The 72,089-nt window shown below is 45.2% G+C and overlaps 1 protein-coding gene across 2 annotated transcripts; it reads right to left on the reverse strand.

The window, feature by feature from the left end:
- Positions 1–12,843: 12,843 nt before the first annotated feature.
- ldlrad4a (low density lipoprotein receptor class A domain containing 4a) lies at positions 12,844–57,311 on the reverse strand. Of its 2 annotated transcripts, none has more exons than XM_036953670.1 (4): positions 56,931–57,311; positions 17,210–17,376; positions 14,412–14,465; positions 12,844–14,107 (listed from the first exon to the last, which is right to left on the reverse strand). In XM_036953670.1, exons 1-4 carry the CDS (start codon positions 57,028–57,030, stop codon positions 13,532–13,534), a joined length of 897 nt encoding a protein of 298 aa, XP_036809565.1. In that variant the 5' UTR covers positions 57,031–57,311; the 3' UTR covers positions 12,844–13,531. The 2 variants fall into 2 exon arrangements, with proteins under 2 accessions (XP_036809565.1, XP_036809563.1); XM_036953668.1 differs by having other exon boundaries at positions 14,397–14,465.
- Between the last annotated feature and the right edge of the window lie 14,778 nt (positions 57,312–72,089).

Below are 72,089 nucleotides of genomic sequence, written 5' to 3' on the forward strand. Positions count from 1 at the left end.
ATCGCCATAAACTGCACCAGCAACGTCTTATCTGATTCTCCAACGGCAACCACAGAAATGGAAATCCAGCCAGGGATGGTCCGATACAGAAGAACGGTTTCACAAGACGACAGCCTGGTTTGCTGGTTTTCTCAAGAGTCCCTAAAACATTTAACATCCCGAATAACAATTTCATACTCATGTCACAATGCCCATAAAGCTAGCTAGCTAGCTCGCTAATGTTAGCTTGTCAGCTAGCTTGCTAAATATCGATTTTTGTAAATTAACTTTATGACAAAAAATATGTATCTACATGAACTAACATATTCCTCTCAACTCTAATGTTTCTGCATGACTCGTTATGACATTATAATTACTTACATTTGCCTCCATCCTAGTATTTTTGTCAGCTATCATTGCTGAATAAAGTCTCCAGCATTGGGTCGCATAGCGTCAAATTCATCATGAGAACCACTCAATATGATTGGTCATCACCCCCAGCGTTCGCCGCTGGTGATTTGCACAAAGTTGGGAATTGCTATAATTTTTCACCTCCTCTCTCTCCACGTTCGCGCCACCCAACGGTCCCCTAGTCACCATTTTCCTTCCATTGAAAATGAATTGCAGTGTTTCACTGCACAGTTTTGCCAGTAGTGTACAAGACCGGGAGTATGTGAATACACTCGCTCGGTTTGCCTAGCTGAACAGCTGAACTGAAGCATGCTGACTCCTTTAACCCCTAACCGGCTAACTAACGGTAGCTACCAACATTAGCTAAAATGGAAAGTGAGAGACTGTGTACTGTGCACAGGTATTTGCCTACTTTTCTTAAACTATTAATGAAAATCATGCTTTGGTTTGTTTTGTGTATTAACCAGCGGGTGGACTAGGCAGCAGTAGGAAGAAGCTGCAGTGTCTCTTTAACCAGAGAACCTTGTGGCAACCAGCTGCCATGCACACCATGCTTCTGGGCCCAGCTACCTGGGATTCTATATACAGTCTATATATAGTGAGTGCGAATGAGGTAACATAAGGGAGTTAAGGCAATAAATAGGCCATGGTGGCGAAGTAATTGCAATATAGCAATTAATTAACTTCTTATGGAGGTGGTCCCTGCACAGGGACCGCTCAGCGGAAATTTCAGAGCGCCACCTATAGTACTTGAGTATAGTACTCGATAAATCTCAAACTTTCATAAAAATACACATGCAAGGTACTGAATTAAAGCTACACTCGTTGTGAATCTAGCCACCAAGTCAGATTTGTAAAATGCTTTTTGGCGAAAGCATGAGAAGCTATTATCTGATAGCATGCACCCCCAAAATACCAGCACGACACGTAAACAACAGATTTTGCGGTAGCCGGCGCTACCCCAAAACGCAGAAATAAAATATAAAACATTCATTACCTTGGACGAGCTTCTTTGTTGGCACTCCTATATGTCCCATAAACATCACAATTGGGTCTTTTTCCCGATTAAATCCGTCATTGTATACCCAAAATGTCATTTGCTGAAGGCCAGTCTGATGCTGCAAAAAGTCAATTTACAAGACGCAACGTCACTTTTTAAAATTACAAAAGTCGCCTATAAACTTTTACAAATCACTTCAAACGACTTTTCTAAACCAACTTTAGGTATTAATAAACGTTAATGATGTATCAAATTGATCACGGGTCGATCTGTATTCGATAGCAGCAAGTCTGGAAATCATCGTCCATTTTTTCAGTTTCACAACATACTGTGGTGCGCCTCAAGAAAGGAGGGGCTTATTCGTGTTGTAACCAAGGATAAATTAATCTGAAAATGACAGCAATGGCGACATCGTGTGGAAGCTGTAGGCGTTTACAGTTTTTGTTTTTGGTAAACAATTTTACCAGGGATTTTTACTCCTAAACACGAAAATGTGGATTTTGGATTGGATGCTTAATGTGAGTCTGGAAGGAGAGTTTACAGTCTAACCAGACACCTAGGTATTTGTAGTTGTCCACATATTGTCACACCCTGACCATAGTTTGCTTTGTATGTTTCTATGTTTTGTTTGGTCAGGGTGTGATCTGAGTGGGCATCCTATGTTACATGTCTAGTTTGTCTATTTCTATGTTTGGCCTGATATGGTTCTCAATCAGAGGCAGGTGTTAGTCATTGTCTCTGATTGGGAACCATATTTAGGTAGCCTGTTTGGTGTTGGGTTTTGTGGGTGATTCTTCCTGTCTCTGTGTTTGCACCAGAAAGGGCTGTTTTGGTTTTTCACATTTCTTGTTTTGTTAGTCTATTCATGTATAGTTCCTTTATTAAAGAACCAGGAATAATAACCACTTTGCGTTTTGGTCCGCCTCTCCTTCGACACAAGAAAACCGCTACAGAATCACCCACAACAACAGGACCAAGCGGCGTGGTAACGGGCAACAGCAACAGCGGCGCAAAGAGGAATGGACATGGGACGATGTATTGGATGGCAAGGGTTGCTACACATGGGAGGAGATCCTGGCGGGAAAGGATCGCCTTCCATGGGAACAGGTGGAGGCAGCCGGAGAGAGGAGCCGGCGATATGAGGGAACACGGCTGGCAAGGAAGCCCGAGAGGCAGCCCCAAACATTTCTTGGAGGGGGGCAAACAGGAAGTATGGCGAAGCCAGGTAGGAGACCTGAGCGAACTTCCTGTGCTTACCGGAGGGCTAGAGAGACCGGGCAGGCACCGTGTTATGCTTTGGAGCGCACGGTGTCCCCAGTGCGGGTGCATAGCCCGGTGCGGTACATTCCAACTCCGCATATCGGCCGGGCTAGAGTGGGCATCGAGCCAAGTACCATGAAGCCGGCTCTACGCATCTAGTCTCCAGTGCGTCTCCTTGGGCCGGCTTACATGGCACCAGCCTTGCGCACGGTGTCCCCGGTTCGCCTGCTTAGCCCAGTGCGGGCTATTCCACCTCGCCGCACTGGCAGGGCGACCGGGACCATTCAACCGGGTAAGGTTGGGCAGGTTCGGTGCTCAAGAGCTCCAGTGCGCCTGCACGGTCCGGTCTATCCGGTACCACCTCCACGTGGCAGCCCCCCGCACCAGGCTGTCTCTCCGTCTCATCCTTACAGGTGCTCCTGCCTGTCCAGCGCTGCCGGAGTCTCCCGCCTCAGGTTGAAGAGCATGCATTTAGTTTTACTTGCATTTAAAAGCAGTTGGAGGCCACGGAAGGAGAGTTGTATGGCATTGAAGCTCGTCTGGAGGTTAGTTAACAGTGTCCAAAGAAGGGCCAGAGGTATACAGAATGGTGTACTGTACAAAATCATAAATTACCTCTAAAATTACCTCCACTGTACATCATTACAGATAGACTTTTTAGTGGTGGACAGATTCTCAAGTATTTGCAACTTTCTCAGCTTCAGCAAACTTTGTAGCACAAACTTTGTCACAGGAAGTAATTCGAGATTGGCTTTTTAAGGACACTAGACTTGGTTAAGAAAGTGATACCGAGATGGGGCTTATTCCGGACACTAGACCCTGATCACGGGACACATTTTACCTACAAATTGCATAAGGCTTTAGGAATTGAACATGCCTTCCATTGTTCGTATAGGCTACAAGCGGCGGGGATAACTGAGCATCAGAACCATTCGATTAAGGAGAAATTGGCCAAAACGTTGAGCACTGACGGGAAAGACTGGGTTACAAATTTACCCGTGGTACTGATAGCAATGATGGCGTCAACTACCCTTTAATACCAGAAACCAGCCATATTCTCCAATTCTGTTGTTGTTCAACGCCATATTCTGAGTTCCAGAATCCCACAAACAAAACATTTTGAGTTCTAGAATCCCACAAACACATTGTAATGAGTTATTTTCCCAAGTTTAGTTTCTCCCCTGCAGTTTGACCACAACCAAAGAACAAGCACTGAATCTTTATGAATGAATACAACAGCACTTAAAGCAAAAAATGTTTATTGTTTATAATTTTTTTCAACTTTTCCCTGTATTTTCCTGTAAGCATTGCAATAACAGACCTCGGACTGAAACTCTATGGCGTCACATTTGCTTTAAAAAAAAAAAAAATATGAAAAAAAGTTCAAGGTACACAGCAGTGTTTTTCCTCACTGGATTTTACTGGTGAATAAAGCTTAATATTGAAGTCCATATTGATGCAGCCATGTGATGGGGGGTGGGGTGATTTCAATGAATTGTGCATGGAAAAAACATTACATTTTAGAACTCAAAGATCACTGGAATGGTGAGCACACAGAATCAGAACCATTCGAACAGCCCTTGAGTACGAAAACACAGAACCATTCAGACAGCCCTGGAGTTTATAAACACAGAACCATTCAGAAAGCCCTGGAGTTTATAAACACAGAACCATTCAGACAGACAGCCCTGGAGTTTATAAACACAGAACCATTCAGACAGCCCTGGAGTTTATAAACACAGAACCATTCAGACAGCCCTGGAGTTTATAAACACAGAACCATTCAGACAGCCCTGGAGTTTATAAACACAGAACCATTCAGACAGCCCTGGAGTTTATAAACACAGAAACATTCAGACAGCCCTGGAGTTTATAAACACAGAACCATTCAGACAGCCCTGGAGTTTATAAACACAGAAACATCCAGACAGCCTTGGAGTTTATAAACACAGAAACATTCAGACAGCCTGAGTTCTAGAACACAGACACATTCAGACAAACCCTGGAATTCTTAAAATGCATAACCTAAATATCCCTTATAGGGGTAAAAGTATACCCAACTACTCCTGTGACTGCATACCTTATCAAAGTCTGTCATACTTAATTACCCCCCTCCCCCCCATAGATCTTCCTGTGAACTGTGTGAGGTCCTCTACATGTGTATCTTTATGTGTCCACACTTTAGTTCTTGGCCTTGTGTTATTTTCTGCTATTGGTCCAAGTCTGGTTATTAATACAGGTCCAACCGGTGCTGGGGTTTCTATGGCTTTATTTTCTGAGTACCAAAAGTAGCAGCTAAAGTAGAGTGGTGATTCTACAACAGGGTCTATCTACAGAGGGTTACTGGGTCTATCTACAGAGGGTTACTGGGTCTATCTACAGGGTTACTGGGTCTATCTACAGAGGGTACTGGAGAAGACTCATGAGATGAGAACATGTACTTGGTACAGTAACCGATAAAGGTTAAGGACAACTGGAGTATAGAATGGCTCTATACCCAGAACATTAGATTCTAGAGCATAACACATTTCCTTTGTAGCAGATTATATATGGAGTATTTTTCTGTCATTATGTGACCATCATAACTGTAGCATGTTTTATTTCCTCTGTTCTACAAAAAGACAAAGCACATTGGAGGCGTTCACAAAAAACTGATGCCCTCTTGCCGTGTTAAATGTTCTTTTTAATATCATCATCTATACACATTATATTACAGTATTAACAACGTTCTCTTGTGGTTTCTACCCATTGGGTAGGATATGTGCATAATATATTAAATACATATACAGCACCGTACAAATAAACAGAGTCAGACCACTGAAGAAAGCACCATCAGTAGAGGCACAACAAAGGTGGGGCGTAGAGTGGTTTCCTATGCCTGCTCAACACACAACCATTAGGCACCGAATTTGCTCACATAATTGTAACATGCAAACCTCCTTAAAACTGAAAAATATATAAAAATAAAATGTTATCCGTCCTAACTTCTAACTACAAGAGCAAAAAGCTACAAGCAAAAAAAGGAACATATAAAAAGAGCACAAACATCTCATTTCTAAAGTTTCCAAAAAAGGTTTTAGCGAATACCAAGACACGGCCCTGCTACACTAAAGCCATTAGACATCAGTCATTAGCCATCAGCCATTATCCATCAGCCATTGAGGGAACGCTTGCTTTGAAATAAATGAAAGCTGCTTCGCTGCTGTGTTGTGCTCGTATTGCGCCCAGTCCAACAGCAGCGTCCAAGCTCAAGAATCGCAGAGGTTCAATTCTCGATGGCTGACCTGCATGTTAATTCTATTTTGTGAATATAAAAAAAATAGAAAAATAAGTTGCTGTTGGTTGGTTTCTGGTGTAAAAGGTAGAAGACACAATGCTAATGGCAACACATGTACTGTAGCTGGCTTGTTATACGGAGGAGTTGATATATATAGGAACAATTGACAGCAGTAGTAGTAGTAGTAGTAGTAGTAGTAGTAGTAGTAGTAGTAGTAGTAGTAGTAATAGAAGTAGTAGTAGCAACAGTAGAAGTAGTAGAAGTAGTAGTAGTAGAAGTAGCAACAGTAGTAGTAGCAGCAGTAGTAGTAGTAGCAGCAGTAGTAGTAGTAGTAGTAACAACAGTAGTAGTATTAGTAGTAGCAACAGTTGTAGTATTAGTAGTAGCAACAGTAGTAGTAGTAGTAGCAGCAACAGTAGTGGTAGTAGTAGTAGCAACAGTAGTGGTAGTAGTAGTAGCAGCAACAGTTGTAGTAGTAGTAGTAGCAACAGTAGTGGTAGTAGTAGTAGCAACAGTTGTAGTATTAGTAGCAGCAACAGTTGTAGTAGTAGTAGTAGCAACAGTAGTAGTAGTAGTAGTAGCAACAGTAGTGGTAGTAGTAGTAGCAGCAACAGTTGTAGTAGTAGTAGTAGCAACAGTAGTGGTAGTAGTAGTAGTAGCAACAGTAGTGGTAGTAGTAGTAGCAGCAACAGTTGTAGTAGTAGTAGTAGTAGCAAAAGTAGTAGTAGTAGCAGCAATAGTAGTAGTAGTAGAACAGTAGTAGTAGTAGTAGCAACAGTAGTAGTAGTAGTAGCAACAGTAGTAGCAGTAGTAGTAGTAGTAGCAACAGTAGTAGTAGTAGTAGCAACAGTAGTAGTAGTAGTAGTAGTAGAAATAGTAGTAGTAGTAGTAGTAGCAACAGTAGTAGTAGTAGTAGCAACAGTAGTAGTAGTTGTAGAAATAGTAGTAGCAGTAGCAGCAGCAACAGCAACAGTAGTAGCAGTAGTAGTAGCAGCAACAGTAGTAGTCGTAGTAGTAGTAGTAGTAGCAACAGTAGTAGTAGCAACAACAGTAGAAGTAGTAGTAGTAGCAGCAACAGTAGTAGTCGTAGTAGTAGCAACAGTAGTAGTAGCAGCAACAGTAGTAGTAGTAGTAGTAGTAGCAGCAAAAGTAGTAGTAGTAGCAGCAATAGTAGTAGTAGTAACAGTAGTAGTAGTAGTAGCAACAGTAGTAGTGGTAGTAGTAGTAGTAGTAGTAGTAGTAGTATAAATAGTAGTAGTAGTAGTAGTAGCAACAGTAGTAGTAGTAGTAGTAGTATAAATAGTAGTAGTAGTAGTAGTAGCAACAGTAGTAGTAGTAGTAGCAACAGTAGTAGTAGTTGTAGAAATAGTAGTAGCAGTAGCAGCAGCAACAGTAGTAGCAGTAGTAGTAGCAGCAACAGTAGTAGTCGTAGTAGTAGCAGTAGTAGCAACAGTAGTAGTAGCAGCAACAGTAGTAGTAGTAGTAGTAGTAGCAGCAAAAGTAGTAGTAGTAGCAGCAATAGTAGTAGTAGTAACAGTAGTAGTAGTAGTAGCAACAGTAGTAGTGGTAGTAGTAGTAGTAGCAACAGTAGTAGTAGTAGTAGTAGTATAAATAGTAGTAGTAGTAGTAGTAGCAACAGTAGTAGTAGTAGTAGCAACAGTAGTAGTAGTTGTAGAAATAGTAGTAGCAGTAGCAGCAGCAACAGTAGTAGCAGTAGTAGTAGCAGCAACAGTAGTAGTCGTAGTAGTAGCAGTAGTAGCAACAGTAGTAGTAGCAACAACAGTAGAAGTAGTAGTAGTAGCAGCAACAGTAGTAGTCGTAGTTGTAGTAGCAGCAACAGTAGTAGTAGTAGTAGCAGCAAAAGTAGTATTAGTAGCAGCAATAGTAGTAGTAGTAGTAACAGTAGTAGTAGTAGTAGCAACAGTAGTAGTAGTAGTAGTAGTAGCAGCAGTAGTAGTAGTAGTAGCAACAGTAGTAGTAGTAGTAGTAGTAGCAGCAGTAGTAGTAGTAGTAGCAGCAGTAGTAGTAGTAGTAGCAACAGTAGTGGTAGTAGTAGTAGTAGCAACAGTGGTAGTAGTAGTAGTAGCAACAGTAGTAGTAGTAGTAGTAGCAACAGTAGTAGTAGTAGTAGTAGTAGCAACAGTAGTAGTAGTAGTAGTAGTAAAAGTAGTAGTAACATAATTATTAGCAGTAGATGTAGTAGTAGTAGCAACAGTAGTAGAAATAGTAGTAGTAGTAGAAACAGTAGTAGTAGTTGTAGAAATAGTAGTAGTAGTAGAAACAGTAGTAGTAGTTGTAGAAATAGTAGTAGTAGTAGAAACAGTAGTAGTAGTTGTAGAAATAGTAGTAGTAGTAGCAGCAGCAACAGTAGTAGCAGTAGTAGTAGCAGCAACAGTAGTAGTAATAATAGTAGTAGTAGTAGCAACAGTAGTAGTAGTCGTAGTAGTAGCAGTAGTAGCAACAGTAGTAGTAGCAACAGCAGTAGCAGTAGTAGTAGTAGTAGTAGTAGCAGTAGTAGTAGTAGCAGCAACAGTAGTAGTAGTAGTAGAAGTAGTAGTAGTAGTAAAAGTAGCAACAGTAGTAGTAGTAGCAACAGTAGTATCAAATCAAATTTATTTATATAGCCCTTCGTACATCAGCTGATATCTCAAAGTGATGTACAGAAACCGAGCATAAAACCCCAAACAGCAAGCAATGCAGGTGTAGAAGCACCTAGTAGTAGTAGCAACAGTAGTAGCAACAGTAGTAGAGGTAGCAGTAGCAACAGTAGTAGTAGTAGAAGTAGAAGTAGCAACAGTAGTAGTAGTAGCAACAGTAGTAGCAACAGTAGTAGAGGTAGCAGAAGCAACAGTAGTAGTAGTAGAATATTAGCAGTAGTAGAAGTAGTAGTAGCAACAGTAGTAGTAGAAGTAGCAACAGTAGTAGTAGTAGAAGAAGTAGCAACAGTAGTAGTAGTAGTAGTAGTAGCAACAGTAGTAGTAGTAGAAGTAGAAGTAGCAACAGTAGTAGTAGTAGAATATTAGTAGTAGTAGAAGTAGTAGTAGCAACAGTAGTAGTAGAAGTAGCAACAGTAGTAGTAGTAGAAGAAGTAGCAACAGTAGTAGTAGTAGTAGTAGTAGCAACAGTAGTAGTAGTAGTAGCAACAGTAGTAGTAGTAGTAGCAACAGTAGTAGTAGTAGCAACAGTAGTAGTAGTAGAAGTAGTAGTAGCAACAGTAGTAGTAGTAGTAGCAGTAGCAACAGTAGTAGTAGTAGCAACAGTAGTAGTAGTAGAAGTAGTAGCAGCAACAGTAGCAGTAGTAGTAGCAGAAACAGTAGTAGTAGTAGCAGCAACAGTAGTAGTAGTAGCAGCAACAGTAGTAGTAGTAGTAGCAGCAACAACAGTAGCAGTAGTAGTAGTAGTAGTAGTAGTAGTAGTAGTAGTAGCAGCTGCAGTAGTAGTAGTAGTAGTAGTAGTAGTAGCAGTAGTAGCAGCAGCAGTAGTAGTAGTAGCAGTAGTAGCAGCAGCAGTAGCAGCAGTAGTAGCAGCAGCAGTAGTATTAGTAGCAGTAGTAGCAGCTGCAGTAGTAGTAGCAGTAGTAGTAGTAGAAGTATCAGCAGCTGCAGGAGCAGTAGCAGTGCAGCCAGTTTTTAAAAAGAAAGTTACTACAATGTAATGCCTAAGCGTTACTCATGTGAATGCTCTCATTAAAGCAATACTTACAGAAACATATGCTATTCCATCCTCCCTTTACCCAGTAATGTAGGTATTAACTAGGGAATGACCAGTAGGTACTAACAAGGGAATGACCAGTAGTTATTAACTAGGGAATGACCAGTAGTTATTAACTAGGGAAACTTTTCCCAGTAGGTATTAATTAGGGAAACCTTTACAAAGTAGGTATTAACTAGGGAAGCTTTACCCAGTAGGTATTAACTAGGGAAACTTTTTCCCAGTAGGTATTAATTAGGGAAACCTTTACCCAGTAGGTATTAACTAGGGAATGACCAGTAGGTATTAAGTAGGGAAACTTTACCGAGTAGCTATTAACTAGGGAATGACCAGTAGGAATTAACTAGGGAAACCTTTTCCCAGTAGGTATTAATTAGGGAAACCTTTACCCAGTAGGTATTAACTAGGGAACCTTTACCGAGTAGCTATTAACTAGGGAATGACCAGTAGGAATTACCAGTAGGTATTAACTAGGGAATTACCAGTAGGTATTAACTAGAGAATGACCAGTAGGTATTAACTAGGGAAACCTTTACCCAGTAGGTATTAACTAGGGAATGACCAGTAGGAATTAACTAGGGAAACTTTACCCAGTAGGTATAACTAGGGAATGAACAGTAGGAATTAACTAGGGAACATTTGCAGAGTAGGTATTAACTAGGGAATGACCAGTAGGGGTTAACTAGGGAATGACCAGTAGGAATTAACTAGATAATGACCAGTAGATATTAACTAGAGAATAACCAGTAGGTATTAACTAGGGAATTACCAGTAGATATTAACTAGGGAAACTTTTACCCAATAGGTATTAGGGAATAACCATTAGGTATTAACTAGGGAATGACCAGTTGCTATTAACTAGAGAATGACCAGTAGGTATTAACTAGGGAATGACCAGTGGGTATTAACTAGAGCATGACCAGTAGGTATTAACTGGGGAATGACCAGTAGGTATTAACTAGGGAATGACCTGTAGGTATTAACTAGGGAATGACCTGTAGGTATTAACTAGGGAATGACCAGTAGGTATTAACTAGGGAATGACCAGTAGGTATTAACTAGGGAATGACCAGTAGGAATTAACTAGATAATGACCAGTTGGTATTAACTAGGGAAACCTTTACCCAGTAGGTATTAACTAGGGAAATACCAGTAGGTATTAACTAGAGAATAACCAGTAGGTATTAACTAGGGAATGACCAGTAGGTATTAACTAGGGAATGACCAGTAGGTATTAACTAGGGAATGACCAGTAGGAATTAACTAGAGAATGACCAGTAGGTATTAACTAGGGAAACCTTTACCCAGTAGGTATTAACTAGGGAAATACCAGTAGGTATTAACTAGAGAATAACCAGTAGGTATTAACTAGGGAATGACCAGTAGGTATTAACTAGGGAATGACCAGTAGGTATTAACTAGAGAATGACCAGTAGGTATTAACTAGAGAATGACCAGTAGATATTAACTAGGGAATGACCTGTAGGTATTAACTAGGGAAACCTTTACCCAGTAGGTATTAACTAGGGAAACCTTTACCCAGTAGGTATTAACTAGATAGTGACCAGTAGGTATTAACTAGATAATGACCAGTAGGTATTAACTAGGGAATTACCAGTAGGTATTAACTAGGGAATTACCAGTAGGTATTAACTAGGGAAACTTTTACCCAATAGGTATTAGGGAATAACCATTAGGTATTAACTAGGGAATGGCCAGTAGGTATTAACTAGGGAATGACCAGTAGTTATTAACTAGGGAATGACCAGTAGGTATTAACTAGGGAATTACATGTAGGTATTAACTAGGGAATGACCAGTAGGTATTAACTAGGGAAACCTTTACCCAGTAGGTATTAACTAGATAATGACCAGTAGGTATTAACTAGAGAATGACCAGTAGGTATTAACTAGAGAATGACCAGTAGGTATCAACTAGGGAATGACCAGTAGGGGTTAACTAGGGAATGACAGGAATATGTTTCTACAGACACTGCCTTCTTTGTCAGCTGCAGTAACATGTTGAACAGCTAAGACTGCAGTAACATATTAACCCACTAGGATTGCAGTAACATGTTGAACAGCTAAGACTGCAGTAACATGTTGAACAACTAAGACTGCAGTAACATGTTGAACAGCTAAGACTGCAGTAACATGTTACACAGCTAAGACTGCAGTAAAATGTTGAACAGCTAAGACTGCAGTAACATGTTACACAGCTAAGACTGCAGTAACATGTTGAACAGCTAAGACTGCAGTAACATGTTGAACAGCTAAGACTGCAGTAACATGTTGAACAGCTAAGACTGCAGTAACATGTTACACAGCTAAGACTGCAGTAACATGTTACACAGCTAAGACTGCAGTAACATGTTGAACAGCTAAGACTGCAGTAACATGTTAACTCGCTAAGGCTGCAGTAACATGTTGAACAGGGGGACCTCTACTAGACAAGTTAGTGGATGTGCAGAAGACTACAACGGCAAAGTGATCTCCATGACATGACAACTCTAACAGAGTTGCTCAAGCATTTCGCTACACTCGCATTAACATCTGCTAACCATGTGTATGTGACAAATAAAATTTGATTTGATTTGAGACAGGAAATGTAAAGTGCTAGTCGAAAGGATTAAAGCAACATTAATGAGAGAGAGCGCGAGAGAGAGAGAGAGAGAGAGAGAGAGACCACCATTATTCACTTGGTCTGTCAGAAGAGACAAGGAATTGGAAAATGTAAATATAAAGACATATCTTTAACTCTATAACCGAATGTATACACTAAGTGTACAAAACATTAAGGACACCTGCTCTTTCCTTGACATAGACTGACCAGGTGAATCCAGGTGAAAGCTATGATCCCTTATTGATGTCACTTGTTAAATCTACTAAAATCAGTGTAGATGAAGGGGAGGAGATGGGTTAAAGAAGAATTTTAAGCCTTGGGACAATTGAGATATGGATTGTGTATGTGTGCCATTCAGAGGGTGAATGGGCAAGACAAAACAAATGAAGTGCCTTTGAATGGGGTATGGTAAAAGGTGCCTGGCGCACCGGTTTGTGTCAAGAACTACTACTCTGCTGGGTTTTTCACGCTCAACAGTTTTCCGTGTGTATCAAGAATGGTCCACCACCCAAAGGACATCCAGCCAACTTGACACAACGGTGGGAAGCATTGGAGTCAACATGGGCCAGCATCCCTGTGGAACGCTTTCGACACCTTGTAGAGTCCATGCCCTGATGAACTGAGGCTCTTCTGAGGGCAAAGGGTGGGGATGCAACTCAATATTAGGAAGTTGTTCCAAATGTTTGGTATACTCAGTGTGTCTTTAAACTGAACTGCCGTGTTGGAGTTAGTTTCAGGGGACGTTAGGCTGGATCAGAGTTGTGGATAATAACAGAAAAATAACCAGTCTTTCAAAACATTTGGAGCCCACATAAACAATCAAACTAGGAGAAGTTTTTAAACAATAAGTTAGGTCAGCTTTTGATTTATGATAATATATCCCGTTGATTTAGCAGAATCGTGGCACTCTGATTCTGATTGAAGGTTTGTGCACTGATCTGGGATTTTTATTTATTTAAGACAATAAAAGCCATAACTTCTATAACTGGGTGTTACAGTCATTCAAATAAAATCAGTGTCAACAATCTTATTTAAATAAATGAAAGCATACAAAAATAAACAAACAAGAAATGAGCTATGAAGCCTTAGTGTTCAAGCAGAAGCCCACAGCTCTTGAATGCCGAACGAAGGAATACAAAAAGAGTGTTTGTAAGCTTGGCTCCTCAGGCTTCTTCATATTGTGCATGGGGAATGCTGAGAGGAGGCCACTCCCCTTCAGGTGAGAGGGGTAGGTCCTGTTTGGTACAGACCAGCTACAACCCCCCCCCCCCTCACACCGGTTTGTTCCTATCCTTCTCTTTGTCCTTGACCTTGCCAGAGCCAGAGGAGCCTGTGGTGGTTGTGCTTTCGTTGCTCATCTGCCTGTCTCTGTCTGTCAGTGTCCTGTCTTTGCTCCCTGTCCACTGGGCGAACGGCTCTTTATTGCTGTACTGGTTCTGGTGGTGAAACACAGAGGATCCTGGGTAGTGACCCATGACCTCACTGTAGGTGGGAGGCAGTCCCTCCATGCGTTCAGTGGCACTGACACCAGCGTTACTGCTGGGGGGTCGAGGGCCACCACTGTGGACGTAAACATGGATCAGGTCGCTGTGGAAGATGGTCCTGTTAGGGGGGGGCCTGATGGATGCTCTGCTCAGCTCCAGCTGCTGCTCTGGGTCTCTTAGCTGTAAGGTACATGGGCCTTTATAGGGCGGCAGCTCCTCCCCATCAGAAAGACAGATGGTGGGCGGCAGGTCAATGTCCTGCTGCAGGTAGGGGTAGGTGGGCTGGAAGCGGCTGAAATGCTCCCGTTGCATAAAGGAGGGAGGGTTGAACCTCTCCTGGGTCGGCCTGGGCCCAAACATCACCTATGGGGGGAGGGGGGGGAGAGTCAGCACCTCAGGGATATAACCAACACTATGGACTGCACTGCACTGTGTAGCAGCATATCAAATCACTAGGCTAAGTAAATATTAACACTATACTTTGAATGTATGTTATCTGATTCAAGTGAGACAGAGAAGCTGCTCTGAATGTGTCAGGGGTCCAGCCATTATGCAATGGAACTCAGTCAACAGCAAAGGGGCTTGCACTGTGTTAACCTATCAAATGACAATGCAAGGTACGCGTAACAACGGTAGACGATCCATGACGTACATTTTTCCCACTCACCTCTGTGGTTTCCTGCTGCATCACCAAACTGTTGGTTGGCCACACACAGCCATCCTGCGATAGAGAGACAGGGACAGATAGAGAGAGACATAAAGAGAGGGGGAGAAGGAACAGGGGAGAAAGAAAGGGGGATGGAGAGAGGCAGAGGAGAGAGAAAGAGAAGAGGTGGGAGAGAGCAGAGGAGAGAGGAGTAGGAAGAGAGAAAGAGGTAGAGGAGAGGGAAAAAGAGAAGGAGGGAGGAAGAGAGATGTTGATTTATTTTCCATTTTGTACTTTATTTGCACATCGTTACAACACTGTACATAGACATAACATGACATTTGAAATGTCTTTATTATTTTGTAACTTTTGTGAATGTAATGTTTACTGTCAATCTTTATTGTTTATTTCACTTTTGATTATTATCTATTTAATTTGCTTTGGCAATGTAAACATATGTGTCCCATGCAAATAAAGCCCTTTGAATTGAATTGATTTGAGATATTGTTAAAAATCAACCGAGCCCCGTCTGGCAGAAAGTACTGATTAACAGTGCTGTGGCTAGAAGGGGCTGGGGAGCCCCACTGTGGCTGTTCTGTTAGCTTGCTGTGTTTCTAAACAACCTAGTTGGGTTAACCCTGACACCACTGTCTCACTCTCTATCCTTCTAGCTATCTCACTCTCTCTCTCACTGTCTCCCTATCTTTCTAGCTATCTATCTCTCTCACTGTCTCCCTATCCTTCTAGCTATCTCACTCTCTCTCTCTCTGTCTCCCTATCTTTCTAGCTATCTATCTCTCACTGTCTCCCTATCCTTCTAGCTATCTCTCACTGTCTCCCTATCCTTCTAGCTATCTCTCACTCTCTCACTGCAGTCTGCTTTTCTTGTCTGTGTCACAAAAGGCACTCTATTCCCTATGTATGGGCCCCGGTCAAAAGCAGTGCACTACATAGGGAATATGTAGTCATGCCATTTGTGACGGTGTTCTCTCCTCTGCGTTTGGTGTTTAGAAGCCACTCCGGTCTAAATCTACACAGGACCAGCTGGGTTTATCTGCAGTTTGATTACACTAACATAATGAAAGTCTACGGTAGCTAACGAAGTGAGAGACACAGGGGAAGAGTAGTATTTGGAAATAGGGAAAAAATCTGAATAAGAGAATTCTTGAATTTTGGAATATGCTACAACAGCGTAAAGGCCACCTCCCTCCCTGCATTCTGCCAGCCCATGAAGGAAGCTCAAACAATACCCAGACAACCAGAGACCATTTTGTGGGCAGTGTGCATATAGCCTGTCTTCTCTTGAGAGCCAGGTCTGCTTAGAGTGGCCTTTCTCAATAGCAAGGCTATGCTCACTAAGTCTGTACATAGTCAAACCTGTCCTTAAGTGTGGGTCAGTCACAGTGGTCAGGTATTCTGCCACTGTGTACTCTCTGTTTAGGGCCAGATAACATTCTAGTTTGATCAGTTTTTTGTTGTTGATTCTTTCCAATGTGTCAAATAGTTATGTTTTTGTTCTCTCATGATTTGGTTGGGTCTCATCCATCCATCCATCGATCTATCTCTCTTTCTCTGTCGCTGTCTATATCTGCTCTTTCTTCCTTTCTCTATCATTTCTCTTTCTCTCCAGTCGCTCTCCTCTCCTCAGCAATGGGAGCAGTACACTGCACTATCCTCCCAGCTCCTCCTAACGTCTCCAGCTCCTCCTAGCTCCTCCAGCTCCTTCTAGCTCCTCCTAACTTCTCCAGCTCCTCCTAGTACCTCCTAGCTCCTCCAGCTCCTACGTGCTCCTCCTAGCTTCTCCTAGCTCCTCCAGCTCCTACGTGCTCCTCCAGCTCCTCCTAGCTTCTCCAGCTCCTACTTGCTCCTCCAGCTCCTCCTAGCGTCTCCTAGCTCCTCCAGCTCCTCCTAGCTTCTCCTAGCTCCTCCTAGCTCCTTCCAGCTTCTCCTAACTTCTCCAGCTTCTACTTGCTCCTCCAGCTACTCCTAGATTCTCTTAGCTCCTCCAGCTTATACTTGCTCCTCCATCTCCTACTTGCTCCTCCAACTCCTCCTTGCTCCTCCTAGCTCCTCCTAGCTCACCATCTCCTCCTCGCTTCTCCAGCTCCTCCTAGCTCCTCCAGCTCCTTCTAGCTCCTCCTAACTTCTCCAGCTCCTCCTAGTACCTCCTAGCTCCTCCAGCTCCTACGTGCTCCTCCAGCTCCTCCTAGCTTCTCCTAGCTCCTCCAGCTCCTACGTGCTCCTCCAGCTCCTCCTAGCTTCTCCTAGCTTCTCCAGCTCCTACTTGCTCCTCCAGCTCCTCCTAGCGTCTCCTAGCTCCTCCAGCTCCTCCTAGCTTCTCCTAGCTCCTCCTAGCTCCTTCCAGCTTCTCCTAACTTCTCCAGCTTCTACTTGCTCCTCCAGCTACTCCTAGATTCTCTTAGCTCCTCCAGCTTATACTTGCTCCTCCATCTCCTACTTGCTCCTCCAACTCCTCCTTGCTCCTCCTAGCTCCTCCTAGCTCACCATCTCCTCCTAGCTTCTCCAGCTCCTACTTGCTCCTCCAGCTCCTACTTGCTCATCCATCTCCTCCTAGCTCCTCCAGCTCATCCAGCTCCTCCTAGCTCATCCAGCTCCTACTTGCTTCTCCAGCTCCTACTTGCTCCTCCAGCTCCTCCTAGCTCCTCCATCTCCTCCTAGCTCATCCAGCTCCTCCTTTCTCCTCCTAACTCCTCCAGCTCTGCTCACTGCCCCCAGCCAGAATCATCAATAAAAATGAGGATGAAGCATCATTTGTTAGTTAGACTGGTAGGTAGGTAGGTAAGAAGTTGTGTACTGACGTGCTGCATGTTGACCTGATCCCGCTGTCTGTCCTGGTCGTGGCTGTGTGTCTGTCTGCTAAAGAAGGCCAGGGCAGACAGCCTGTGGTTCAACAGACAGATAATCACCACCACCATCACTGTCATCACCACCATTATGATTACTATCTGAACAAACTCCAGTTCAGCTGAAACAGAGAGAGAAACACAGAGGTTTAATATACATGTCAAATTCCAGTGCACTATATAGAGTATGGTGTAGAATGTTGAAGATTTTGGAGCTAGGTGTTATGCGTCTGACCACAAGAGGGCGACAGAGATAGCACAACCAAACAGACATGTTCACTAATGTTATGAGCGAGAGCGAGAGAGAGAGAGAGAGAGAGAGAGAGGTATATACTGGGTCTATACTGGGGCTGAGGTATATACTGGGTCTATACTTGGGCTGATGTATATACTGGGTCTGAGGTATATACTGGGTCTATACTGGGTCTGAGGGAGAGAGATAGAGATTACTGTTAATTTTTATTGTTTATTTCACTTCAGTATATTATCTACTTCACTTTCTTTGGCGAAGTTAACAAATGTTTCACATGCCAATAAAGCCCCTTGAATTTAATTGAATTGAGAGAAAGATAGAGAGTGAGAAAGAGAGACAGAGAGAGAGGAAGACAGACAGGCAGACTCAGACAGGTAGGCAGACAGACAGAGCAAGAAAGAGAGAGACAGACAGACAGAGAGGGAGAGAGAGGAAGAAAGAGAGAGCGAGAGATTGAGATAGAGATAGAGAAAGTGAGAGACAGAGAGGTATATACTGGGTCTGAGGTATATACTGGGTCTATACTGGGGCTGAGGTATATACTGGGTCTATACTGGGGCTGAGGTATATACTGGGTCTATACTGGGACTGGGTCTGAGGTATACACTGGGTCTATACTGGGGCTGAAGCATATACTGGGTCTATACTGGGGCTGGGGCATATACTGGGTCTGAGGTATATACTGGGGCTGAGGTATATACTGGGACTGAGGTATATACTGGGGCATATACTGGGTCTATACTGGGGCTGAGGTATATACTGGGTCTGAGGTATATACTGGGGCTATACTGGGTCTGAGGTATATACTGGGTCTATACTGGGGCTGAGGTATATACTGGGTCTATACTGGGGCTGAAGCATAAACTGGGACTGAGGTATATACTGGGGCATATACTGGGTCTATACTGGGGCTGAGGTATATACTGGGTCTGAGGTATATACTGGGGCTATACTGGGTCTGAGGTATATACTGGGTCTATACTGGGGCTGAGGTATATACTGGGTCTATACTGGGGCTGAAGCATATACTGGGTCTATACTGGGGCTGAGGCATATACTGGGTCTGAGGTATATACTGAGGCTGAGGTATATACTGGGTCTATACTGGGTCTGAAGCATATACTGGGTCTATACTGGGGCTGAGGCATATACTGGGTCTGAGGTATATACTGGGTCTATACTGGGTCTGAGGTATTTACTGGGTCTATACTGGGGCTGAGGTATATACTGGGTCTATACTGGGGCTGAGGTATATACTGGGTCTATACTGGGTCTGAGGCATATACTGGGCCTATACTGGGTCTGAGGTATATACTGGGTCTATACTGGGGCTGAGGTATATACTGGGTCTATACTGGGTCTGAAGCATATACTGGGTCTATACTGGGGCTGAGGCATATACTGGGTCTGAGGTATATACTGGGTCTATACTGGGTCTGAAGCATATACTGGGTCTATACTGGGGCTGAGGCATATACTGGGTCTGAGGTATATACTGGGTCTATACTGGGTCTGAGGTATTTACTGGGTCTATACTGGGGCTGAGGTATATACTGGGTCTATACTGGGGCTGAGGTATATACTGGGTCTATACTGGGTCTGAGGCATATACTGGGCCTATACTGGGTCTGAGGTATATACTGGGTCTATACTGGGGCTGAGGTATATACTCGGTCTATACTGGGTCTGAAGCATATACTGGGTCTATACTGGGGCTGAGGCATATACTGGGTCTGAGGTATATACTGGGTCTATACTGGGGCTGAGGCATATACTGGGTCTGAGGTATATACTGAGGCTGAGGTATATACTGGGTCTATACTGGGGCTGAGGCATATACTGGGTCTGAGGTATATACTGGCTCTATACTGGGTCTGAGGTATTTACTGGGTGTATACTGGGGCTGAGGTATATACTGGATCTATACTGGGGCTGATGTATATACTGGGTCTATACTGGGTCTGAGGCATATACTGGGCCTATACTGGGTCTGAGGTCTATACTGGGGCTGAGGTATATAATGGGTCTATACTGGGTCTGAAGCATATACTGGGTCTATACTGGGTCTGAGGTATATACTGGGTCTATCCTGGGGCTGAGGCATATACTGGGCCTGAGGTATATACTGGGTATATACTGGGGCTGAGGTATATACTGGGTCTATGCTAGGGCTGAGGCATATACTGGGTCTATACTAGGGCTGAGGCATATACTAGGTCTATACTTGGGCTGAGGTATATACTGGGTCTATACTAGGGGCTGAGGTATATACTGGGTCTATACTGGGGCTGAAGCATATACTGGGTCTATACTGGGGCTGAGGCATATACTGGGTCTGAGGTATATACTGAGGCTGAGGTATATACTGGGTCTATACTGGGTCTGAAGCATATACTGGGTCTATACTGGGGCTGAGGCATATACTGGGTCTGAGGTATATACTGGGTCTATACTGGGTCTGAGGTATTTACTGGGTCTATACTGGGGCTGAGGTATATACTGGGTCTATACTGGGTCTGAGGTATATACTGAGGCTGAGGTATATACTGGGTCTATACTGGGTCTGAAGCATATACTGGGTCTATACTGGGGCTGAGGCATATACTGGGTCTGAGGTATATACTGGCTCTATACTGGGTCTGAGGTATTTACTGGGTCTATACTGGGGCTGAGGTATATACTGGATCTATACTGGGGCTGATGTATATACTGGGTCTATACTGGGTCTGAGGCATATACTGGGCCTATACTGGGTCTGAGGTCTATACTGGGGCTGAGGTATATACTGGGTCTATACTGGGTCTGAAGCATATACTGGGTCTATACTGGGTCTGAGGTATATACTGGGTCTATCCTGGGGCTGAGGCATATACTAGGTCTATACTTGGGCTGAGGTATATACTGGGTCTATAATGGGGAAGAGGTATATACTGGGTCTATACTAGGGCTGAGGTATATACTGGGTCTATACTAGGGCTGAGGTATATACTGGGTCTATACTAGGGCTGAGGTATATACTGGGTCTATACTGTATATTTATTTTATTGATTTTTTATTTATTTATTTATTTCACCTTTATTTAACCAGGTAGGCAAGTTGAGAACAAGTTCTCATTTACAATTGCGACCTGGCCAAGATAAAGCAAAGCAGTTCGACACATACAACGAAACAGAGTTACACATGGAGTAAAACAAACATACAGTCAATAATACAGTATAAACAAGTCTATATACGATGTGAGCAAATGAGGTGAGATAAGGGAGGTAAAGGCAAAAAAAGGCCATGGTGGCAAAGTAAATACAATATAGCAAGTAAAACACTGGAATTGTAGATTTGCAGTGGAAGAATGTGCAAAGTAGAAATAAAAATAATGGGGTGCAAAGGAGCAAAATAAATGAATAAATAAATACAGTAGGGAAAGAGGTAGTTGTTTGGGCTAAATTATAGGTGGGCTATGTACAGGTGCAGTAATCTGTGAGCTGCTCTGACAGTTGGTGCTTAAAGCTAGTGAGGGAGATGAGTGTTTCCAGTTTCAAAGAGTTTTGTAGTTTGTTCCAGTCATTGGCAGCAGAGAACTGGAAGGATAGGCGGCGCAAGGAAGAATTGGTTTTGGTGGTGACCAGAGATATACCTGCTGGAGCGCGTGCTACAGGTGGGTGCTGCTATGGTGACCAGCGAGCTGAGATAAGGGGGGACTTTACCTAGCAGGGTCTTGTAGATGACATGGAGCCAGTGGGTTTGGCGACGAGTATGAAGCGAGAGCCATCCAACGAGAGCGTACAGGTCGCAATGGTGGGTAGTGTATGGGGCTTTGGTGACAAAACGGATGGCACTGCATCCAATTTGTTGAGTAGGGTATTGGAGGCTATTTTGTAAATGACATCGCCGAAGTCGAGGATTGGTAGGATGGTCAGTTTTACAAGGGTATGTTTGGCAGCATGAGTGAAGGATGCTTTGTTGAGAAATAGGAAGCCAATTCTAGATGTAACTTTGGATTGGAGATGTTTGGTGTGGGTCTGGAAGGAGAGTTTACAGTCTAACCAGACAGCTAGGTATTTGGAGTTGTCCACGTATTCTAAGTCAGAGCCGTCCAGAGTAGTGATGTTGGACAGGCGGGCAGGTGCAGGCAGTGATCGGTTGAAGAGCATGCATTTAGTTTTACTTGTATTTAAGAGAAATTGGAGGCCACGGAAGGAGAGTTGTATGGCATTGAAGCTTGCCTGGAGGGTTGTTAACACAGTGTCCAAAGAAGGGCCAGAAGAATACAGAATGGTGTCGTCTGCGTAGAGGTGGATCAGAGACTCACCAGCAGCAAGAGCGACATCATTGATGTATACAGAGAAGGGAGTTGAATTGAACCCTGAACCCTGTGGCACCCCCATAGAGACTGCCAGAGGCCCGGACAACAGACCCTCCGATTTGACACACTGAACTCTATCAGAGAAGTAGTTGGTGAACCAGGTGAGGCAATCATTTGAGAAACCAAGGCTGTCGAGTCTGCTGATGAGGATGTGGTGATTGACAGAGTCGAAAGCCTTGGCCAGATCAATGAATACGGCTGCACAGTAATGTTTCTTATCGATGGCGGTTAAGATATCGTTTAGGACCTTGAGCGTGGCTGAGGTGCACCCATGACCAGCTCTGAAACCAGATTGCATAGCAGAGAGGGTATGGTGAGATTCAAAATGGTCGGTAATCTGTTTGTTGACTTGGCTTTCGAAGACCTTAGAAAGGCAGGGTAGGATAGATATAGATCTGTAGCAGTTTGGGTCAAGAGTGTCCACCCCTTTGAAGAGGGGGATGACCGCAGCTGCTTTCCAATCTTTGGGAATCTCAGACGACACGAAAGAGAGGTTGAACAGGCTAGTAATAGGGGTGGCAACAATTTCGGCAGATAATTTTAGAAAGAAAGGGTCCAGATTGTCTAGCCCGGCTGATTTGTTGGGGTCCAGATTCTGCAGCTCTTTCAGAACATCAGCTGACTGGATTTGGGAGAAGGAGAAATGGGGAAGGCTTGGGAGAGTTGCTGTGGGGGGTGCAGTGCTGTTGACCGGGGTAGGGGTAGCCAGGTGGAAAGCATGGCCAGCCGTAGAAAAATGTTTATTGAAATGTTCAATTATAGTGGATTTATCAGTGGTGACAGTGTTTCCTATCTTCAGTGCAGTGGGCAGCTGGGAGGAGGTGTTCTTATTCTCCATGGACTTTACAGTGTCCCAGAACTTTTTTGAGTTAGTGTTGCAGGAAGCAAATGTCTGCTTGACAAAGATAGCCTTGGCTTTTCTAACTGTTTATAATGGTTTCTAGCTTCCCTGAAAAGCTTCATATCACGGGGGCTATTCGATGCTAATGCAGAACACCATAGGATGTTTTTGTGTTGGTTAAGGGCAGTCAGGTCTGGGGAGAACCAAGGGATATACCTGTTCCTGGTTCTAAATTTCTTGAATGGGTCATGCTTATTTAAGATGGTTAGGAAGGCATTTAAAAAAATAACCAGGCATCCTCTACTGAGGGAATGAGATCAATATCCTTCCAGGATACCCCGGCCAGGTCGATTCGAAAGGCCTGCTCGCTGAAGTGTTTCAGGGAGCGTTTGACAGTGATGAGTGGAGGTCGTTTGACCGCTGACCCTTTACGGGTGCAGGCAATGATGCAGTGATCGCTGAGATCTTGTTTGAAGACAGCAGAGGTGTATTTAGAGGGCAAGTTGGTTAGGATGATATCTATGAGGGTGCCCGTGTTTACGGCTTTGGGGAGGTACTCCGTAGGTTCATTGATAATTTGTGTGAGATTGAGGGCATCAAGCTTAGATTGTAGGATGGCTGGGGTGTTAAGCATGCTCCAGTTTAGGTCGCCTAGCAGCACGAGCTCTGAAGATAGATGGGGGGCAATCAGTTCACATATGGTGTCCAGAGCACAGCTGGGGGCAGAGGGTGGTCTATAGCAGGTGGCAACGGTGAGAGACTTGTTTTTAGAGAGGTGGATTTTTAAAAGTAGAAGTTCAAATTGTTTGGGTACAGACCTGGATAGTAGGACAGAACTCTGCAGGCTATCTTTGCAGTATATTGCAACACCGCCCCCTTTAGCAGTTCTATCTTGTCTGAAAATGTTGTAGTTAGGGATGAAAATTTCAGAATTTTTGGTGGTCTTCCTAAGCCAGGATTCAGACACAGCTAGAACATCCGGGTTGGCAGAGTGTGCTAAAGCAGTGAATAAAACAAACTTAGGGAGGAGGCTTCTAATGTTAACATGCATGAAACCAAGGCTATTACGGTTACAGAAGTCATCAAAAGAGAGCGCCTGGGGAATAGGAGTGGAGCTAGGCACTGCAGGGCCTGGATTCACCTCTACATCACCAGAGGAAAAGAGGAGGAGTAGGATAAGGGTACGGCTAAAAGCAATGAGAATTGGTCGTCTAGAATGTCTGGAACAGAGAGTAAAAGGAGGTTTCTGGGGGCAATAAAATAGCTTCAAGGTATAATGTACAGACAAAGGTATGGTAGGATGTGAATACAGTGGAGGTAAACCTAGGTATTGAGTGATGATGAGAGAGATATTGTCTCTAGAAACATCATTGAAACCAGGAGATGTCATCGCATGTGTGGGTGGTGGAACTAATAGGTTGGATAAGGTATAGTGAGCAGGACTAGAGGCTCTACAGTGAAATAAGCCAATAAACACTAACCAGAACAGCAAGGGACAAGGCATATTGACATTAAGTCTAAGTTGACACTTAGTCGAGTGATCAAAAGGGTCCAGTGAGTAGTGAGGTTGGTTGGGGTCACGGCGATTCAGACAGCTAGCCGGGCCATCGGTAGCAAGTTAGCACAGGATGGAGGTCTGTTTTTAGCCACCTAGTGCGTTTCTGTCGGTAGAATTAGTGGGGTTCCGTGTGGTAGAGGGGATCAATCCAATTCGCCAAAAAAAAAATAGATATAGTTAGAGAGGCCCAAGAAAAAAGAAAAAAAAATGTCCGATAGGTCTATTCAGATAGCAGCCGGTTAAGACAGCTAACGATTAGCGGGATGCAGATGGGCGTTCAGGTAACGTCGCGACGGAGGAGCCAGCTGGATAACTCCCTCGGGCAGATAACGTCGGTAGTCAAGTTGTGAGGGCCCGGTGGGGCTCCGCGTTGGCAGTAAAACGGGTCCGGATAGGTGATTGTAGCCCAGGAGTGACTGATGGAACTCTTCAGCTGGCTAGCTCTGGAATAATTTATGTTTGCTCCGGAATCGACGTAAGCCGATAGTCACATGGATAGCAGCTAGCTAGCTGCGAGATACAGGTATAAATGTCCAGAGCTTGCGGTTGAAATCCGGGGACATGGAGAGAAAAATAGGTCCCGTATGTTCCGGTCCGAGCCGCGCCGTACAAAACTGGCGATAGATTTTAGAGATAAAAGATAGCTGATGACCACAAACCGTGGTTAGCTGAATACTAACGATTAGCCAGTAAAGAAGTTAACTAGCTTCTGGCTAGCTTCTGGCTAGCTTCTGGTTAGCTTCTATGGAAGATTACAGATTTGAGGTAAATAATACTTTCTTTTTTATATAAATTGGTGAGGCGGGTTGCAGGAGAGTGTTTTGAAGATGAGTTTGTGGAAAATAAAAAAAAATGTATAAAAAGGTATGCGAAGAAAATTATATATATATATATACGGGACACGACAAGACGAGGACAAAAGACTGACTGCTATGCCATCTTGGTGACTCAAGTATATACTGGGTCTATACTGGGTCTGAGATATATACTGGGTCTATATTGGGTCTGAGGTATATACTGGGTCTGAGATATATACTGGGTCTATACTGGGTAGAGGTCGACCGATTATGATTTTTCAAAGCCGATACCGATACCGATTATTGGAGGCCCAAAAAAGCTGATACCGATTAATCAGCCGATTTTAACAAATGTATTTATTTAGAATAATGACAATTACAACAATACTGAATGAACACTTATTTTAACTTAATATAATACATCAATAAAATCAATTTAGCCTCAAGTAAATAATGAAACATGTTCAATTTGGTTTAAATAATGCAAAAACAAAGTGTTGGAGAAGAAAGTAAAAGTGCAATATGTGCTATGTAAGAAAGCTAACTGTTCAGTTCCTTGCTCAGAACATGGGAACATATGAAAGCTGGTGGTTCATTTTAACATGAGTCTTCAATATTCCCAGGTAAGAAGTTTTAGGTTGTAGTTATTATAGGAATTATAGGACAATTTCCCTCTATACCATTTTAATTTCATTAACCTCTGACTATTGGATGTTGTTATAGGCACTTTAGTATTGCCAGTGTAACAGTATAGCTTCCTTCCCTCTCTGGGCTCGAACCAGCAACACAACGACAACAGCCACCATCGAAGCAGCGAGGGGAACAACTACTAGAAGGCTCAGAGCGAGTGACGTTTGAAATGCTATTAGCGCGCACCCCGCTAACTAGCCAGCCATTTCACTTCGGTTACACCAGCCTCATCTCGGGAGTTGATAGGCTTGAAGTCATAAACAGAGCAATGCTTGATGCACAACGAAGAGCTGCTGGCAAAACGCACGAAAGTGCTGTTTGAATGACTGTTTACGCGCCTGCTTCTGCCTACCACCGCTCAGTCAGATACTTAGATACTTGTATGCTTGTATGCTCAGTCAGATTATATGCAACGCAGGACACGCTAGATAATATCTAGTAATATCATCAACCATGTGTAGTTAACTAGTGATTATGATTGATTGATTTTTATAAGATAAGTTTAATGGTATATACTGGGGCTGGGTATCCTGTGTAGGTATATACTGGGGCTGGGTATCCTGTGTAGGTATATACTGGGGCTGGGTATCCTGTGTGGGTATATATTTGGGGCTGGGTATCCTGTGTGGGTATATATTTGGGGCTGGGTATCCTGTGTGGGTATATATTTGGGGCTGGGGATTCTGTGTGGGTATATACTGGGGCTGTGTATCCTGTGTGGGTATATATTTAGGGCTGGGTATCCTGTGTAGGTATATACTGGGGCTGGGTATATTTGGGGCTGGGGACCCTGTGTAGGTATATATTTGGGGCTGGGGATCCTGTGTGGGTATATATTTGGGGCTGGGTATCCTGTGTAGGTATATACTGGGGCTGGGTATCCTGTTTGGGTATATATATTTGGGGCTGGGTATCCTGTGTGGGTATATATTTGGGGCTGGGGATCCTATGTGGGTATATACTGGGGCTGGGGACCCTGTGTGGGTATATATTTGGGGCTGGGGATCCTGTGTGGGTATATATTTGGGGCTAGGGATCCTGTGTGGGTATATATTTGGGGCTGGGTATCCTGTGTGGGTATATATTTGGGGCTGGGGATCCTGTGTGGGTATATACTGGGGCTGTGTATCCTGTGTGGGTATATATTTAGGGCTGGGTATCCTGTGTAGGTATATACTGGGGCTGGGTATATTTGGGGCTGGGTATCCTGTTTGGGTATATATTTGGGGCTGGGGATACTGTGTGGGTATATACTGGGGCTGGGGACCCTGTGTAGGTATATATTTGGGGCTGGGGATCCTGTGTGGGTATATACTGGGGCTGGGTATCCTGTGTGGGTATATATTTGGGGCTGGGTATCCTGTGTAGGTATATACTGGGGCTGGGTATCCTGTTTGGGTATATATATTTGAGGCTGGGTATCCTGTGTGGGTATATATTTGGGGCTGGGGATCCTGTGTGGGTATATACTGGGGCTGGGGACCCTGTGTGGGTATATATTTGGGGCTGGGGATCCTGTGTGGGTATATATTTGGTGCTGGGAATCCTGTGTGGGTATATATTTGGGGCTGGGGATCCTGTGTGGGTATATATTTGGGGCTGGGGATCCTGTGTGGGTAAAAACTGGGGCTGGGGATCCAGTGTCGGTATATACTGTGGCTGGGGAGCCAGTGTGGGTAAATAATGTGGCTGGGGAGCTAGTGTGGGTAAATACTGGGGCTGGGGATCCAGTGTGGGTATATACTGGGGCTGGGGATCCAGTGTGGGTAAATACTGGGGCTGGGGATCCTGTGTGGGTATATACTGGGGCTGGGGCTCCTGTGTGGGTATATACTGGGGCTGGGGATCCAGTGTGGGTAAATACTGGGGCTGGGGTTCCAGTGTGGGTAAATACTGGGGCTGGGGATCCTGTGTGGGTATATATTTGGGGCTGGGGACCCTGTGTAGGTATATATTTGGGGCTGGGGATCCAGTGTGGGTATATATTTGGGGCTGGGGATCCTGTGTGGGTAAATACTGGGGCTGGGGATCCAGTGTGGGTAAATACTGGGGCTGGGGCTCCAGTGTGGGTAGATACTGGGGCTGGGGGTCCAGTGTGGGTAAATACTGGGGCTGGGGGTCCAGTGTGGTTAAATACTGGGGCTGGGGGTCCAGTGTGGGTAAATACTGGGGCTGGGGCTCCAGTGTGGGTAAATACTGGGGCTGGGGATCCAGTGTGGGTAAATACTATGGCTGGGGATCCAGTGTGGGTATATACTGGGGCTGGGGGTCCTGTGTGACTCAGGTGGTAGAGAAACCCCCTCTCCACCCTAGGCGCGTCATCAGAGCATGGCTGTCCGGAGTGTTTACGGACATATTCAATCTCTCTCTATCCCAGTCTGTTGTCCCCACTTGCTTCAAGATGTTCACCATTGTTTCTCTACCCAAGCAAGTTTAGAAAACCAAGGTGACTGAACGAAATGACTATCGCCCCACAGCACTCCTCTGTCATCATGAAGTGCTTTGAGAGTCTAATCAAGGCCCATATCACCTCCACCTTGCTCGACGCCCTAGAGTAAACCCTCTACAATTTGCATATCGCCCCAACAGATCCACGGACGACGCATTCTCCATCACACTGCACACTGCCCTATCTCATCTGGACAAGAGGACCTACAGTATGTAAGAATGCTGTGAATCGACTGCAGCTCAGCCATCAACAACATAGTGCCCTCCAAGCTCATCACTAAGCTAAGGACCCTAGGTCTAATCCCCGCCCTGTGCAAATGGGTCCTGGACTTCCTGATGGGTGGTGAAGGTATGCAACACCACTTTCACCATACACAATTCAGGTCAACGCAAGCGTCTGGCTTATTAAAGGAATATGGAGCTGGCTGGCGAACGTGTGTGCGCGTGTGTGTACGTGTGTCTTGGAGAATGCAGCAGGAGAGGAGAGGCATTACATAACTTCTTTATGTGAGCTCAGATACTGAGAAAAGTACACACATACACACGCACGCACATACGCACACACGCACATACACACACACAGAGTGAACCTGGCTGAGGCTCTGTTTAGGCTGCAGAATCAGATCTATATTTCATGAAACCATTTTCTGTTTCCTCTCTTAGGCCTGCCGTTTCATAACAGAAGGAAAACAGCTGTGCTCTCACGATCTGACCGGATAGGAGGGAGGGAGGGAAACCAAGTCAGTTGCATAACTGAATGTATTCAACCGAAATGTGTCTACCGCATTTAACCCAAACCCTCTGAATCAGAGAGGTGCAGGTGGGCTGTACGTCATTGGCGCCCAGGGAGCTGTCGTTTTGAGGGTTAACTGCCTTGTTTTGAGGTTTAACTGCTTTGTTTTAGGGGTAATTGCCTTGTTTTGAGGTTTAACTGCCTTGTTTTGGGGTTAACTGCCTTGTTTTGGTGGTTAACTGCCTTGTTTTGAGGTTTAACTTCCTTGTTTTGAGGGTTAACTTCCTTGTTTTGGGGGTTAACTGCCTTGGAGAAAGGGTGATCTGAGGGGGGATGAGGGAGAGGAGAAGGGGAGATCTGAGGGGGGGAAGGAGGGGAGAAGGGGAGATCTGAGGAGGGAGAGAAGGGGAGATCTGAGGGGGAGGAGGGAGAGGAGAAGGGAAGATCTGAGGGGGGAAGATGGAAAGGAGCCAGGGTGATCTGACAGGGGAGGAGGGAGGGAGGGAGAGTGAGGAAGCCCAGGACTGGAGGCTGAGACTGGAGAGGAGGAGACTGAGACAGCCAAACACAGCCAGCTAGCTGTATGCCTCCAAACCCTCTACCGCCACATATCACCCTGTGACACACAGTCACACACAGTCACACACACTAAAACGTCCCAAAAATCCCCCATGCAAAACTGCACACACACACAGACAAATTGTACCTAAAATGTCCCTGCCAAACCTCGACTGTCTACCACATGTTTAATGTGAAACGGAAATGCCAAACTTCAACCCACATTGCCATGTAACGGGATCATCTTATAAGGGGGAGGCCATGCAGACAGGCAAACAGACAGACGGGCAGGCAGACTTCCAGACAGACAGACAGGTAGGCAGACAGTCAGACAGGTAGGCAGACAGTCAGACAGACAGACAAGCAGAAAGACAAGCAGACAGAAAAGCGAGTCCTCATATCATCATGACTGTGCTGCTTTAGTAAACTAGTTTATTCTCCTTTCTACCCCTTCCCTCCCCAATGAGACAGACTGAGGAACAGGACTGAGATCACCTTACCACATGCTAACCTCAACCTTGCATCCTAAATAACCAACCAGCCTTACAACCACATATTGGTTTGCATAAATAATAACAGAGTAGCAGCAGTGTGTGTGTGTGTGTGTGGGGGGGGGGGGGGGGGGGGGGGTAGAAAGGGGGCAATGGAAATGGTCTGGTTAGCCATTTGATTAGCTGTTCCGGTGTCTTACGGCTTGGGGGTAGAAGCTGTTTAAAGGCCTCTTGGACCTAGACTTGGCGCTCCGGTACCGCTTACCATGCAGTAGCAGAGAGAACAATCTATGACTAGGGTGGCTGGAGTCTTTGACCATTTTTAGGGCCTTCCTCTGACACCGCCTGGTATAGAGGTCCTGGATGGCAGGAAGCTTGGCACCGGTGATGTACAGGGCCGTACGAACTACCCTCTGTAGTGCATTGCGGTTGGAGGCTGAGCAGTTGCAATACCAGGCAGTAATGCAACCCTTCAGGATGCTCTCGATGGTGCAGCTGTAAAACCTAGAGAGGATCTGAGGACCAATGCCAAATCTTTTCAGTCTCCTCAGGGGGAATAGGTTTTGTCGTGCCCTCTTCACGACTGTCTTGGTGTGTGTCACGCCCTGACCTTAGAGAGCTGTTTTTTTTCTCTATTTGGTTAGGTCAGGGTGTGATGTGGGGTGGGCATTCTATTTTTTGTTTTCTAGGTTTCTTTATTTCTATGTTTTGGCCGGGTATGGTTCTCAACCAGGGACAGCTGTCTATCGTTGTCTCTGATTGGGAATCATACTTAGGTAGCCCTTTTTCCCTCCTTCAGTGTGGGTAGTTAAATTTGTGGCACTTAGCCCTGTAGCTTCTCTGTTTTTTCTTTCGTTTGTTGTTTTGTTGGCGACATTTTAAAATAAAATAAAATGTACGCTCACCACGCTGCACTTTGGTCTACTTCCAACGACACCCATGACAGAACTACCCACCACCAAAAGACCAAGCAGCGTGCACTAACCTGGAGGACGAGCTGGACCGGGGAGGAGAGAATGGCAGGGGACAAGACCCGGTCACGGAAGCCCGAGAGGCAGCTCCAAAAAAAATTGCCGGGGCACACGGGGAGATTGGCGGAGTCGGAGATTAGACCTGAGCCAACTCCCCGTGCTTACCGTGGGGAGCATGTGACTGGTCAGGCACCGTGTTATGGGGTGCGCACGGTGTCTCGAGTGAGCATTCACAGGCCGGTGTGCTCTGTGCCAGCGTCCCACATTTGCCGGGTGGAAGTGGGCATCCAGCCAGAACGGGTTGTGCCAGCTCTGCGCTCGAGACCGCCAGTGCGCCTTCACGGCTCAGTGTATCCGATGCCCGCCGCACGGACGAGGCCTCGTATGTGTCTCCCCAGCCTGGTGAGTCCTGTGCCTCCAGTGATGATCCATGGCACGAAGCCTCCAGTGATGATCCATGGCACGAAGCCTCCAGTGATGATCCATGGCATGAAGCCTCCATTGATGATCCATGGCCTCCAGTCCAGAGCCTCCAGTCCGGAGCCTCCAGCGAGGCCTCAAGTCCGGAGCCTCCAGCGACGGCCTCCAGTCCGGAGCCTCCAGCAACGGCCTCCAGTCCGGAGCCTCCAGCGACGGCCTCCAGTCCGGAGCCTCCAGCGACGGCCTCCAGTCCGGAGCCTCCAGCGACCGCCTCCAGTCCGGAGCCTCCAGCGACGGCCTCCAGTCCGGAGCCATCAGCGACGGCCTCCAGTCCGGAGCCTCCAGCGACGGCCTCCAGCGATGGCCTCCAGTCCGGAGCCTCCAGCGACATCCTTCAGTCTGGAGCCTCCAGCGACGGCCTCCAGTCAGAAGCTTCCAGCTGCGAGGGTGCCCAGTCCGAGGCCCGCAGCGAGGGTCCCCAGTCCGGGGCCCGCAACGAGGTTCCCCAGTCCGGGGCCCGCAACGAAGGTCCCCAGTCCGGGGCCCGCAACGAAGGTCCCCAGTCCGGGGCCCGCAGAGAGGGTCCCCAGTCCGGGGTCGGCGGCGAGGGTCCCCACACCAGAGGCGCCAAAGCGGGGTGAGCCAGAGGTGGAGCGGGGTCTACGTCCTGCACCAGAGCCACCACCGTGGATAGATGTGCCCACCCGGACCCTCCCCTATAGGTTCAGGTTTTGCGGCCAGAGTCCGCACCTTTGGGGGGGGGGGGGGGGGTACTGTCACGCCCTGACCTTATTTCTCTATTTGGTTAGGTCAGGGTGTGATGTGGGTTGGGCATTCTATTTTTTGCTTTAAGAAAATGTAAGCTCACCACGTTGCACTTTGATCTACTTCCAACGACACCTCTGACAGTCTGCTTGGACCATGTTAGTTTGTTGGTGATGTGGACACCAAGGAACTTGAAGCTCTCAACCTGCTCCACCACAGCCCCGTCGATGAGGATGGGGGAGTGCTCGGTTCTCCTTTTCCTGTAGTCCACAATCATCTCCTTTGTCTTGATCATGTTGAGGGAGAGGTTGTTGTCCTTGCACCACACGGTCAGGTCTCTGACCTCCCCCTATAGGCTGTCTCACTGTTGTCGGGGATCAGGCCTGTTGTGTCATCAGCAAACTTAATGATGGTGTTGGGAGTCGTGCCTGGCTGTGCAGTCATGAACAGGGAGCACAGGAGGGGACTGAGCACGCACCCCTGATGGGCCCCCGTGTTGAGGATCAAAGTGGCGGATGTGTTGTTACCTACCCTCACCACCTGGGGGCGGCCCGTCAGGAAGTCCAGGATCCAGTTGCAGAGGGAGGTGTTTAGTCCCAGGGTCCTTAGCTTAGTGATGAGCTTTGAGGGCACTATGGTGTTGTACACTGAGCTGTAGTCAATGAATAGCATTCTTACATAGGTGTTCCTTTTGTCCAGGTGGGAAAGGGCAGTGTGGAGTGCAATAGAGATTGCACTGTGGATCTGTAGGTGCGGAATGCAAATTAGAGTGGGTCTAGGGTTTCTGGGATAATGGTGTTGATGTGAGCCATGACCAGCCTTTCAAAGCATTTCATAGCTACAGACGTGAGTGCTACGGGTCAGTAGTCATTTAGGCAGTTTACCTTGGGAACAGGCACTAAGGTGGTGGTGGTGTGCTTACAACATGTTGGTATTGCAGACTCGGACAGGGAGAGGTTGAAAATGTCAGTGAAGACACTTGCCAGATGGTCAGCGCATGCTCGGAGTACACGTCCTGGTAATCCGTCTGGCCCCGCAGCCTTGTGTATGTTGACCTATTTAAAGGTCTTACTCACATCGGCTGCGGAGAGCGGGATCACACAGTCGTCCGGAACAGCTGATCAAATCAAATCAAATTTTACAGGGGGTACCAGTACAGAGTCAATGTACGAGGGCATCGGTTAGTTGAGGTAGTACATACATGTAGGTAGAGTTATTGAAGTGACGATGCACAGATGACAACAGAAAGTAAAGTAAAGAAGGAGGGGGGGGGGCAATTCAAATAGTCTGGGTAGCCATTTGATAAGATGTTCAGGAGTATTATGGCTTGGGGATAGAATCTGTTTAGAAGCCTCTTGGACCTACACTTGGCGCTCCGGTACCGCTTGCCATGCGGTAGCAGAGAGAACAGTCTATGAATAGGGGGGCTGGAGTCTTTGGCAATTTTTAGGGCCTTCCTCTGACACCGCCTGGTATAGAGGTCCTGGATGGCAGGAAGCTTGGCTCCAGTGATGTACTTGGCCGTTCACACTACCCTCTTTAGTGCCTTCCGGTCGGAGGCCGAGCAGTTGCCATACTAGGCAGTGAAACAACCAGTCAGGATTAGAGGTCGACCGATTATGATTTTTCAACGCCGATACCGATTATTGGAGGACAAAAAAAGCCGATACCGATTAATCGGTCGATTTTTAACATCTATCTATCTATCTATCTATCTATCTATATATATATATATATATATATATATATATATATATATATATATATATATATATATATATATACACACATTTTTGTAATAATGACAATTGCAACAACAATACTGAATGAACACTTTTATTTTAACTTAATATAATACATATTATGGGCTTTTGGATGGGTGTTCTTAAGGTGATCCCACAGGTTGGTGGTATTTTTTGATTTAGCCGTTGCTGACCCCATGCTTACATCTTTATCAAAAATAAGACACCTTGCTTTCCCTGGTGCCAATTCTTAACTGACTTGCCTGGTTAAATAAAGGTAAAATAAAATTTTAAAAAAATAAAAAAAAACATACTCATCTCATATGTATATACTGTACTCGATACCATCTACTGTATCTTGCCTATGCCGCTCTGTACCATCACTCATTCATATATCTTTATGTACATATTCTTTATGCCCTTACACTTGTGTCTATAAGGTAGTAGTTTTGGAATTGTTAGCTAGATTACTTGTTGGTTATTACTGCATTGTCAGAACTAGAAGCACAAGCATTTCGCTACACTCGCATTAACATCTGTTAACCATGTGTATGTGACAAATAAAATTTGATTTGATTTGACAAATACATTTGATTAGATTTTTTTATTTGATTTAAACACACAGAAATACGAGCCTTAGGTCAAATCCGGAAACTATCACCTCGAAAACAAAACATTTATTCCGTTCCATATTTTATCTAACGGGTGGCATCCATGAGTCTAAATATTCCTGTTACATTGCACAACCTTCAATGTTATTTCATATTTACATAAAATTCTAGCAAATTGGTTCGCAAAGTGGCCCAAACTGTTGCATATACCCTGAACGCAAGAGAAGTGACACAATTTCACCTGGTAAATATTGCCTGCTAAACTGAATTTCTTTTAGCTAAATATACAGGTTTAAAAATATATACTTGTGCATTGATGTTTATGGTTAAGTACACATTGGAGCAACGACAGTCGTTGATTGATTGTTTTTTATAAGATAACGTTAATGCTAGCTAGCAACTTACCTTGGCTTACTGCATTCGCGTAACAGGCAGTGTTACGGTTTTCTTGCGGTGAAGGAGAGTCGGACCAAAATGCAGCGTGGTTTCTATTCATGTTTAATAAAGATGAACCACGAACAATACAAAAACAACAAGATTGGATCCCCCGAGCTGACAAGGTAAAAATCTGTCATTGAAAATAAGAATGTGTTCTTAACTGACTTGTCTAGTTAAATAAAGATTAAATAAATGTGTAAATGAAATTATAAAAATCGGCAAAATCGGCGCCCAAAAATACCGATTTCCGATTGTTATGAAAACTTGAAATCAGCCCTAATTAATCGGCCATTCCCATTAATCGGTCGACCTCTAGTCAGGATGCTATCATGCATGTTTCAGTGTTACTTTCCTCGAAGCGAGCATAGAAGTTATTTAGCTCGTCTGGTAGGCTCGTGTCACTGGGCAGCTCTTGACTGTGCTTCCCTTTGTAGTCTGTAATAGTTAGCAAGACCTGACACATCCTCAGACAGGGAGAAGAGTCTTAGAATCGGCTTCCTATTTTGCAACAATGCATCCTTCACTCATGCTGCCAAACATACCTTCAGAAAACGGACTATATTACAGATCCTTCACTTCGGCGATGTCATTTACAAAATAGCCTCCAACACTCTACTCAGCAAATCGGATGCAGTCTATCACAGTGCCATCTGTTTTGTCACCAAAGCCCCATGTACTACCCACTACGACCTGTATGCTCTCGTTGGCTGGCTCTTGCATCATATCATATTAGTCGCCAAACCCACTGGCTCCAGGTCATCTACAAGTCTTTGCTAGGTAAAGCCCCGCCTTATCTCAGCTCACTGGTCACCCTAGCAGCACCCACCCATAGCACGCGCTCCAGCAGGTATATTTCCCTGGTCACCCCCAAAGCCAATTCCTCCTTTGGCCGCCTTTCCTTCTAGTTCTCTGCTGCCAATGACTGGAAGCAACAGCAAAATCATTGAAGCTGGAAACTCATATTTCCCTCACTAACTTTGAGCATCAGCTGTCAGAGCTCACAGATCACTGCAGCTGTACATAGCCCATCTGTAAATAGCCCACCCAACTACCTCATCCCCATATTGTTTTTTTTGTTGCTTCCTAGCACCCCAGTATCTCTACTTGCACATTCATCTTCTGCACATCTATCACTCCAGTGTTTATTCGCTAAATTGTAATTATTTTGCCACTATGGCCTATTTATTGCCTTACCTCCCTAATCTTACCTCATTTGCACACACTGTATATAGACTTTTCTATTGTGTTATTGACTGTACGTTTGTTTACCCTCCTACCCTCCTACCAGCCTAGTGAACGTTATCTGGAAACACTGGGGTCTCCCTACTCTCTCCTACTGCCTCTGCCACCACCACAGTCACAAAGCAGGAAGGATAGAAAATGAGACACTGAAGGATCACAAACCAGACTGGTAAAGCATACAACTGGTGGAAACCTGGTGAACATGATCAGTGTCCTATTCATTAATGCACACAGTAGCAAAACATTCCATGTCTCAGTGTTTTTTTAGATTTGATACGTAATGAACAGGACCCAGGTCAGCACCAACCCCAGGTATAGGGGGAGGGGCTGGCTAAACAGACCTATTCATCAAGCTGCGTCACGCTGAGTGAATGTCAACGGAGCTCTGGGTGTTGTCACCTAAGCAGAGCATGGCCATTGACTCCCTTCTTCTCTAATCTCAGATAAAGACTGACTGACTGACTGACTGACTGAGTGGCTGGTTGACTCCTGGATTGACTGACTGACTGACTGGCTGACTCCTGGATTGACTGACTGGCTGACTCCTGGATTGACTGACTGACTGACTGACTGACTGGCTGGCTGGCTGGCTGACTCCTGGACTGACTGACTGGCTGGCTGAGTGACTGACTGGCTGGCTGATAGTGCTGGCTGGCTGACTCCTGGACTGACTGACTGACTGAATGGCTGACTGGCTGACTGATAGTGCTAGCTGGCTGACTGACTGGCTGACTGACTTGCTGACTGACTTGCTGACTGTTTGACTGGCTGACTGACTGACTGACTGACTGGCTGAATGGTATCAAAGACCTGCCTGGCTGACGGTGATAACACCCATGTAGAATATTGGCCTGTCACACAGTTCACACTGGTTCTGATTTATCTCTAGAGAAACTACAACTCCCTACTACATCACACAGTTCAGACTGGATTTGATTTATCTTTAGAGAAACTACAACTCCCTACTACATCACACAGTTCAGACTGGATCTGATTAATCTCTAGAGAAACTACAATTCCCTACTACATCACACAGTTCAGACTGGATCTGATTTATCTCTAGAGAAACTGTGCAATGTGCACGTTGAGCTCACAGAAGAAGAATAAAAAAACAAATTAAATGGAATTCAAATAATTGAACCGACGTCGGTCAATTAGTTATTTAAAAACCAAATGTTTTGTTAATCGATGTGAAATGTGAAATGTCTCTATTCTTATTCAACTTTTATGAGTGCAATGTTTACTGTTCATGTTTATTTCACTTTTGTTTATTATCTATTGCACTTGCCTTGGCAAAGTAAACATATGCTTCCTATACCAATAAAGCCCTTTGAGTTGAATTGAATTGAGCAAAGGGGAGAACTGCAAGAGAGAGAGATAGAGAGAGAGTACCAGCGAGAGATGCAGAGGGAGTGCCAGAGAGAGAGAGAGACAGAGAGAGAAAAAGAGGCAGAGAGACAGAGTACCAGAGAGGGAGAGTACCAGAGAGAGAGAGAGAGTCAGAGAGAGAGACTGGAGACCAGAAAGAGAGAGAGAGAGTCAGAGAGAGACTGGAGAGTCCAGAGAGAAAGAGAGAGGCAGAGAGAGACTGGAGAGTCCAGAAAGAGAGAGAGAGTCAGAGAGAGACTGGAGAGTCCAGAAAGAGAGAAAAAGAGAGTCAGAGAGAGACTGGAGAGTCCAGAAAGAGAGAGAGAGAGTCAGAGAGAGACTGGAGAGTCCAGAAAGAGAGAGAGAGTCAGAGAGAGGCTGGAGAGTCCAGAAAGAGAGAGAGAGTCAGAGAGAGACTGGAGAGTCCAGAAAGAGAGAAAAAGAGAGTCAGAGAGAGACTGGAGAGTCCAGAAAGAGAGAGAGAGTCAGAGAGAGAGACTGGAGAGTTCAGAAAGAGATAGAGAGTAAGAGAGAGAGACTGGAGAGTCCAGAGAGAAAGAGAGAGTCAGAGAGAGCGTAACAGAGAAAGAGAGTCAGAGAGAGACTGGAGAGTCCAGAAAGAGAGAGAGAGTCAGAGAGAGACTGGAGAGTCCAGAAAGAGAGAGAAAGAGAGTCAGGGAGAGACTGGAGAGTCCAGAAAGAGAGAGAGAGACTGGAGAGTTCAGAAAGAGATAGAGAGTAAGAGAGAGAGACTGGAGAGTCCAGAGAGAAAGAGAGAGTCAGAGAGAGCGTACCAGAGAAAGAGAGAGAGAGTCAGAGAGAGAGAGAATGGAGAGTCCAGAAAGAGAGAGAGAGTCAGAGAGAGACTGGAGAGTCCAGAAAGAGAGAGAGAGTCAGAGAGAGAGACTGGAGAGTCCAGAAAGAGAGAGAGAGAGAGTCAGAGAGTACCAGAGATAGAGAGTCAGAGAGAGACTGGAGAGTCCATAAAGTTAGAAGAGTCAGAGAGAGACTGGAGAGTCCAGAAAGAGAGAGTCAGAGAGAGACTGGAGAGTCCAGAAAGAGAGTCAGAGAGAGAGACTGGAGAGTCCAGAAAGAGAGAGAGAGTCAGAGAGAGACTGGAGAGTCCAGAAAGAGAGAGAGAGTCAGAGAGAGACTGGAGAGTCCAGAGAGAAAGAGAGAGTCAGAGAGAGAGTACCAGAGAAAGAGAGTCAGAGAGAGACTGGAGAGTCCAGAAAGAGAGAGAGACAGAGAGAGACTGGAGAGTCCAGAAAGAGAGAGAGTCAGAGAGAGACTGGAGAGTCCAGAAAGAAAGAGTCAGAGAGAGACTGGATAGTCCAGAAAGAGAGAGTCAGAGAGAGGCTGGAGAGTCCAGAAAGAGAGAGAGAATTGGAGAGAGACTGGAGAGTCCAGAGGGAAAGAGAGTCGGAGAGATAGTACCAGGGAAAGAGAGAGAGTCAGAGAGAGAGAATGGAGAGTCCAGAAAGAGAGAGAGAGTCCGAGAGAGACTGGATAGTCCAGAAAGAGAAAGAGTCAGAGAGAGACTGGAGAGTCCAGGGGGAAAGGGAGAGTCAGAGAGAGAGTACCAGGGAAAGGGAGAGTCAGAGAGAGAGTACCAGAGAAAGAGAGAGAGAGTCAGAGAGAGACAGGAGAGACCAGAAAGAGAGAGAGAGTCAGAGAGAGACTGGAGAGTCCAGAAAGAGAGAGTCAGAGAGAGACTGGAGAGTCCAGAAAGAGAAAGAGTGTCAGAGAGAGAGACTGGAGAGTCCAGAAAGAGAGAGAGAGTCAGAGAGAGGCTGGAGAGTCCAGAAAGAGAGAGAGAGACTGGAGAGTCCAGAGAGAAAGGGAGAGTCAGAGAGAGAGTACCAGAGAAAGAGAGAGATAGTCAGAGAGAGACTGGAGAGTCCAGAAAGAGAGAGAGAGTCAGAGAGAGACTGGAGAGTCCAGAGAGAAAGAGAGAGTCAGAGAGAGAGACTGGAGAGTCCAGAAAGAGAGAGAGAGAGAGTCAGAGAGTACCAGAGATAGAGAGTCAGAGAGAGACTGGAGAGTCCATAAAGTTAGAAGAGTCAGAGAGAACCTGGAGAGTCCAGAAAGAGAGAGTCAGAGAGAGACTGGAGAGTCCAGAAAGAGAGTCAGAGAGAGAGACTGGAGAGTCCAGAAAGAGAGAGAGAGTCAGAGAGAGGCTGGAGAGTCCAGAAAGAGAGAGAGAGAGACTGGATAGTCCAGAGAGAAAGAGAGAGTGAGAGAGTCAGAGAGAGACTGGAGAGTCCAGAGAGAAAGGGAGAGTCAGAGAGAGAGTACCAGAGAAAGAGAGAGAGAGTCAGAGAGAGACTGGAGAGTCCAGAAAGAGAGAGAGAGTCAGAGAGAGACTGGAGAGTCCAGAGAGAAAGAGAGAGTCAGAGAGAGAGTACAAGAGAAAGAGAGTCAGAGAGAGACTGCAGAGTCCAGAAAGAGAGAGAGACAGAGAGAGACTGGAGAGTCCAGAAAGAGAGAGAGTCAGAGAGAGACTGGAGAGTCCAGAAAGAAAGAGTCAGAGAGAGACTGGATAGTCCAGAAAGAGAGAGTCAGAGAGAGGCTGGAGAGTCCAGACAGAGAGAGAGAATTCATTTTTTAAAAAAAATCATAAAATTATAGTTATCTTAGCTAGCTGAATTGTTAGCTGAATTGTTTACATGTTGCTAAGCAGTTGCTAAGGACTCTCCTGGAAGAAGCTAGCTAGCTTACAAAGAATAACAAACAAATATCTAGTTAACAGAAGAAAGGAAGACAAAATAAGGACAAAATAAGGACAGAAGAAAAAGGAAAAGAAAAAAGGACAACAAAGTGAAACAGTCCTCTGAAGAAACAAGAGAGCATAATACAAGAAACAGCACTTCTATTGCAACATTGTAGCCAACATCACCAGCATTGCTATGGAAATTGTTTACCCACCAGACAACCAAACAGAGAAAGCTAAGAAAAGTTTCAAAGGTTTGTTGATGGGACAGAACCATGAATGCCTGTTTGCAGATCTTACCAGTTACAAAACAAGAGCAAATTTAATTTTTAATACCAATCGAGGGAACATATGGAAAAAGGTTATTTGCAACCATTTCCCTTTCTTAAAAAAGAGGGGCATCAGCCAAGGATGTCAGATCAGCATTTTTGAAGAAGCTGACCAGAGCAACACATATCAAATAGTAAACTTATATAATAATGGAACTGTATTGATACAAGGCAATGATTCAAGCCTCCAGGCTTTTGAGAATAGGTTTGCTACCCTAAAAGAAGACGCTGACATCATCTCAGAAAATGAGGAAAAAGTCAAGGAGGGAGATGGAGAAAAGCAGACCCCAATGGTCTCTGTGACCCAGCAGGAAGCCCTCAACGTCCCTTTACCTACCTCACCTGCAGCAGACAGAGTCAAGGACATGACAATTTCAATAAGAACACCTGCTATGCAACGTTTCCACAACACCCTCTCTCTAGTCGAAGCAGAGGTCATAGAACTCAGAGAGAACAAGCTTCAAGAGGAGGACACTGTCCAGAAACTCAAAGAAGAGATGAAACAGTTCAGGGAGGAGAGCAGAGCATCTATAGCTAAATTAGAAAGCAGAATGGACAAGCTGAGTCAGACAAATGATGACCTCAGAGACCATCTGAGCACAACAAGAAAGGAGCTCGAACAAAAAGAGAGGTACATTGACACCCTCAACCGGCAGAGAGTCATTGTGTCCTCTGCATCTAGAGAACATGTCCACCAGCTTGGTACAACACAAGCAGAACCTGAGACCAGCATGGCCTCCACTACACAGCCGGATGACACTGCACCAGCCTACCAGTCTGCTCCAGCCCAGGTCAACCTACCAGCCTCTCAGTCTGCTCCAGCCCAGGTCAACCTACCAGCCTCCCAGTCTGCTCCAGCCCAGGTCAGAATACCAGCCTCCCAGTCTGCTCCACCCAGACAATCACCCACAACTGCAATCCTAATTGATTCAAATGGGAAGTTCTTAGTCCAGGAAAGATAATTCCCTAGACACCAGGTGTATAAGTTCTGGTGTCCTACAACTGAGAGTGCAATGCAGCTACTCAGTCAGACCAGGATTGACACCCCTGACAACATCATCATCCACACTGGCACAAACGACCTTCATGCCAAAGGTGAAAATGTATCTGGGTCAGTGAGAAGAGTGGCAGAACGGGCACAGGCTATGTTCCCAACAACCAATATAGTTGTGTCCACCCTCCTACCAAGAAAAGACTTCCCAGGAAAGTTGATCGACAAAATAAATCAACAGATCACTGTGGACTGTGCCTCACTGCTCAACGTCAGAACAGCTCACCACCCCACTCTGACATGTCAACACTTATATGATAATATACATCTTGATCAGGACAGTATCAGAACCTTTGCCAAGGACCTAAAAGATGCAACACTTGGCAGGGACCCACACACCCATCACCCCAGCAACAAAGGTCCCCCGCCCCACCTTCTGAAACAACAGTACCTCCACCATCCCGAGGAGAAAAGAGCCAGACATGGCTTATTACAGCACAGCTCTACTAGACCAGGCCCAACACAGCACAGCTCTACTAGACCTGGCCCATCACAACACAGCTCTACTAGACCCGGCCCATCACAACACAGCTCTACTAGACCCAGCCCATCCCAACACAGCTCTACTAGACCTGGCCCATCACAACACAGCTCTACTAGACCTGGCCCATCACAACAAAGCTCTACTAGACCCGGCCCATCACAACACAGCTCTACTAGACCCGGCCCATCACAACACAGCTCTACTAGACCCGGCCCATCACAACACAGCTCTACTAGACCCAGCCCATCACAACACAGCTCTGACCACTACTCCAGGGTCGGTCAGAACACTGCCCTTCAGGGAAGTAGACCACATGATGCAGTCCACACCATGTATCAGTCAGATCGTCAGCCTACATATGCTGAGGTAACCTCTGGCAGAAGACCCCTAGAACAATCAGAGATAGGAGAGGTGCGCCAACTACTGCAACTAATATGCAGACTACTGAGCTAGATAGTCCCTTTAATTCACACACGGGCACGCACACGCACACACACACACACACACAAACACACAGGGTTGCAGATTGCACATAAAATAAGTACAATGCAATCTTATTCCATTCTTATTAATTTGTTTACAAATATTCCTAAATGTATTGACACCGGTATTATAATAATTACTATATGTAATGGTATGTGTGTGTGTGTATGTGTGTATGTATGTATGTGTGTATATGTATATGTGTATATATGTGTATACATACAATATACATGTGTATATATGTGTATGTATATATATGTATATATGTATATATATATATATATATATATATATATATATATATATATATATATGTGTGTGTGTATATGTGTGTGTATATATATATATATATATATATATATATATATATATATATATATATTTATATATATATATATATATATAGTATTTTTTTTAATTTATTTTTTCGATGTACTTTACTCAAACCAGTGAATATCACTTATTATAAATGAGATCATTAACTATCAGCTCTTGGAATATCCAGGGCCTATACTCTTCACATTTTGGTTATAAAACAACAAATCCAGAATTGATTAAAAACATCAAGGGACAGGACATCATAATCCTACTGGAAACATGGTGTCGTGGAGACAGATACTCAGTGTCCCTCAGGCTATAGAGAAAGTTTACTACCATCAATCTAACATAAAAATGTTAAACGGGGCCGAGACTCAGGTGGAATCATCATTTGGCATAAGCAGGACTTAGCACTGAATGAAATGAAAAAAGGTACCACTCACATTTGGCTAAAACTTAACAAAGGTACAATCTATTGTGACAATGATGTATACATATGTGCAGCTTATGCTCCTCCTTCAGATTCGTCATATTATGATGATCAGTTTTTTGACAATCTCCAGACAGAAATCATTACATTTCAGGCGCAGGGTAAAGTGCTTCTTTGTGGAGATTTCAATGCCAGAACAGGTTCTGAGCCTGACTACACTGATGCGGGAGGTAACCACCACATATTTGGACACCCCTCCTTGTACAGTAGCCCTATTATAAATAATAGAAACAGTCCTGACCAAATACTGAACAAAAATGGAAAAGAGTTAGTACATCTCTGTCGAGCCTTAGGCCTGTACATGCTTAATTGTAGAATCAGAGGGGACTCTTTAGGTCAGTTTACTTACTGCTCAGCTCTTGGGACAAGTGTAGTCGATTATGCCATCACTGACATTGACCCCTCCTCCATTAGTGCATTCACTGTCAGACCACAGACACCATTGTCAGATCACAGTCAGATCAACGTGTTTCTGAAGAAATTAACCGGCAATATTCATTAAAAAAAACAGCCCAATAAACTTTACAACATAAACCAATCGTTCAGATGGGCTCCAAACAGTGCAGAGACATTCATTGAAACATTGAACTCAAATGAAATGATGAACTCTATACAGTTGTTCAATAACTCACAGTACCAAAACAATAAAGATGGTGTCAATTTGGCTACTCAAAACATCAACTGCATATTCCAAAAAGCAGCATCGAAAGCAAATTTGAGAAAACCAAAGCAATGCAACATCAGAAGCAAAAATCAAAATGTTTCTGACAAATGGTTTGATAATGAATGTAAAACAATTAGAAAACACCTAAGACAAATGTCAAACAAAAAACATAAGCAGCAAAACAACCCAGAGCTACGATATGAATACTTTGAAACTCTGAAACAGTATAAACAAACACTGAAATGCAAGAAATTAAATTATACCAACAAGACACTTGATGAAATTGAAAACGCAATTGACCAAAATCAGTTCTGGGACATGTGGAACAATTTAAGCACAACAAAGCCACAAGAATTAGCCATACAAGATGTAGGAATTTGGAAAACTTACTTTGATAATCTATACAAAAACATCCCACAAAAAGACTTACAACAGAACCAATTAGAAATTAAAGAAAAATTGAACATCCTGGAATCAGTCATTAAAAACAACCAAAATCCATTAGATTACCCAATAACCCAACAAGAACTAAATGAAAAGCTAAAATCTATTAAATCAAAAAAGGCTTGTGGTGTAGACAACATCAGAAATGAAATGCTGAAAAACAGCACACCTGAGTTGCAAAATGCTGTGCTTAAATTGTTCAACATGGTTTTAACTTCTGGCTGCTTCCCTGATGTCTGGAACCAGGGGCTCATCTCCCCTATCCACAAAAGTGGAGACAAATCAGACCCCAATAATTACAGGGGAATTTGCGTCAACAGTAACTTGGGAAAGATTTTCTGTAGCATTTTGAATTCAAGAAAAAAATGTAATAAGTAAATGTCAAATTGGCTTTCTCCCTAACCATCGCACTACTGACCATATATACATACACCTTACACACACTAATTAATAAACACGTCCACCAAAAAAAAGAGGGCAAAATCTTTGCTTGCTTTATTGACTTTAAAAAAGCATTTGATTCGATTTGGCACGAAGGGCTATTCTACAAAATTCTACAAAGTGGGCTTGGTGGTAAGGTGTATGACTTAATAAAATGTATGTACACAGAAAATAAGTGTGCAATAAAAATCAAAAACCAAAGAACATAATTTTTTTCACAATGTCGAGGTGTGAGACAAGACTGCAATTTGAGTCCAAATCTTTTCAACATTTATATCAATGAATTAGCAGACATGTTGGACCAATCTCCAGCCCCAGGACTCACACTATTTGACACAGAGGTGAAATACCTGCTATATGCTGATGACTTGGTACTTCTATCACCAACCAAAGAAGGTCTTCAACAAAACATTAATATTCTGGAGCAATATTGCCATAATTGGGCCCTGGCAGTAAATTTCCAAAAAACTAAAATCATGATTTTCCAAAAAAAACCCAGATGTCAGAAACACAAATGTAAATTCACCCTGAACAACACCTTAATTGAACACACTAAAAATTACACCTACCTTGGTCTGACCATATCTGCATCGGGAAACTTGAATATGGCAGTGAATGCACTCAAAGAAAAAGCCCGCAGAGCAATGTATGCAATAAAAATGAAATTATTCAAAATCAACATCCCAATTAGAATTTGGACTAAAATATTTGACAGTGTAATCCTACCAATAGCACTTTATGGAAGTGAGGTTTGGGGGCCACTCAATAAACTGGATTTTAAAATGTGGGACAAACATCCAATTGAAGCCCTACATGCAGAATTCTGTCGGAAAATTCTACAAGTCCAGAGAAATACACCAACTAATGCATGTAGGGCAGAATTGGGCCGTTTTCCAGTAATAATGAAAATACAGAAAAGATCATTAAAATTTTGGCTACATCTAAATTCAAGTCCAAATTCGAGTCTGCAATTTAAAGCACTTCAAGCCCAAGAGCTGAGCCCAGAAACGAGCCCTCTCAGTCAGCTGGTGTTGGACCTCACCAACCAAGCTGACACCAGCACTGCTTCAAAAGAAAGAATTCCAATAAGCAAAATCATGAACCAATCAAAGGAATCATATTTACAATACTGGAAAAACGAAACAAAATCCCAAAGCCGACTAAATTGCTATCTGACCCTAAACAGAGAATATGAATTGGCTGATTATCTCTACTCTGTCAGAGATACGAAGCAGAGACAGATCCTTACCAAGTACAGGCTGAGTGACCACCGATTGGCAATAGAAACCGGCAGACATAAAAAGACATGGCTACCCAAAGAGGAGCGTGTATGTGGTCACTGCATGACAGGGGAGGTAGAGACAGAGATGCACTTTCTCCTTTACTGTGATAAATATTCCTCACAAAGAGATTCATTATTCACAGAAATTACTACATATATTCCAAATTTTTACAAATTGAACCCAGAGGAAAAACTAAGAATACTCATGGGCGAAGGAGCAATGGCTCCTCTTGCAGCCAAATATGTATTTTCCTGCCATAGCCTGAGGGACACTGAATAATAACATCTGCATAGTAAACAGTAACTTACTTATTATTATTATTGCCATTATTACTATAATTATTAATGTTTATCATCCCAAATATGGGTGGTAATGGTAGTGATAACAGTTTAGTGATGGTAGTAGTAGTCGTAGTAATGATAATTGTAGTTGTAGTACTGATATAAAGAAGAAGATGACCGTTATTTAGTTATAAGTTAGTTATAGTTTCATTTTCCATAATTTTATTTTATATTTATTACATTTCTACTATTGACTGTTACCATTTTATTGTATTTATTTTTGTATTTAATTTTGTATTGTTATATACTACCATTTTATATTATTATTTGCTATCATTTATAATTTTGTTACAATGTATATTGTATACATTGTTGTTTTGGCAATATTGACACATTGTTTTTCATGCCAATAAAGCAGCTTGAATTTGAAATTTGAATTTGAGAGAGAGTCAGAGAGAGACTGGAGGGTCCAGAAAGAGAAAGAGGGTCAGAGAGAGAGCACCAGAGAAAGAGAGAGAGAGTCAGAGAGAGACTGGAGAGTCCAGAAAGACAGAGGCACAGAGTCCGAGAAAGACTGGAGAGTCCAGAAAGAGAAAGAGAGTAAGAGAGAGACTGGAGAGTCCAGAAAGGGAGAGGCAGAGGGTCAGAGAGAGACTGGATAGTCCAGAAAGAGAGAGAGAGTCAGAGAGAGACTGGAGAGTCCAGAAAGAGAGAGAGAGAGTCAGAGAGAGACTGGAGAGTCCCGAAAGAGAGAGAGAGAGTCAGAGAGAGACTGGAGAGTCCAGAAAGAGAGAGAGAGTCAGAAAGAGACTGGAGAGTCCAGAAAGAGAGAGAGAGAGTCAGAGAGAGACTGGACAGTCCAGAGGGAAAGAGAGAGTCAGAGAGATAGTACCAGAAAAAGAGAGAGAGAGTCAGAGAGAGAGAATGGAGAGTCCAGAAAGAGAGAGAGAGTCAGAGAGAGACTGGAGAGTCCAGAAAGAGAGAGAGTCAGAGAGAGACTGGAGAGTCCAGAAAGAGAGAGAGAGTCCGAGAGAGACTGGAGTGTCCAGAAAGAGAAAGAGAGTAAGAGAGAGACTGGAGAGTCCAGAAAGAGAGAGGCAGAGGGTCAGAGAGAGACTGGAAAGTCCAGAAAGAGAGAGAGGGAGTCAGATAGAGCGTACCAGAGAAAGAGAGAGAGAGTCAGAGAGAGAGAGAATGGAGAGTCCAGAAAAAGTGAGAGAGTCCGAGAGAGACTGGAGAGTCCAGAAAGAGAAAGAGAGTAAGAGAGTAATGGTGTTCCAAAAAAGGTCCAGTCACCAGGACCACAAATACAAATTCCATCTAGACAGTGTTGCCCTAGAGCACACAAAAAACTATACATACCTTGGCCTAAACATCAGTGCCACAGGTAACTTCCACAAAGCTGTGAACGATCTGAGAGACAAGGCAAGAAGGGCATTCTATGCCATCAAAAGAAACATAAATTTCAACATACCAATTAGGATTTGGCTAAAAATACTTGAATCAGTCATAGAGCCCATTGCCCTTTATGGTTGTGAGGTCTGGGGTCCGCTCACCAACCAAGACTTCACAAAATGGGACAAACACCAAATTGAGACTCTGCACGCAGAATTCTGCAAAAATATCCTCCGTGTACAACGTAGAACACCAAATAATGCATGCAGAGCAGAATTAGGCCAATACCCACTAATTATCAAAATCCAGAAAAGAGCCGTTAAATTCTACAACCACCTAAAAGGAAGCGATTCACAAACCTTCCATAACAAAGCCATCACCTACAGAGAGATTAACCTGGAGAAGAGTCCCCTAAGCAAGCTGGTCCTGGGGCTCTGTTCACAAACACAAACACACCCTACAGAGCCCCAGGACAACAGCACAATTAGACCCAACCAAATCATGAGAAAACAAAAAGATAATTACTTGACACATTGGAAAGAATTAACAAAAAAACAGAGCAAACTAGAATGCTATTTGGCCCTAAACAGAGAGTACACAGCGGCAGAATACCTGACCACTGTGACTGACCCAAAATTAAGGAAAGCTTTGACTATGTACAGACTCAGTGAGCATAGCCTTGCTATTGAGAAAGGCCGCCGTAGGCAGACATGGCTCTCAAGAGAAGACAGGCTATGTGCTCACTGCCCACAAAATGAGGTGGAAACTGAGCTGCACTTCCTAACCTCATGCCCAATGTATGACCATATTAGAGAGACATATTTCCCTCAGATTACACAGATCCACAAAGAATTCGAAAACAAATCCAAATTTGAAAAACTCCCATATCTACTGGGTGAAATTCCACAGTGTGCCATCACAGCAGCAAGATTTGTGACCTGTTGCCACGAGAAAAGGGCAACCAGTGAAGAACACACACCATTGTAAATACAACCCATATTTATGCTTATTTATTTTATCTTGTGTCCTTTAACCATTTGTACATTGTTAAAACACTGTATATATATATATAATATGACATTTGTAATGTCTTTACTGTTTTGAAACCTCTGTATGTGTAATGTTTACTGTTAATTTTTGTTGTTTTTCACTTTATATATTCACTTTGTATGTTGTCTACCTCACTTGCTTTGGCAATGTTAACACATGTTTCCCATGCCAATAAAGCCCTTGAATTGAATTGAATTGAATTGAATTGAGAGAGAGTCAGAGAGAGACTGGAGAGTCCATAAAGAGAGAGAGAGTCAGAGAGAGACTGGAGAGTCCAGAAATAGAGAGAGTCAGAGAGAGACTGGAGAGTCCAGAAAGAGAGAGTCAGAGAGAGACTGGAGAGTCCAGAGAGAAAGAGTCAGAGAGAGAGTACCAGAGAAAGAGAGAGAGAGTCAGAGAGAGAGACTGGAGAGTCCAGAAAGAGAGAGAGAGTCAGAGAGAGACTGGAGAGTCCAGAAAGAGAGAGAGAATCAGAGAGACTGGAGAGTCCAGAAAGAGAGAGAGAGAGTCAGAGAGAGACTGGAGAGTCCAGAGAGAAAGAGAGAGGCAGAGAGAGAATACCAGAGAAAGAGAGAGTCAGAGAGAGAGACTTGAGAGTCCAGAAAGAGAGAGAGAGAGAGTCAGAGAGACTGGAGAATCCAGAAAGAGAGAGAGTCAGAGAGACTGGAGAGTCCAGAAAGAGAGAGAGGCAGAGAAAGAGAGTACCAGAGAGAGAGAGAGAGAGAGAGAGAGTGAAACACAAACCCATATGTATGCTTTATTTTCCCTTTTGTACATTAACTATTTGTACATCTTTACAACACTGTATATATACATAATATGGCATTTGAAATGTCTTTAACATACGTTTCCCATGCCAATATAGCCCCTTGAATTGAATTGAGAGAGAGAGACAGAGAGAGAGAGAGAGAGAGAGACAGAGAGAGAGAGAGAGAGAGACAGAGAGAGAGAGAGAGTTGATGTTAATGGTAATTTCATTTCCACTAATACTACTATGATTTCAACTAAAATTACTACTAATGCTGCTATTATTGATGTTAATGGTAACACCATTTCAAATCAAATCAAATCCAAGTTTATTTGTGACATGCGCTGAATACAACAGTGAAATGCTTTCTAACCAATAATGCAAAAAAGGTGAACAATAGGTAAGTAAAGAAATAAAACATCAGTAAAAAGACAGGATATATACAGTAGAGAGGCTATAGAAGTAGCGAGGCTACATACAGACACCGGTTAGTCAGGCTGATTGAGGTAGTATGTACATTAATGTATAGTTAAAGTGACTATGCATATATGATAAACAGAGAGTAGCAGCAGCGTAAAAGAGGGGTTGGGGGGAACACAATGTAAATAGTCCGGGTAGCCATTTGATTTCCTGTTCAGGAGTCTTATGGCTTGGGGGTAAAAACTGTTGAGAAGCCTTTTTGTCCTAGACTTGACACTCCGGTACCACTTGCCATGTGGCAGTAGAGAGAACAGTCTATGACTGGGGTGGCTGGGGTCTTTGACAATTTTTAGGGCCTTCCTCTGACACTGCCTGGTGTAGAGGTCCAGGATGGCAGACAGCTTTACCCCACAGGCAGCTTTTCCACAACTACTACAACTATTATTGATGCCTTATTGATGTTATTGGTAATACCATTCCCACTAATACAACAACTATTATTTTATTTATATTTATTATTTATTTCACCTTTATTTAACCAGGTAGGCTAGTTGAGAACAAGTTCTCATTTGCAATTGCGACCTGCCCAAGATAAAGCAAAGCAGTTCGACACATACAACAACACAGAGTTACACATGGAACAAACAAACATACAGTCAATAATACAGTAGAAAAATCTATAAACAGCATGTGCAAATGAGGTGAGATAAGGGAGTTAAGGCAATAGATATGCCATGTTGGCGAAGTAATTACAATATAGCAATATTGCAAGAGATACTGGGGTGCAAAGGAGCAAGATAAATAAATAAATACAGTATGGGGTTGAGGTAGATTGGATGGGCTATTTACAGATGAACTATGTACAGGTGCAGTGATCTGTGAGCTGCTCTGACAGCTGGTGCTTAAAGCTAGTGAGGGAGGTAAGAGTCTCTAGCTTCAGAGATTCTTGCAGTTTGTTCCAGTCATTGGCAGCAGAGAACTGTAAGGAGAGGCAGACAAAGGAAGAGATGGCTTTGGGGGTGACCAGTGAGATATACCTGCTGGAGCGAGTGCTATGGGTGGGTGCTGCTATGGTGACCAGTGAGCTGAGATAAGGAGGGGCTTTACCTAGCAGAGACTTGTAGATTACCTGGAGCCAGTGGGTTTGGCGACGAGTATGAAGCGAAGGCCAGCCAACGAGAGAACCCAGGTCGCAGTGGTGGGTAGTATATGGGGCTTTGGTGACAAAACGGATGGCACTGTGATAGACTGCATCCAGTTTGTTGAGTAGAGTGTTGGAGGCTATTTTGTAAATGACATAGCCAAAGTCGAGGAATGGTAGGATGGTCAGTTTTACGAGGGTATGTTTGGCAGCATGAGTGAAGGATGCTTTGTTGCGAAATAGGAAGCCGATTCTAGATTTAATTTTGGATTGGATATGTTTAATGTGAGTCTAAAAGAAGAGTTTACAGTCTAACCAGATATCTAGGTATTTATAGTTGTCCACATAAGTCAGAACCGTCCAGAGTAGTGATGCTGGACGGGCGGGCAGGTGCGGGCAGCGAACGGTTGAAGAGCATGCATTTAGAATTACATGCATTTAAAAGCAGTTGGAGGCCACGGAAGGAGAGTTGTATGGGATTGAAGCTCATCTGGAGGTTAGTTAACAGTGTCCAAAGAAGGGCCAGAAGAATACAGAATGGTGTCATCTGCTTAGAGGTGGATCAAAGAATCGCCAGCAGCGAGAGTGACACCATTGATGTATACAGAGAAGAGAGTCGGCCCGAGATTTGAACCCTGTGGCACCCCCATAGAGACTGTCAGAGGTCCGGACAGCAGACCCTCCGATTTGACACACTGAACTCCATCGGAGAAGTAGTTGGTGAACCAAGCGAGGCAGTCATTTGAGAAACCAAGGCTGTTGAGTCTGCCAATAAAAATGTTGTGATTGACGGAGTCGAAAGCCTTGGCCAGGTTGATGAATACGGCTGCACAGTAATGTCTCTTATCATTGGCGGTTATGATATAATTTAGGACCTTGAGCGTGGCTGAGGTGCACCCATGACCAGCTCTGAAACCAGATTGCATAGCGGAGAAGGTACGGTGAGATTCGGAATGATTGGTAATCTGTTTGTTAACTTGGCTTTCAAAGACCTTAGAAAGGCAGGGTAGAATAGATATAGGTCTGTAGCAGTTTGGTTCTAGAGTGTCTCCCGCTTTGAAGAGGGGGATGACCGCAGCTGCTTTCCAATCTTTGGGAATCTCAGACGACACAAAAGAGAGGTTGAACAGGCTAGTAATAGGGTTTGCAACAATTTCAGCAGATAATTTTAGAAAGAGAGGGTCCAGATTGTCTAGCCCGGCTGATTTGTAGGGGTACAGATTTTGCAGCTCTTTCAGAACATCAGCTATCTGGATTTGGGTGAAGGAGAAGTGGGGAGGGTTGGGCGAGTTGCTGTGGGGGGTGGAGGGCTGTTGACAGGGGTAGGGGTAGCCAGGTGGAAAGCATGGCCAGCCGTAGAAAAATGCTTATTGAAATTCTCAATTATTGTGGATTTACCAGAGGTGACAGTGTTTCCTAGCCTCAGTGCAGTGGGCAGCTGGGAGGAGGTGCTCTTATTCTCCATGGACTTTACAGTGTCCCAGAACTTCTTTGAGTTTGTACTAATTTCTGTTTGAAAAAGCTGGCCTTAGTTTTCCTACCCGCCTGTGTATATTGGTTCCTAACTTCCCTGAAAAGTTGCATATCACGGGGGCTATTCGCTGCTAATGCAGAACGCCACAGGATGTTTTGTGCTGGTCAAGGACAGACAAGTCTGGAGTGAACCAAGGGCTATATCTATTCCTGGTTCTAAGAATAACCAGGCATCCTCTACTGACAGGATGAGGTCAATGTCATTCCAGGATACCCGGGCCAGGTCGATTAGAAAGGCCTGTTCTCTGAAGTGTTTTAGGGAACGTTTGACAGTGATGAGGGGTGGTCGTTTGACCGCAGACCCATTACGGATGCAGGCAATAAGGCAGTGATCGCTGAGATCTTGGTTGAAGACAGCAGAGGTGTATTTGGAGGGCGAGTTAGTTAGGATGACATCTAAGAGGGTGCCCGTGTTTACGGATTTGGGGTTGTACCTGGTAGGTTCATTGATCATTTGTGTGAGATTGAGGGCATCAAGCTTAGATTGTAGGATGGCCGGGGTGTTAAGCATGTCCCAGTTTAGGTCACCTAGCAGCACGAGCTCAGAAGGTAGATGAGGGGCAATCAACTCACATATGGTGTCCAGGGCACAGCTGGGGGCAGAGGTTTTTGATGCCTTATTGATGTTAATAGTAATGCCATTTCCACTACTACTACTAATAATAATAATAATATTGATGTTAATGGTAACACCGTTTCCACTAATATTACTACTACTACTATTGATGCCTTATTGATGGTAATACCATTTCCACTAATACAATGACTATAATTATTATATTTTTATTTTTTCATTTCACCTTTATTTAAGCTATTGACAAAATCCAACTCGAACGTGTACACTGCTTTGGACAGTGAGGGCAGAGGTATGAACGCCCAATCGCTGCCAATTTTGCTTAATTTAAAGATAAAATAATGGTTAAACGCCTGGGTAAAAGACTAGCTGGGACCCAAATTGGCATGAATGACCAGTTCTGAAGGAAATTGCAGAATGGCGTAAAGTTCTGTACCCAATTTTCAAGGAAAATAGATGAAAAGGGAAACGAGTAGCTCTCGTCGTTGATAAACTATATATTGATAACCAGTTGTTCAGAGACACAAAGACTACTCCATGGTTATTTAACAAAATACAAAGTTCTTATAAATGAGGAAAATAATGAAACACAATTCTTGCCCGGTTATGGATAAAAAAATATAGCTTTTCTATACATCTTCAAATATAACTAATTGGAAGACAAAAGCACTAATTCAACATGGTGAAGATAAAAACTCAGTAAACAGAAGGCACAGTATGTGTGGATGGATGGTGTGTATTTTTTTATGTTTGGGAAAGTGTGGTGTTGAGTGAGAAAGGAAATGGTTGCATATCCCAGAACCAATGTATTGCTGTGAGAGGGGGTGTGGGACAGCTTTCAATGTTGTTCAGATGATGGATATACTTTTTATAATGAATTCTTTCTGAAATATTAAGCTGATCCACCCCTAAAAATATAAATAAATACTACTACTACTACTATTATTGATGCCTTATTGGTCCCACCATTGTTGCTATATGTATACCTTGTAGAGGTCAACCGATTATGATTTTTCAACGCCGATACCGATATATATTATTGGAGGACCAAAAAGCCGATACCGATTAATCGGATGATTTTTTAAAACAAGACATACATTACAGGCTTATTCTAGAATGGATTTTATATTTTGTTCATCAATCTACACACAGTACCCTTATAATGACATCACAATACACTTAAAATGACAAAACAAAAACTTTTAATGTTTTTATTTGAGCAAATTTGGAAAAACATGTAACTGAAATATCACATTTACATAAGTATTCAGACCCTTTACTCAGTATTTTGCTGAATCCTCTAATCTTCTTGGGTATGACGTTATAAACTTGGCACGCCTGTATTTGGGGAGTTTCTCCCATTCTTCACTGCAGATCGTTTCACGTTCTGTCAGGTTGGATGGGGAGCGTCACTGCACAGCTATTTTCAGGTCTCTCCAGAGATGTTCGATCAGGTTCAAATCTGGGCTCTGGCTGGGCCACTCAAAGACATTCAGAGACTTGTCCCGAAGCCATTCCTGAGTTGTCTTGTCTATGTGTTTAAGGTCATTGACCTGTTGGAAGGTGAACCTTCGCCCAAGTCTGAGGTCCTGAGAGCTCTGGAGCAGGTTTTCATCAAGGATCTCTCTGTACTTTGCTCGGTTCATCTTTGCCTCGATCCTGACTAGTCTCCCAGTCCCTGCTGCTGTGCCTTTTGGCAAACTCCAAGCAGGCTGTCATGTGCCTTTTACTGAGGAGTGGTTTCCGTCTGGACACTCTACCATAAAGGCCTGATTGGTGGAGGGCTGCAGAGATGGTTGTACTTCTGGAAGGTTCTCCCATCTCCACAGATGAACTCTGGAGCTCTGTCAAAGTGACCATTGAGTCCTTGGTCACCTCCCTGACCAAGGCCCTTCTCCCCCGATTGCTCAGTTTGGTCAGGCAGCCAGCTCTAGGAAGAGTCTTGGTGGTTCCAAACTTCTTCCATTTAAGAATGATGGAGGCCACTGTGTTCTTGGACCTTCAATGCTGCAGACATTTTTTAGTACCCTTCCCCAGATCTGTGCCTCGATGCACCTGAGCTCAATTTTGAGTCTCATAGTAAAGGGTCTGAATACTTATGTAAATAAGATTTCTGTTTTTTATTTGTAATACATTTGTCTACATTTCTAAAATCCTGTTTTTGTTTTGTCATTATGGGGTATTGTGATGTCATTATGGGGTATTGTGTGTAGGTAGATTGATGAGGAAAAAAATAATTTCATAAATTTTTGAATAAGGCTGTAACGTAACAAAATGTAGAAAAGGGGAAGGGGGTCTGAATACTTTGTGAATGCACAAGTTAACATTAATTTGTGTATTTATTCTTGGTGTTATTATTTTCTATTATTTTTCTATCTTTCTCTCTGCTTTTTGGGAAGCCCTCATTATTAAGCATTGCACTTTTAGTCCACAACTACAAAGCATGTGACAAATAACATTTTAGTTATTTGTAAGACATATTGGAGTAAACCATTTCCCTACATGAGGTTGATCTATAATCAATCTAAGGACATGTCACAGTCTTCCTCTAGCTCCACTAGACAGCTGGGACAAGAGTCTCTTCTACACCTCATTTACATGTTAGAATATATTTGGGCCATGTGTTACAACCATGGGCTGCACTAACACACCAGGCAGAGTCCCAGTGAGAGCCTTAGTTCCCATGCTCATTATAGCAAGGCCTTTGTCCACTGTGTGTTTCAGACAGCCCTAACCCACAGCCCTGTCTGGATGTTTAGGCAAGACGGTCTGCTCTGCACTGCACGGGGGAAGGTGGGGGTAGGGTGAACCCACCGCCTGCCTGTCTGCCTGCCTGTCTGCTGTGAATTACTGTCTCTGTCTGACAATATCACATATTCCACCACTATAACGGGATGTAGGCTAGGCCACAGATGACAAAGAAATAGCTATTTCCAGTCTGAGCCGTTAGCTGTAGCCTGCCTATCCCCTACTGTAGTCTACTGTATGTAGGCCTACGTCTACCAAACTATGAGACATTTTTGAATGTGGGAGTAGGCCAAGTTAGCCGAGACTGCAGGAGTTTTGGGGAATGTCTGCGCAGCCCCTCTGGAGCTGAAGACGTAATGTGACATGGACGCAGAGTTTCATGTGGAAATGTGCACCCAACATAACCATCGACAATATCATTATTAACTTAATAAAAAATCATAAAAAAATACAATCGAAGTCCAGAGTCATTGTGACCTCAATTAAATCATATCCTAATGCAATGCACCACACATCACGTCTGCGTTTTCTAAAACTCAGATGGACAGAATGATCGAAAATAGCCTGCCACCAACCATCCAGTGAATAAATACAACACTGTTTATATAAAACACACACGAAATTCAGCAAAAACCTATATTGAGGTTACGCTCGATCGAGAGACTGCTGTCACAATTTAACGGTTACAGGTTAAACCAACTGTCCTGTCGCTCTTTCGGTCGGTTTATTGTAACAATAAATGCGCAAATCGGTTTCATTTTAAAACAGCAACGTAGTGTCATAAATGCGTAGTTACTTACATATATCCATCCCCTGTGACTGGGATCCAGTGCAGTTGCAGGAGCAAATGACATTGGAGTTAGAGTTGATGGAGCTGCCCGGTACCGTTGTGTTTTGCATGGGGCTCGGGAGTAGCGGGACGCCGGGAAAGAGCCGCCGACAGTGGCCCTACACAGGGCTGACAACTTGTACAGCAGCTCCCGCTGTCAGAGTCGGCCTCTATGGTTCCACATTTCTCACGTCATTCCAACCTAGTCACGATGTAGCGATGTTACCTATGGTGAATAGACACCCCACATCTTTAAATGTTTTCCAGCGTCCCTCTCGCATTAATTCAAAAGAATGGCTGTGTTCCGTGCTCCTGGTGTGGGCAGGCTTACACCCCACCCCTCCTCCCTCCGCTTTCCAAAAGGGGAGCGGTTCCAGACAGGCTGCCAGACATGGGGTGGTGGGGGGGAAGCTAGACTCGGGAGCAGTGGGGTGGTGGAGGAGGGAGACTGCTGCTGGTGACAATGACAGTGAGAGAAAGAGGGGGAGAGGGGCTGGCCTAGCCATTGGGAGCTGTGAGAGAAAGAGACAACCTCCCTGACCTGCTAGTCCGACTCCCGAAGGACCTACACAGAGCGAACCCAGGCCAAGAAGACCACCGCATCACCAGCCACACCCCAACCAGCTGAGACCCCCCCCCCCCCCCCCCCCCCCCCCCCCAAAAAAAAAAAAAACTAGCCACACCCCATACAGTGCTTTCGGAAAGTATTCAGACCCCTTGACTTTTACCACATTAGGTTACAACCTAAAAATTACATTGTTGTTTTTTTCTCATCAATCTACACACAATATCCCATAATGACAAAGTCAGGATATTTTTTTAATTTTTGATCATTTATAAAAATTTATAATAAACTGAAATAAACATTTATATACGTTTTCAGACTCTTTACTCAGTACTTTGTTGAAGCACCTTTGGCAGCGATTACAGACTCTTGTCTTCTTGGGTATGACGCTACAAGCTTGGCACAACTGTACTTGGGGAGTTTCTCCCATTCTCTGCAGATCCTCTCAAGCTCTGTCAGGTTGGATGGGGAGCGTTGCTGCAGTCTCTCCAGAGATGTTCAAACAGGTTTAAGTCGGGGCTCTGGCTAGGCCCCTCAAGGACATTCAGGGACTTGTCCCGAAGCCACTCCTGCGTTATCATGGCTGTGTGCTTAGGGTGGTTGTCCTGTTGGAAGGTGAATCTTCGCCCCCAGTCTGAGGTCCTGAGAGCTCTGGTGCAGGTTTTCATCAAAGATCTCTCTGTACTTTGCTCCGTTCATCGTTGTCTTGATCCTGACTAGTCTATCAGTCCCTGCTGCTGAAAAACATCCCCACAGCGTGATGCTGCCACCACCATGCTTCACCGTAGGGATGGTGCCAAGTTTCCTCCAGACTTGATGCTTGGCATTCAGGCCAAAGAGTTTAATCTTGGTTTGATCAGACCAAGGAATCTTATTTCTCATGGTATGAGAGTCCTTTAGGTGCCTTTTGGCAAACTCCAAGGGGGCTATCATGTGCCTTTTACTGAGAATTGGCTTCCGTCTGGCCAATCTACCATAAAGGCATGATTGGTGGAGTGCTGCAGACATGGTTGTCCTTCTTGCAGGTTCTCCCATCTCTACAGAGGAACTCTAGAGCTCTGTCAGAGTCGTTGGTCACCTCCCTGACCAAGGCCCTTCTCCCCCGATTGCTCAGTTTGACCGGGCGGCCAGGATCAATCGTTACCATTGTAGTCTACGTGAGGACGTCCTTCGGGAGCTGGCCTGTAGAGACATCACCCTCTCCTTCGACCAGCTGGTGGACATGTCCATCAGGCTGGACAACATGCTGGCTACTCGTGGACGTCTAGACCGGGGTCTGGTTGTTCCATCCTCCCGCACCCTCTCTCCCAAACCTATGGAATTGGTTGCACAGGGAGACCGGAGGGGGTTCCCGCTCGAGCACCATCTATGGTCGCAGAGAGCACACTGCTGGTCGGTGCAGGGTTGGTTCCTCTGGGAATAGAGAAGGCAGGCAGGGCACTCTGGCATCACCCCAGGTGAGTAGGCACCATTCTCATCCAGAGCCCTCTGTTGCACTAATGTTTGTCTCTGTCACTTTTCCGGATTTTTCCCTGCATTCCCAGTATAAGACGCTAGTAGATTCAGGCGCGGCTGTGAATTTCATTAATAAAAATTTTGCTCATAGTTTAGGGATCCCTATTGTTTCTGTGGATATGCCTTTCCCTGTTCATGCCTTAGATAGTCGACCATTAGGGTCAGGGTTTTTCAGGGAGGTCACCGCACCTTTGTGTATGATAACGCAGGAGGGTCACAAGGAGAAGATTAGTATTTTCCTTATTGATTCTCCTACGTATTCTGTGGGGCTAGGCCTACCCTGGTTAGCTTGTCATAACCCCACTGTTTCTTGGCCACAGAGGACTCTCACGGAGAGTCCTCAGGTAGGTGTTTAGGGGTTTCCGTACGGTGGAAAGTCCAGATCAGGTCTCCACCTTGCGCATTCCCCCCAAATATGCTGTAAAAAGAAGACGACTCAATTACCACCCCATCAACGCGGGGATTGTGCGATAGATCTCCTGGTAGACGCTCCATATCCCAGGAGTCACGTGTATCCCCTGTCGCAAGCGGAGACGGAGGCTATGGAGACATATGTCTCTGAATCCCTGCATCAGGGTTTGATTCAGCCATCCATTTCCCCCATCTCTTCAAGTTTCTTTTTTTGTGAAAAAGAAGGATGGCGGTTTACGCCCGTGCATTGATTATCGAGGTCTACATAAAATCATGGTGAAATATAGTTACCCGCTACCTCTGATAAATACGGTTATTGAGTCAATGCATGGGGCATGCTTCTTCACAAAATTGGATCTTAGGAGTGTGTACAATCTGGTGCGTATTCGGAAAGGGTGATGAGTGGAAGATGGCATTTAGCACCACCTCAGGTCATTATGAGTACCTTGTCATGCCGTATGGGTTGATGAATGCTCCATCAGTCTTCCAATCATTTATAGATGAGATCTTCAGGGACCTGCACGGGCAGGGTGTAGTGGTGTATATCGATGATATTCTGATATACTCCACTACACGCGCCGAGCATGTGTCTCTGGTGCGCAGGGTGCTTGGTCGCCTGTTGGAGCATGATCTATATGTCAAGGCTGAGAAATGATTGTCTTGTTTTCAGATTAGCCTTGTTAAAATCCCCAGCAACAATGAATGCAGCCTCCGGATAAATGGATTCCAGTTTGCAAAGAGTCAAATAAAGTTTGTTCAGAGCCATCGATGTGTCTGCTTGGGGGGGATATATACGGCTGTGATTATAATCGAAGAGAATTCTCTTGGTAGATAATGCGGTCTACATTTGATTGTGAGGAATTCTAAATCAGGTGAACAGAAGGATTTGAGTTCCTGTATGTTTCTTTCATCACACCATGTCTCGTTAGCCATAAGGCATATGCCCCCGCCCCTCTTCTTACCAGAAAGATGTTTGTTTCTGTCGGCGCGATGCGTGGAGAAACCCGCTGGCTGCACCGCCCCCGATAGCGTCTCTCCAGTGAGCCATGTTTCCGTGAAGCAAAGAACGTTACAGTCTCTGATGTCCCTCTGGAATGCTACCCTTGCTCGGATTTCATCAACCTTGTTGTCAAGAGACTGGACATTGGCGAGAAGGATGCTAGGGAGTGGTGCACAATGTGCCCGTCTCCGGAGTCTGACCAGAAGACCGCCTCGTTTCCCTCTTTTTCAGAGTCGTTTTTTGGGGTCGCTGCATGGGATCCATTCCGTTGTCCTGGGTGAAAGGCAGAACACAGGATCCGCGTCGCGAAAAACATATTCTTGTTCGTACTGATGGTGAGTTGACGCTGATCTTATATTCAGTAGTTCTTCTCGACTGTATGTAATGAAACCTAAGATGACCTGGGGTACTAATGTAAGAAATAACACGTAAAAAAACAAAACACTGCATAGTTTCCTAGGAACGCGAAGCGAGGCGGCCATCTCTGTCGGCGCCGGCGCACAGGGTTACACCACGATCCTGGTCGTTGTGGATCGGTTTTCGAAGTCCTGTTGTCTCCTCCCTTTGCCCGGTCTCCCTACGGCCTTACAAGCTGCAGAGGCCCTGTTTACACACGTTTTCCGGCACTATGGGGTGCCTGAGGATATAGTGTCTGATCGGGGTCCCCAGTTCACATCAAGGGTCTGGAAGGCGTTCATGGAACGTCTGGGGATCTCGGTTAGTCTTACATCAGGTTTTCACCCCGAGAGTAATGGGCTGGTGTAGAGAGTTAACCAGGATGTGGGGTAGGTTTCTGAGGTCTTATTGCCAGGACCGGCCGGGGGAGTGGGCGAAGTGGGAGGCAGCCCACGTCCACCTTCAGCGTGCCATAAGTCGCCAGAAAATTGGCGCAGACCGTCGCCGCAGTGAGGCCCCGGTATTCGCACCAGGGGACAGGGTCTGGCTCTCGACCCGAAACCTGCCCCTACGCATGCTCTTCCGGAAGCTGGGTCCATGGTTTGTGGGGCCGTTTAAAGTCCTGAGGAGAGTGAACAAGGTATGTTATAGGTTACAACTGCCCACTAATTACCGTATTAACCCCTCGTTCCATGTGTCTCTCCTCAAGCCGGTGGTGGCTGGCCCGCTCCAGGAGTCTGAAGTGCGTGATGTTCCTCCGCCTCCTCTCGACATCAAGGGGGTCCCGGCGTACTCTGTTCAATCCATTTTGGATTCGAGACGTCGGGCGAGGGGCCTTCAGTACCGTCTCCATCCGGATCGCCCTGCACCTCGCCCTCCGGGTCGTCCCCGAGGCCGTGTCGGGGAGGGGGAGGGGAGGGGTACTGTCACGAATTCTGCCAAAGTCGTTGCCTCTCCTTGTTCGGGCAGTGCTCGGCGGTCGACGTCACCGGTCTTCTAGCCATCATTGATTCATTTTTCATTTTCCATTGGTTTTGTCTTGTCTTCCCACTCACCTATTTTCAATCCCATTCATTACCTGTTGTGTATTTAACCCTCTGTTTCCCCGCATGTCTTTGTCAGAGATTGTTTATTGTCAGTGTTGTGTTTATTGTGGAGGTGCGCGACGGGTCCTCGTACCCATGTTTGTTTATATTCTATTCTTATTAGTGTTATGGAGCATGTTACGTGGACATTCATTAAAAGACTCCATTTTACACTCCGTTTGACTCTCCTGCACCTGACTTCCCTGCCACCTATACACACGAATCTGACAGTCTCCGCGCTCAAGGACAATTCCTTCAACCTCATGGCTTGGTTTTTGCTTTGACATGCACTGCCAACTGTGGGACCAAATCAAATTGTATTCGTTACATACACGTGTTTAGCAGATGTTATTGCGGTTGTAGTGTAATGCAGCTCTAGCTGTGCAGTAATATCTGACAGTAATATCTAACAATTTCACAGCAATACACAAATCGAAAGTAATGGAATGGAATTAAGAATATATAAATAATTAGCTAGCAACGTCAAAGCGGCATAGATTAAGATACAGTAGAATAGGACAGAATACATTATATACATATGAGATGAGTAATGCAAAATATGTAAACATTATTAAAGTGACTAGTGTTCCGTTATTAAAGTGGCCAGTGATTCCAAGTGTATATATAGGGCAGCCGCCTCTAACGTGCAAGTGATGGCTATTTAACAGAATTGAACAGATAGAATCTCTTTTTCAGTCTCTTGGTCCCAGCTCTGGTGCACCTGCACTGACCTCGCCTTCAGGATGAATGCAGCGTGAACGGGCCTTGGATGGTTGATGTGTTAGATGATCTTCTTGGCCTTCCTGTGACATCTGGTGCTCGGCGTCGCTGGTCTACTAGCCGCTACCGATCCCTTTTTCTTTTTCTGGTTGTTTTGTCTGTGTTCCTTTTCACACCTGGTTTCCAATTGCTTTGATTTCTGTTGGTATATAGGGCACCTGTTACCTGCCGTAATTCGTGCAGGATTAGAATTGTGTGTATTGCGCTCGATTGTATTTGATGTTTGTTGTTTTTTCGCTATTACGCAAGTGTATGTAAAGTGTCGGAACTGTGTTTGTTCCTCCGTGCATTTGCACGAGTTTCTGAGTATTCCAGAGCGTAGTTTTGGGATTTTTGTCTGTGCCATTTTGTATTGGTGGACTATATAATTAAACACGCTTCTCAGACATCCCTGCTCTCCTGCGCCTGACTCCTACACCTCTCACCAAGACGCATGTTATCACAGAATCCTGCACCAATATAATTATGGAGTCAGCAGGAGCGGACAACTCCCAGGGTCCGTGGAGGACACACGGCAGTGTCACACAGACTGGGGACCGCCATGGATCAGGTGATGGCGACGATGGAGAGATGGGAGAGAGGTGGCCTTCCCACACCATTATCAGCCACACCCCAACTAGTACCACTACCCTCTCCTTCATTGCCTGAGCACAGTGGGATGCGACTCGCCCTCCCGAGGGAGTATGATGGGACGGTGGCCGGGTGCCAGGGCTTCTTACTCCAGATGGACCTATACCTGGCGACCGTTCGTCCGGCTCCTTCGGGGGGTGAGAGCGTGAACGCCCTCGTCTCCTGCCTCGCAGGTAAAGCCCTGGAGTGGGCCAACGCGGTATGGAACGATCCTGACTCGGCGAGGGACCACTACCCAGAGTTCACCCGCCGCTTTCGGGCCGTGTTCGATCACCCACCTGAGGGTCGAGTGGCGGGTGAACGGCTGTTCCATCTGAGGCAGGAGAGGAGGAGTACTCAGGACTTTGCTCTAGAGTTCCGGACCTTGGCCGCTGGCGCGGGATGAAACGACAGGGCCTTGATCGATCACTATAGGTGTAGTTTGCGTGAGGACGTCCGTAGGGAGCTGGCCTATAGAGACACCACCCTGTCCTTGGACCAATTGATCGACATGTCCATTCGGTTGGATAACTTGCTGGCGACCCGCGGACATCCAGATCGGGCTCTGTCAGTTCCATCTCCCAGCTCCACCACTCCAACACCCATGGAGCTAGGAGGTGCTTCAGCGAGGGCGACCGGAGGAGGGGGCCTTTCCTGTGCCAGCTGTGGTCACAGAGGGCACACTGCTGACCGGTGCTGGGGGGTCCCCCCGGGAGTCGAGACGCCAGGCCGAGCACTGCCCGGACATCTCAGGTGAGTCGGCACCAGGCTCACCCAGAGCCCCCTGTTGGTCACATGTATGTATGGATTGTTTTTCCTGAATTTTCCCCTCTTTCCCGGCATAAGGCGCTAGTAGATTCAGGCGCGGCGGGGAATTTTATTGACCGCAGTTTAGCGAACAGGTTAGGGATTCCCCTTGTTCAGCTGGACAAACCCTTTCCAGTGCACGCCTTAGATAGCCGACCATTAGCGTCAGGGCTAGTCAGGGAGGCCACGGCTCCACTGGGTATGGTTACGCAGGAGGGTCATGAGGAGAGAATTAGTCTCTTCCTGATTGATTCTCCTGCGTTTCCGGTGGTGTTGGGGATCCCCTGGTTGGCCCGTCACAACCCCAGGATTTCGTGGCAACAGAGGGCTCTACAGGGGTGGTCGGAGGAGTACTCAGGCAGGTGTGTAAGAGTTTCCATTGGTGCTACAACAGTGGAGAGTCCAGACCAAGTCTCCACCATGCACATTCCCTCAGAATATGCCGATTTGGCTATCGCCTTCTGTAAAAAGAAGGCGACCCAATTACCACCTCATCGACGAGGGGATTGTGCGATAAATCTCCTGGTAGGCGCTGCACTTCCCAGGAGTCACGTGTATCCCCTGTCACAGGAGGAGACGGTGGCTATGCAGACATACATATCGGAATCTCTGGGGCAGGGTTCATTCGGCCCTCCATCTCACCTGCCTCCTCGAGTTTCTTTTTTGTGAAGAAGAAGGAGGGAGGTCTGCGTCCGTGCATTGACTATAGAGGTCTAAATTCCATCACGGTGGGGTATAGTTACCCGCTACCTCTCATTGCCACTGCGATTGAGTCATTTCACGGAGCACGGTTTTTCACAAAACTGGATCTCAGGAGTGCATATAACTTGGTGCGTATCCGGAAGGGAGATGAGTGGAAGACGGCGTTTAGTACCACATCCGGCCATTATGAGTACCTCGTCATGCCGTACGGGTTGAAGAATGCTCCAGCAGTCTTCAAATCTTTTGTGGATGAGATTCTCAGGGACCTGCACGGTCAGGGTGTGGTGGTTTACATCAATGATATTCTGGTCTATTCCGCTACACGGGCCGCGCATGTGTGTCTGGTGCGCAGGGTACTTGGGCGACTGTTGGAGCATGACCTGTACGTCAAGGCTGAGAAATGCTCGTTTTTCCAACAGGCCGTCTCCTTCCTTGGATATCGCATTTCCACATCGGGGTTGGTGATGGAGGATGACCGCATTGCAGCCGTGCGTAATTGGCCAACTCCAACCACGGTAAAGGAGGTGCAGCGGTTCTTAGGGTTTGCCAACTACTACCGGAGGTTTATCCGGGGTTTTGGGCAGGTGGCTGCGCCCATTACGTCACTGCTGAAGGGGGGGCCGACGCGTCTGGGATGGTCGGCTGAGGCAGACAGGGCTTTTGGTCGCCTGAAGGCTCTTTTTACCTCGGCTCCCGTGCTGGCGCATCCGGACCCCTCTTTGGCATTTATAGTGGAGATGGACGCATCCGAGGCTGGGGTTGGAGCCGTGCTCTCCCAGAGCTCGGGTGCGCCACCGAAGCTCCGCCCCTGTGCTTTCTTTTCTCGGAAGCTCAGCCCGGCGGAGCAAAACTATGACGTGGGGGATCGGGAGTTCACGTCCAGGGTGTGGAAGGCGTTCATGGAACGTTTGGGGGTCTCGGTCAGCCTGACCTCTGGGTTTCACCCCGAGAGTAATGGGCAGGTGGAAAGAGTGAACCAGGATGTGGGTAGGTTTCTGCGGTCGTATTGCCAGGACCGGCCAGGGGAGTGGGCGAAGTACATCCCCTGGGCGGAGATGGCCCAGAACTCACTCCCCCACTCCTCTACGAACCTGTCGCCCTTCCAATGTGTGTTGGGCTATCAGCCGGTCCTGGTACCATGGCATCAGAGCCAGACCGAGGCTCCTGCGGTGGACGATTGGGTGAAATGCTCAAGGGAAACCTGGGAGGCCACCCACGGGTACCTTAAACGGGCCGAAGGGCGGCAGAAGGCCAGTGCCGACCGCCACCGCATCGAGGCCCCGGTGTACACACCGGGGGACCGGGTCTGGCTCTCGACCCGAAACCTGCCCCTCCACCTGCCCTGCCGGAAGCTGGGTCCGCGGTTTGTGGGGCCATTCAAAGTCCTGAGGAGAATAAACGAGGTGTGTTATAGGTTACAGCTCCCCCCGTATTACCGTATTAACCCCTCGTTTCATGTGTCTCTCCTCAGGCCGGTGGTGGCTGGTCCGCTTCAAGAAGATGAGGTGCGGGAGGTCCCTACGCCCTCCCTGGACATCGGGGGGGGGCGCCGGCGTATGCAGTTCGGTCCATACTGGACTCGAGGCGTCGGGTGGGGGGTCTTCAGTACCTCATGGACTGGGAGGGGTACGGTCTGGAGGAGAGATGCTGGGTGCCGGTGGAGGACAGGATTTTTGTCTGTGCCGTTTTGTACTGGTGGACTATATAATTAAACACGCTTCTCAGACATCCCTGCTCTCCTGCACCTGACTCCTACACCTCTCACCAAGATGCATGTTATCACAGGAGGGAAGGCAGTATAGCCCCGGCGATGCGTTGGGCAGACTGCACCACTCTCTGGAGAACCTTGTGGTTGAGAGCGGTGCAGTTGCCGTACCAGGAGGTGATACAGCCCAATTGTGCATCTGTAAAAGTTTGTGAGGGTTTTAGGTGAAAAGCCTAATTTCAAGGACAGCTTTTTTCCATCTACGTAACATTGCAAAAATCAGAAACTTTCTGTCCAAAAATGATGCAGAAAAATGTATCCATGCTTTTGTCACTTCTAGGTTAGACTACTGCAATGCTCTACTTTCCGGCTACCCGGATAAAGCACTAAATAAACTTCAGTTAGTGCTAAATACGGCTGCTAGAATCCTGACTAGAACCAAAAAATTTGATCATATTACTCCAGTGCTAGCCACTCTACACTGGCTTCCTGTCAAAGCAAGGGCTGATTTCAAGGTTTTACTGCTAACCTACAAATTATTACATGGGCTTGCTCCTACCTATATCTCTGATTTGGTCCTGCCGTACATACCTACACGTACGCTACGATCACAAGACGCAGGCCTCCTAATTGTCCCTAGAATTTCTAAGCAAACAGCTGGAGGCAGGGCTTTCTCCTATAGAGCTCCATTTTTATGGAACGGTCTGCCTACCCATGTCAGAGACGCAAACTCTGTCTCAACCTTTAAGTCTCTACTGAAGACTCATCTCTTCAGTGGGTCATATGATTGAGTGTAGTCTGGCCCAGGAGTGGGAAGGTGAACGGAAAGGCTCTGGAGCAACAAACCGCCCTTGCTGTCTCTGCCTGGCCGGTTCCCCTCTTTCCACTGGGATTCTCTGCCTTTAACCCTATTACAGGGGCTGAGTCACTGGCTTACTGGGGCTCTCTCATGCCGTCCCTGGAGTGGGTTGATTGCCGTCCCTGAGTGGGTTGATTCACTGATGTGGTCATCCTGTCTGGGTTGTGCCGTGGCGGAGGTCTTTGTGGGCTATACTCGGCCTTGTCTCAGGATGGTAGGTTGGTGGTTGAAGATATCCCTCTAGTGGTGTGGGGGCTGTGCTTTGGCAAAGTGGGTGGGGTTATATCCTTCCTGTTTGGCCCTGTCCGGGGGTGTCCTCGGATGGGGCCACAGTGTCTCCTGACCCATCCTGTCTCAGCCTCCAGTATTTATGCTGCAGTAGTGTATGTGTCGGGGGGCTAGGGTCAGTTTGTTATATCTGGAGTACTTCTCCTGTCCAATTCGGTGTCCTGTGTGAATCTAAGTGTGCGTTCTCTAATTCTCTCCTTCTCTCTTTCTTTCTCTCTCTCGGAGGACCTGAGCCCTAGGACCATGCCCCAGGACTACCTGACATGATGACTCCTTGCTGTCCCCAGTCCACCTGACCGTGCTGCTGCTCCAGTTTAAACTGTTCTGACTTATTATTATTCGACCATGCTGGTCATTTATGAACATTTGAACATCTTGGCCATGTTCTGTTATAATCTCCACACGGCACAGTCAAAAGAGGACTGGCCATCCCACATAGCCTGGTTCCTCTCTAGGTTTCTTCTTCCTAGGTTTTGGCCTTTCTAGGGAGTTTTTCCTAGCCACCGTGCTTCTACACCTGCATTGCTTGCTGTTTGGGGTTTTAGGCTGGGTTTCTGTACAGCACTTTGAGATATCAGCTGATGTACGAAGGGCTATATAAATAAATTTGATTTGATTTGATTTGATTTGATTTTGATTTGATGGATGGATGGATGGATGGATGGATGGATTAATAAATGAATGAGTGGATGGATGGATGGATGGATTCATAAATTCATGAGTAAGTGGATGGATGGATTAATACATGAATGGATGGATGGATAGATGAATCAGCTTCAAACCCAACAGCACTGATGGGAATGATTAAAAACAGTTTAACTAGTCTCTCTCACAGACTCATGTCGCCCTGTAAAAAGAAAATAAAAGGGAAATGAATCCACTCACTACTGTAAGTCTCTCTGGATAAGAGAGTCTGCTAAATGACTAAAATGTAAATGTAAAGAGACTACCATTTAAATATGGTGATTTTTTTTTTTTTACATGCAGAATCCACCAGGGGAAAGCAGAGAGTCAGAAACGCTTGAGTCGAGTCAGATTCTAAGAGTACAGGGGAGGATGAATCATAGGGCAAGGAGGAAATCTGAAGATCTAAAGTAGCTCTTCAGGGCTGAAAGTTCATTAATGAAGTGGGTCATAAAGGAGAGGTTAGAGGTCAGAGAGAGACTCACCTTGTCACAGAAGACCTTGATCTGAGAGAAGGCTCTGTGGATTGGCTTGTTGTTGTGGTTCTTGTAGCTATAGGTGTCAATCTGGATCATCAGAGGAAGACCCTTCACCCCCTTCTGAGATGAGAAGTCTGTACTCAGACAGTTAATAAAACCTATATCTCTGTTGGGAGTCCTTCCAAATACAACATCATATTCATATTGACTAAATATCAAACTTTACAAAGCGTGGGAACCAAATTACTTAATGTTGTTACGTAAGAATAGGGTCAGCTCCCACTGTTCTATGCCTGTGGTGTCTCATACCAGGTAGTCAGCCTGCGTTAGTAAGAAATTTATCCCATAAGGAGAGAACAGAGTGTCTCATACCGGGTAGTCAACCTTTGTTAGTCAGGCATTTCTCCAATAAGGAAGAGGGCAGGACAGAACAGAGCAGAACAGAAAAGAGAGCTGGGATGTGCTGAGACAAGCCATGGTCTCAACAGTCTGTCTGCCTCAGGGCCACAGCATATCAAAGAGACAACAGAGAAAATAGAATCAACTCAAAGATGTCTTTTTTTTTACATTTTAGACTACTAAAACGGGCCTGTTTTCTTTTCTCTCACAACAGTATTTCCTGAACCACCATGTTTCAACATGTGGGTAAGCACATCATTGTGTGTTTGCCAAAATAAAAATATATATGTGTTCTCAGACAGTATTTTGAGATTATTTCAATAAAATCTGCCACAGTGGTAAAGATCTAGTCCACTGAAAACCAGAGTGGGGGTATAGGGTCTATAATCACTGTATTAACAGGCCTTGGGAGCCAGAGTGGGGCTACATCATCACCAAGCCTATCTCCAACCTTTTTAACTTGTCTCTTCTGTCCCGGCAGGTTTTCATTGCTTGGAAGGCAGCCACGGTTCGTCCTTTATTTAAAGGGGGAGATCAAGCTGATCCTAACTGTTATAGGCCTATTTTTATTTTGTGTTGGAAAACTTGGCAATTATCAACTGACTGGCTTTCTTGATGTCTAAATTATTCTCTCAGGTATGCAATCTGGTTTACTTCAGGTTATGGATGTGTCACTGCAACCTTAAAGGTCCTCAATCATGTCACCATTGCCCTTGATTCTAAGCAATATTGTGCTGCTATTTTTATTGACTTGATACGTACGCTAAGGTCACAAGACGCAGGCCTCCTAATTGTCCCTAGAATTTCTAAGCAAACAGCTGGAGGCAGGGCTTTCTCCTATAGAGCTCCATTTTTATGGAATGGTCTGCCTACCCATGTGAGATGCAAACTTGGTCTCAACCTTTAAGTCTTTACTGAAGACTCATCTCTTCAGTGGGTCATATGATTGAGTGTAGTCTGGTCCAGGAGTGTGAAGGTGAACGGAAAGGCTCTGGAGCAACGAACGGCCCTTGCTGTCTCTGCCTGGTTGGTTCCCCTCTCTCCACTGGGATTCTCTGCCTCTAACCCTATTACAGGGGCTGAGTCACTGGCTTACTGGTGCTCTTTCATGCCGTCCCTAGGAGGGTTGCGCCACTTGAGTGGGTTGAGTCACTGATGTGATCTTCCTGTCTGGGTTGGCACCCCCCCTGGGTTGTGCCGTGGCGGAGATCTTTGTGGGCTATACTCGGCCTTGTCTCAGGATGGTAAGTTGGTGGTTGATGATATCCCTCTAGTGGTGTGGGGGCTGTGCTTTGGCAAAGTGGGTGGGGTTATATCCTTCCTGTTTGGCCCTGTCCGGGGGTATCATCGGATGGGGCCACAGTGTCTCCTGACCCCTCCTGTCTCAGCCTCCAATATTTATGCTGCAGTAGTTTATGTGTCGGGGGGCTAGGGTCAGTTTGTTATATCTGGAGTACTTCTCCTGTCTTATCCGGTATCTTGTGTGAATTTAAGTATGCTCTCTCTAATTCTCTCTTTCTCTCTTTCTTTCTCTCTCTCGGAGGACCTGAGCCCTAGGACCATGCCTCAGGACTACCTGGCATGATGACTCCTTGCTGTCCCCAGTCAACCTGGCTGTGCTGCTGCTCCAGTTTCAACTGTTCTGCCTGCGGCTATGGAATCCTGACCTGTTCACCGGACGTGCTACCTGTCCCAGACCTATTATTTGACCATGCTGGTAATTTATGAACATTGGAACATCTTGGCCATGTTCTGTTATAATCTCCACCCGGCACAGCCAAAAGAGGACTGGCCACCCCTCATAGCCTGGTTCCTCTCTAGGTTTCTTCCTAGGTTTTGGCCTTTCGAGGGAGTTTTTCCTAGCCAATGTGCTTCTACATCTGCATTGCTTGCTGTTTGGGGTTTTAGGCCGGGTTTCTGTACAGCACTTTGAGATATCATCTGATGTACGAAGGGCTATATAAATACATTTGATTTGATACCATAGACAATTCCATTCTTGTTGGTCACAGTCATCATAATGAGGAGACCAAGGCGCAGCGTGACAAGCGTACACAACTCTTTTAATGAAAAGAACGAACACTGAACAAAACTAACCGTGAAGCTATATGACTAGTGCAAACAGGCAACTCAACATAGAATAACAACCCACAAACTATCCAAGGAATATGGCTACCTTAATATGGTCCCCAATCAGAGACAATGATAAACAGCTGCCTCTGATTGAGAACCAATCTTGGCAACCATAGACATATAAAACACCTAGACTATAAAAACCCCATAAACATACAAAAAACCCTAGACAATACAAAAACTACACAAACCACCCTTGTCACACCCTGACCTAACCAAATTATAAAGAAAACAAAGATAACTAAGGTCAGGGATTGACACACATCCCTGGGTCGCTCCTCTTTTCAGTTCGCTGCAGCTAGCGACTGGAACAAGCTGCAACAGACACTCAAACTGGACAGTTTTATCTCAATCTCTTCATTCAAAGACTCGATCATGGACACTGACAGTTGTGGCTGCTTTTCGTGATGTATTGTTGTCTCTACCTTCTTGTCCTTTGTGCTGTTGTCTGTGCCCTTTAATGTTTGTACCATGTTTTGTGCTGCTTCCATGTTGTGTTGCTACCATGCTGTGTTGTCATGTTGTGTTGTTACCATGCTGTGTTGTCATGTGTTGCTGCAGTGCTATGTTGTCTTATGTCTCTCATTATGTAGTTTTGTGGTGTCTCTCTTGTCGTGATGTGTGTTTTGTCCTATATTTATATATATGTTTTATTTTTAATCCCAGAACGTCCCCGCAGGAGGCCTTTTGCCTTTTGGTAGGCCGTCATTGTA

Source organism: Oncorhynchus mykiss, chromosome 18 (genome assembly GCF_013265735.2).
Source record: "Oncorhynchus mykiss isolate Arlee chromosome 18, USDA_OmykA_1.1, whole genome shotgun sequence".
Taxonomy (NCBI): domain Eukaryota; kingdom Metazoa; phylum Chordata; class Actinopteri; order Salmoniformes; family Salmonidae; genus Oncorhynchus; species Oncorhynchus mykiss.

Bases quoted from the DNA above. Each gene is read 5' to 3' on its own strand.
- ldlrad4a (XM_036953668.1), bottom strand. From the start codon at position 57,030: ATGCAAAACACAACGGTACCGGGCAGCTCCATCAACTCTAACTCCAAT. The intron at 17,377-56,930 runs GTAAGTAACTAC...TCTCTGTTTCAG, and splicing joins GTCACAGGGGATGGATATAT to CTGAACTGGAGTTTGTTCAG. The intron at 14,466-17,209 runs GTCAGTACACAA...TCTCTATCGCAG, and splicing joins ATCAGGTCAACATGCAGCAC to GATGGCTGTGTGTGGCCAAC.